This window comes from Dreissena polymorpha, chromosome 7 (genome assembly GCF_020536995.1).
Source record: "Dreissena polymorpha isolate Duluth1 chromosome 7, UMN_Dpol_1.0, whole genome shotgun sequence".
NCBI classification, from domain to species: Eukaryota; Metazoa; Mollusca; class Bivalvia; order Myida; family Dreissenidae; genus Dreissena; species Dreissena polymorpha.
Genome location: NC_068361.1, coordinates 4367627 through 4439715, shown reverse-complemented (window position 1 = coordinate 4439715; position 72089 = coordinate 4367627). Strand labels below are relative to the sequence as shown.

Below are 72089 nucleotides of genomic sequence, written 5' to 3'. Positions count from 1 at the left end.
GCATAAGTGACAGGTGAGCTAATAAAATATATCACTCACTGCATGAGAACGGATAGCGGATCGGTTTAAGTGATATACTTTTACTCCAGGGGTCAGTGGTTTGAGTCCGGTTGTGGGTTACTTTTTTTCTTTTTTTAATTTTATTCTTGTTTTTTTTTAACTGGAGCTTTTGAGATCCAATGTTTGCATTTATCAATATAAAGCATTTAATGGAAAAAAATCAATACATGCCAAAATCTGCGAAATGACCCCTTTAAGTCGAAGCCAACATGTTGTTTAATAATGCACGACCGTCAATCACGGGCGCCACCTCTTTTTTGGAGATGCATTAACAAATTAGCTTGGTAAAACAAAGCAAAATTGTCTAGAAAATAGGCCGTGAAAAACGCCCACTTAAAGAGTTGAATTGATTTTGTATACTGGCTTAAAACGATTACAACACAAGTAATATTATCACTTTGCAATAAATAATCTAATGTCTAAAAAAACAAAATGCAGACATACGAATTTACACAATTCTAATTTGTTGATATCTTGCCTATCAATCTACTTAGACTGACTGTCATTATTTTGATAAGAAAATAGGACAAAATAGTTTGTTCGGCAAAGCTGTTTAACCAAGCTTTTCACCTTAAATGCATTTTGCATAACGCCAGCAGACCTGAACTAATACATTCCATTCATTCCATTGGCTGATTGATTGTGACTAAAATCAAATGATGTTATGATATGGGTTTACTAATCTGACTACAAATAGATGTTTTTATGACATGGGATAAATAATGTGACTACAGTCAAATAATGTTATGGCATGGTATAACTATTCTGACTACATTTAGTTTATGTTAGGACTTCGGCTAAAATGATACTACAATCAAATATTGTTATGACATTGTGTAACTAATATGAACAATACCAAGTGTTGGAATGACTTTAAATAACAAGAATCACTACATACAAGCGTTATTAGAACCTGGGTTAACAAAGGTGACTATGACTACTATTACATGTTATACTGTTGGAGGTTTACTTATGTTACTACAGACAAGCGTTGTTAGGACCTGGGATAACTAATGTGACTATGACTTTAATCAAATATTGTACTGTTGGGGATGTACTTACGCTATTAAAGACAAGCGTTGTTAGAACCTGGGATTACTTGTGTGACTATGACAACAATCAATCAAAGCGCTGTAGGCACTGAAATTGTTCGCTGTTGTATAATCTTAGACGCGACTCAGTTTTCAAAATAATGTTATAGCTATTTATATCGCAAGTTTGAAATGATCACAACCCATTCAAATTTATAAAGAGTGTGTCTTAAAACGCAGGTCGAGATGTGTGGGTTTTTTTCAAGTCATTGATACAGCTAATCAGTGTGCACAGGCTAATTTTATTTGACATGCAATAAACACCAGAGAAGCAGTATAAAAGGGCCACAAACTCATAAAATGTCTACTTTTCAGTTGTACACTGCTGAGTAAACTTCAGAAAACAAAAATGATTATTTTCATAATATTTATGTTTGTATTTAATATTTTTCAATGAAATTTGTCGTACATATACTTTAGTATACAAACAATATGTATGTGTCATATGGTGGTTGAAAGTTATATAGTAATTGACTTACAGAAAAAGTTTTTGTTGTCTGCTTGAAATTCAAATTTTTCTGTAAATGCTAAGCATCGCCCACTTGAAAGGTTAAGAACTTCTCTCAGCCAGTAGATAGCGAATGACACAAATCAAGTTTACATGTAAATACACATTCAACAGTACACTAAATGCTGTCTGCTCAAACATGTGTTTCTATTTATAAACAATCTAATGTTAGCAGCAAATCACTGGCAGATAAACCCAGCAAAATCAAGCAAGTGAGATCCGGCTTTTAAGCCCCGTTTTCCCTGAAAGCAGCCAATATGTACAGATTTCAATGATAAACACTAGACTGGCCAACGTTGTCTTACTACAAATTTTCAAATACATTCTATGTACTGTATCAGTGAGAACAGGTAGATGCGGTGATTAAAGCAGACGCTTTAAGCATTATCGTCTGCTAAAGTTTACCGGAGTTATTCACACAGGAAGTCACGGGTTACGGTTCCTGCCGTACCTAAGCCCATACTGATCAATACTGATTTGCAAAATTGTGTCTGCATTATTTGTGAGCTTCGCTCACAAATAAAAATTGTACTGTTTGGGATTTACTAAATGTGCTGTCGCGAGTTTGTAATATGGTTGTGTGTGGCCTATTAGCTATTTTCACAGATAAAATATGTATGGTCGTTTTTCGGGGGAACACAGCTCTTACCGTTTTTAGATGGTCGCTTAGCGACCGTCTAAGGTGGTTAGTCTAAAATTCAGGTCAATACGCCTTAGCTACTAGGAGCCCAAAACCCGCTTTCTACGCGTATCCGCGCGAGAAAGAGTTGTATAATTTATGCAAGAGGTTTGAGTTCTTCAATTATAGTCATTCACAAATGGAAACATGATATTAATATCGTGTTAAATGCAATAATTTCGAGCGGTGCTTTTATAGAAAAGAATCAATAAACAATGATCGTATTGTACGTGTCGCGGGGGAGATTGTTTATGAATGAATAAAATAGTCCACTTTCTGCAGCGTAGTATTTTTGCTCAGTCCATTCATAATATGAGGCTGTTAATAGATGCGCCTGTCGATAAACAAAGGAAAGTCCACGGGCGATAACAACGCAATAGGTTACGCTCTCACATACACCTCAATGACGTAGTACAGGTCATTCGTAAATTAAGTCTATTAATAGATTCGGGAAAAAGTTAACGCTTATTTATATTCTCAATTTATAAAACGTTGAACAGAAGTTCAACAATAACTTCAGCGATACGATAGACAAAAACAAAACAAAAGTTTCATAATCGCTAAACCCGAATATAACAAACAATTTATAATAATAATACGAATGACCTATTTCGTAACCTCGTTCATGCTACTACAGCGGGAATTTCTGTAAAACGTTCCTAGGTTCTCAACATAAAGCGGCGATCTTTTGTATTTACGGGTGCTAGCAACGCAATAGTAGAAGGTTAGTAGAAGGTTTAGCTTGTTTATATTCACAGTTCTCAATACATAGACAGTTAGATATGAGTTCATCAATTACTACAGACATACTATAGGCAACCTCGAAAATGCTTTATAATCGCTCAAACCGAAAACAACTAAATATATTATATTCAATATATTTATAACAATAAATATCTTTTAAAAATGTAGTCGGCGTATACGCTGACTTTGAAATAAAGTTTGCAATTTACTTTTCTAAATAAATAAATACAATTAAACACAAGTTTATCTTTTGTGTTGTGTTTTTCACTTGTAAGTTGCATATTCACCGCATGAAATGTGTGTTAGTATTTTCAAACCACACATTAGTGTGAGTAGATAAAAAATATACTACGGGAGAGCACTTCATATGTGTCCTCATATGCCTTGTTATGAGTATCTTTCTTCACTATCGAAATATATCGTATGTTGATATTTGATTTAAAAGCAGTTTTCTTTCGACACATTTAAATCACACGTCAATAGCGCCGTCATGCGAAAATGGATCTTATGCGTTTGGCAAGCGTTTGTTAAACTCAACATGTGCTTTTGCACAGTCAGCCCATAGGCGATGCTGTTCGCTATAAAATCACTCAATATGTTATGTTTCTCCTTACCAGAAGGAGAGATAGCTGAGTAGGCTATTTATATGATGGGCGCATATGGAATAAGACCCATTTTCGCATGACGAGGGTCATTACAAATCCCATTGCGAATTGAAAATGCAACATTTAAGAACAATGCCTTTTGATACAAAATTGAATTCAAAATAGCAAACTTGTTAATAATGGCAGCCTATCCACACATTAAGGAATGATTTCCAGACGTGCTGACCAAGTACAGCAAACATTGTGGTATGATAATTAAACGATTTTCTCTTATCGTGACACTATACTATTTCGCTAATGATTGTTTTTTCATCTTGGAGGCGAAAGTGAAATTCTGCGAGATGGTTTGTGACGCGTAATTGTAACAGGGCCACAATTTGTGTCGTCTGAGCATACAGAAAATAGTCCAGAATTCCTTACACTGAACAGTGCTAAATCCTTTGAATTGAGCACATACGCAGTGATGTAGCAAAAATTCAGAGGTTGTATCTCGAATAAGCTTATTAAATATTCGAAAATATTCATGCGTGTCTGTTGGCGTTATGTAAAAGTCACTAAGATGAAAACTGAGTAAAACATTTACGCCTAAAAGCGCATTAGTGCTCTATACCTATGTTTATGTCAGCGTTGTTGACACCGTGTGAACTGCTCGGGTAACAAGTGAAGCATAAACAGCAATGTTTATATACTTTTATTCCTCCATATACAAGATACGAAGATTATTGTATATTTTGAATTTGTATATGGTGTCAAAAATCAAAAGTTTTGTACACGGAACATTCATTATGAATTTATATTCTTGGTGAGATAGTTATTTGATATTAGAAAAAATATTCCTTTAATATGATGGTGACTGCAAATTTTCTTTATATTAAGTTCTCATTACCATTTTCATCATTCTTTCTATGCTTTCAGAACGTCCAAAAAGCATGTTGTTTTTATTTTGTCTAAGTCATTTCTATGAAATAATAAGGATGAAAAAAAGTGCACATAAAACTCGACCCGTGCGCTATGACACACACTTTATAAAGTTGAATTGCGTGTGTTCATTTCAAACTTGCGATTGATTTTGAAAAATGAATTGCGTGTTAAATTATGCAATAGCGAACATCTTCAGTGCCTTCAGCGCTTTGATTAAATTAAGTTCTTGGCTCTACCTTGCACTTTTCGTAGAACAGCCATTATCACTCTTCAGTCGTTAATGATGCGCCTTTCACCAAGATCCATGTTCTGTTCCAACTTAGTTTACAGATTTAACATGAAACGGCAATTACCGGTTTATTGTCTTCTTATTAAATTACTTTGCATAAGTTAATACTTAAACAAAAAATAAAATCCTACCAAATCTGCAAGGATTTTCTTGTGATTGTTTGTGCGAGCAAGGAACGACAACTCTGTGTAGAGATTTGCCGAGAGTATGGGATGTTCATGCAGTCACAGCAAAAAGTGAGGTTCGATCAACGTTGTATGCGAAGCTTGGAATAATTGTTTAAGCACTGTCTGTAAATAGCTAATCCGTCAATGTGGTTTGTTGTGCATGTATTAAGGAGGAAACATCTTAGAGGAACCATATTAAAACATGAGGGGGTCAATTCAACAAGAAAACAACGTAGGAAAAGATCATGTACCAGAAAAAAGTGTATTAATGAGAACTAGTGGTTAAAAAGTTGTACGGGTGTTTCTGGAAATATTTTTTCGTTGACGGGTGCGCTTATGTTCTCGAGAGCTGTTGTCCGACATTCTTGCAATTCAATATGTAAAAGCAATATTATGAACCTATTTAATGTTATATACTGAGATATATGAAGTAAAACAATATTATGATAATGTATAGCTTAATACAAGCTTTGACAGTAACCATATCACTGTATATAGTGGGTATTAATTCACTATTTAAGTAGTAGCTTTGATTGGCTCGCTGGTGTTTGGAGGATAAAACAAAAGCTTGAGGATACAATGCATATAATTGTTCGTGTGTTTCTTTTGTTGAAATATCAACCATATGCCCGTCATATTATCGCGGTTAGTTAATAAACTCACAATTCTTTTGCGTGATTGCTTGTTTACCAGTTCAAGATGTAAACACTTATGCAATTTAGTGACACCTGCCCTACTTAAATCAGATATTTTGACCGGGGATTGCCTTCAAATTGATATCTTTACATTTCCCCACATATGTTATGTGGCAGACCTATGGTACATCGGCGCTAAACCAACTGAGCTAGCATAGTATTTCATGTTTATAGCATTTACCCATGCCCAACAATAACAACGGATGAGAAGCGGGAACTAGTGAAAATCACAAACATGTTGCAACAACAACGGTATAGGAACAAACAAAATATTCATCAAAGACCTTTATTATACATATAACAACGGCTACTTTCCTCCAGAAACGCTGGCAGCGCACTTGCTTATGTCGGTAACGATGGTCAGAGCGTTGTCATGACACTTGGCTTTTGAGAGTTCGCACCTGACGAAAGTGATTAGAAAGTACAACAAGAAATCCAAAGTCTTATTTTTGCAAGGGTAAATGCCATTAACCAACGAAATCATATTTAATTGTATGTCTGGTCGCCAAATGGGATATTCCATTCCGTGTATAGGTACACCATTGGAATTACAATATCTAACCAATATCTGTCATGATTATGTTCTAACAACTGACAAAACAATGGTCGACTGAAATTATTCAATCGCAAAAGTTTATTGCTTTCAAATGGTTCTAGTCGACAACACTAAGCTCCCAGTATACTGGCGTACAATAATATAATACTGATGAGGGGCGTAAAAAAGATCATGATCAACTGGACATGTAAAAGTTATTTCTGGCACGTTGATTTAGATTTATTGTTAAAAGTGTTACTAAGCTTTTTACAATTTATGCAAACTGTTTTTTTGTTTGGCATTAGTCATGTTAGTTGGACCTTTAGTTACTTACTGGTTTGGATAGTAATTTCCATCTGACCCACATATGACGTCAAAACCACCTGAGCACGATATGGAACCGAGATTGCTGCAGAAGACATTTTGAACAATGGAAGCGATTGGGTCTGGTGTTGCCTTCGTTGGGGCGGAAGTGGTAGTCGATGGAGCGGAAGTGGTTGTCGCGTCAGTTGTGTGACCGGAACCTGTACCATGTGTCACTGCAGTGGTTGCAGAAGCAGCGACGGTGACGGTGGCAACGTTGCTTGGAGGGGCAGTGGTGTTTGGACATGCGCCGTGGCTTTTGAGGGTTATTTTATGATCATCATAAAGAGTCTCGCACACCGCGTGGGTAAAACGGCAGCTGTAAATAATATCTCGTGAGTTTCAATGAGTGCCAAGAAAGACATAAGGTATGCTTCTTTGATATAGAAGACTTGTTCTTAAATCAGCATTATGTATTGTACTATGCTATTTAAGAACATGAACGAAGCTATGATGATGTTTAGCTGAATCTTATAGCTGTTACGGTAATTATTTAATAGCATTAAAACACTTAATATATGAGGTTGATATTGTTGAATTGAGACAGTTCAAAGTAATCACATGAACTTTCAATCGCGTTTTTATCGATAATTAATAAGATCATCTTACTGGTTGTTATAGGTTACCCCATTGGAGCCACACACTTGCTCATCTCCCTTTGTCACATGGGTAGCGCAGTCGACCAGAAGAAGCTCGAGACACAGGGCGTCGGTGTAGAGGGTGTTGATATTCACAATGGCTGCGTCTACTTCTCCACCGCTAGGAATCTTTTGGGTGGTGTGTCCATTATTGGGATGTGGGGTGCCCCTTACAACGACTGAAATAATATGAAATGTGTCGATTAATTTAAATTCCATACCCCGCTGTGTTTAAACTGAAGCGTTTATAATACTCTCTAAACGACCACCCCGTCATTACGACTAACTCGCTACGACGACGACCACCATTTTTCAGTCCCGACTTTTGTCCTCTCATATTTGAATGGTCGTTACACTCACTAATGCGACCAACCCTTCTACGGTTACTACGACCACTTTAATCAGTAAATTTTGTCAAAATGTAATAAATGTTTCACTGTATCTGTAACACGAATAATGCGATAATTTTTCACCGCATATTTATATCAGTGAAAATAAACATATATGAAACAACAATGTGTGTGTACATAATCGATGCATGAAGTGGCAGGCAAATCTAACAACTAAACATTGACAGAAGCTAATCTATTCGTTTTCATTTCTTGAACATGAACATTTGAGCAATTGCATGGGCAGTAAAGTTCAAGTACCCGCTGCATATAATTATCAATGTATGCTAGTTGGCGAATTATTGTCATGCTTTAGCAATTAAATGCGATGACTTGATAATAAATAGCAATGATTTATAACTGATTCGATTTTAGTTCATTGATTGATTAGCAAAGTTTAACCAAATTATTTCGAATCAAACTAAAATGACAAATGAAGGTCGCCTTAGCGTAAATGGATGTGGTGTCCGCCTAGTGACCGGTAGACCACGGTTTCGATCCCCACTCAGGTAGTTTTCTTTAGATCTCCCCCAAAGGACACCAATTACTGGTTCTACGCTCAGGAAACGGACTCAAGAGCGTTTCAATAAGCCATGGGCTTACGATAGTCAAAATAAATAGTTTTAAACTAAAAGATCAAAATATATTGCATTATAGTGAGGACTACATCTTTCATTTTTTTCTTAAGAATGTGTTAAACTAGTTCGGCTACCAATTTACCATTTGTTTACAGACATTTGTGTAAATTCAGCGATATAAGTGTTGGAATAAAAATTTAAAATAGAAAAGTCGCATATAATACGTTATTTTCGATATACCGGTATGTTAAATACAGTAGGATTATGTTGTGTTCTAAATTGAAGTAAATAATGAACATAATAGGGAAAAAATAACGTACCTGAAATCTGCAAGAAAACGAAAAGTCCGAGTGAAATCATTTTGAATTGGCGACTTCAAGTCTTGTGAAACTGGCACTGAAAGTCCTGTGAAATAATAATACATTTATACCGACATGAATTCCTTATCTAAAATCACGAATAGTTGTAATTAGTTGATCAAAGGCATCATTGATTTATTCACGACCTCTAAATCACGATTTTACATCACTGACACAATTTAAAAGGTACGAAAACGATTGCCGTTGATATCTTTATAAATGAAATAGCTCCGCTTTTCATTCAAGGATTGTTTTTAGTATGTGATTATCACTTATAAACTGGTTAATTAAATTTCATTTAAGTTCATATAAATTCGCATTGGCGTAATGGATATGGTGTCCGCCTAGCTATCGGGAGGTCACGGGTTCAATCCCCACTCGCGGAGCGTTTTCTAGATCTTCTCCAAAGACACCAAGTACTGGTTGTAGGCCCAGAAAACGGACTCGAGAGCGTTTCTATAAGCCTGAGGCTTTCGATGCAATCGAGCTTAAATAAATAGGTTTAAACTAATTTTCATTTAGATACACCCTCGTGTATACAGTTATACCCTCTGATGATGATAAAGCCGTGAATTTCGAAATTTAAGAGATTCATCTCCGACAAAGTATTTTTCAGCGAGCTAACCTAACCTAATAGAGATACTGTCGAACCTGAGAACAGCGGTCAGTGAGGGGAAATGACCAAAGTGACCGTTGTCCACAGGTGACCGTTGAATTCGGATCACAATTTTAAGATGGTTTGTCAGTTGGTAGTATTGTTACGTCGTTACCCCACCCAGTCGTTTGCATACAGTGTAAAAGAAAAGCTTATTGTCGTTAAATAAGCATAATAACAGAAATAACTTACGTGTGTACATTAAATAATACAGAATAATATCTTATAGATTGATTTAATTTCATCCTGTTTAACTTAAGCAATGACTTTATCAACGCTGGTATAATTGTTTACTCATGCATCTCGTTCATTCAGTAAATAAAGTTTGTCACGTGCCGTTGACGTCACGTCCGTACTCAAGTCTCAAAAGCGGATTCGCTGTCATAAACCGATAGTACGGTGCAATTATACCGTTGAAAGTACCATGTACTAATTAGCGGTCATTTAATTAGCGATGATTACTTAAAACGTGTCACAAACTCTGACGTATTTTTTTTTTGAAGACACCCCCACAGTTATCCCCGGAAAACAAACCGTCTCAACACCGTATTATTTGTTTACTCGCAGTGGGCCGCTTTAATAATATCCAAGACGATTACCGCTTTCAGACGCTTTAACCGCAAAATATACGGACAAATGATGTGCAATGACTGACGCATGACCGTTGATTTCAGGTCAAACATGAATTTCGGAGTGAAATATAGTGGCCGTTGGCCGTTATGGCCAGGTGGCCGTTAAATTCAATTGTAATATAAAGTGTTTTAGTCGGGGTGGGGGGGAATTCCAGACTGACCGTTGTCTGCAGGTGACCGGTAAATTCAGGTGGCCGTTAGTTAAGTTTCGACTGTATTAAAGTAGGATTTATGGTTGTATAAGAATTGCAATTTACATCATATATGCAATTTTGCGGTCGAATACTGTTAGATCGGGAGGGGGGAAGGGGCAACTTCACCTGTCCGGTATGACTACCAACAACAAAACTCGTTTTGACTCCGGAATATAGATTGAATCCTGAAAGCTTCAGTTTGTAAAGCCCGGGTCGCACATTTCTGGTTTTACGGTTATGATATCACCAAAGTCGTGCAAGCAGAGTCCCGATCAACCACTAAAAGCTTTATTTGTTTTTCCCGATCTGCCTTTTTGAACTTTAATACAGTGTATATCGTTATTTGTCAAGCTGTATTTGAACGATCTGTTTCAAGCTGTGTTTGACCGTTGTATTTCAAGCTGTGTTTGACCGTTCTGTTTCAAGCTGTTTTGATCGTTCAGTTTTAATCTGTGTTTGACCGTTATATATAAAGCTCTGTTTGACATGTTTGTTTCAAGCTGTGTTTGACCGTTATGTTTTAAGCTATGTTTGACCGTTCTGTTTCAAGCTATGTTTGACAGTTCTGTTTCAAGCTATGTTTGACCGTTCTGTTTCAAGCTATGTTTGACCGTTCTGTTTCAAGCTGTTTTGATCGTTCTGTTTTAATCTGTGTGTTGACCGTTCTATATAAAGCTCTGGTTGACCTGTTTGTTTCAAGCTGTGTTTAACCGTTATGTTTCAAGCTATGTTTTACCGTTCTGTTTCAAGCTATGTTTGACCGTTCTGTTTCAAGCTATGTTTGACCGTTCTGTTTCAAGCTATGTTTGACCGTTCTGTTTCAAGCTATGTTTGATCGTTCTGTTTCAAGCTGTGTTTGAGCGTTCTAAATGCGATGCTGGTTGCTGATTTTTAACAGATCTTTTGACAATTAAAATGTTACGACTGTGTGACAACGAGTTATTAAGTTATTAAGTCAGTTAAAATGTTCTTGAACCGAACGACATGTAAAAGATACATATATTATGAAAAGGATTACTTAAATTAACGTGTCATTAATGTTGGTACTAAGATATATCTTCACATCTTCACAATTGTATCGCAAACAAAACTTATCTTTTTCTGTTAGTATATATAAGTAAGGCGGAATCCACCTTTGAAACAATTTTTGGGCGCTGTCTTTCAGCTATCGGGAAAGGCCGGGCCAAAGTGTAATTATTCGAACATAACATTTGGTCGGTTTTGCACTCTCAATCAAAGAGCATAACTTTATCAAACTTCATCAAAGTGTGTTTATCAATAAACTATCGAACAAATTCCACAAAGCTCGGAATTTCAGTTTATCATAATATTGTAATATAAAATAGACTTTATAGTTGCTACATATACCTGCCATTATGTTTTGCACAATTATATACGCCATGTTAGCTGGAACTATCCGCTCATTGACTTATCAGCAGTTAAACAATTTTCGTCGTTTATACTCTCCTTTTCATAGAAAGTTTTCCCCAATCGTCATGACAATGTGTTGACTCATTTTTTCGAATAAATAGACGTGAACTGGGCTTAAACGGGCTAAAACTATTAATTTAAGATTACCCAGTACATGTTTTACATCAATAATTATTGAATAAATATAAAATATTGTTTTAATTAGCAAATATTGTGGTGTGGAAAAAAGGCGTATACAATGCCGGCCTGATGTTAAGAAGTTCACAGCACATGGTCATGAGTTTTTGAAAATGTTAATGACATATTTATTCGAATCGATCGTATTTGACTGACGCCGAATAATTGTATTCTACCTTTACGTGCTTTTCTGGACACACATGTATTTCAAATGTGATGAAATATCATAAGCTAGCATTGGAGTTTACCCAATATCGGGTCTAAACAAACGATTAGCGATTTTTAAGTACATTTTTTTGCATAAATCGTATGATTTTTTCAATAAAAGGGTGCATCAGTATTTTTTAATTTTAAAACCGTGCTCTGAAATCAAAAACTACAATGAAAATGTTGTGCAACATTGTCATCAGCTTTTGCTTCATGACATTTCGTTTATACAGATTGCAAGTTATTGACTTCGAATTTTATAGTCTCACGCCTTCCTGAGAAAAGAATAATCTCTACTGTACATTGGAGATTACTTCGTCTTTTGACATTAATTTGACTCGCAATTAATCGCTAACAATATCTTAAGACGTGTTCTGTTTTAATCAGCAAATAACGTTGCATATCACAAAACTATTCTGACAGAGGTGATATTGTTCAATACAATTAGCCTGTCAATTTGTGTAGGCAAATGGTCTTTCGAAGAGCGATGACACATACGATCACTGGAAGCACTGCGAAGTCTCAATATTTCATATACATGCATCATTGCAATTGCAATACTATTTTGACTTAACTAATATTAAAGATTAATCTTCATAATACTCGTTATTTTTGTTTTCTTAATTGCGATATAAATTTGTCGGAACAAAAGTAATACTCGTAATTTGGTGTTGTAAAAATGTAGAAACTAACTTTTATTAAAACAACTTTGTCGTTTGTACAAATAATATATATTCTCACTATTTTGACACGTTTACCTAGCATTTTCTTTTTCATATACATTATTTCTTTACAATCAGTATGACTAATCTTTAGCAAGTTTGTTTGAAGACGCTATTTGCAAATCACATCATAATCAATGATTGGTGATGTCATACTTGAAGAAGTAAGTGTGCGCTAGCATGACGTAATAACAGAAGTTAGTGTGATTATGCATGGTGTAATCACAGAAGTAAGTGTGGACTAAAATGTCGTTAGTACATTATTTAGTGTGATATTGCATAACTTCATAACAAAGCTAGTGAACGCTTGCAGGACGTGATTACATACGTTAGTGTGCACCAGCATGACGATGTTACAGAAGTCAGCGGGTGCTAGCATGGCGTTATTACAGCAATAAGTGTTTGCTTGCATGACGTAATTACAGAAGTTAACGAGACATTGTAAAGGTATATAGTATCTTCTAACGTTTACCATATTAAAATTATCAAATTTATGAAAGCAAATAAATGGCAAAGAACAACTTTTAATTATACGTTAACTTGAAACCTCAATTTTAATTTGCTGCGTGAAACATAATCCGTTACAAAACAGCTGACACATTATTGTTCGAGCTGTTTGTGGTTTAAAGGTATATTTTCGTACAATCAACTTTAGCGTTACTGGTTCATATTGTGTTCATTCGATTGTCTTATATTCGTTTTTTTAACAAGTTCTAGTAGAATTGGTGCAGATGTTTAATCCAAAACACCAAACCAAAATCTCTTTGGACCTGGACTGTCTGTATTTGAACAATGAAACATGTTTTAAAGGGCTCAAACTAACATCGGTTTGGATCTGGACTGACTGTATTTAAAAAATACATGTTTCAAAGGCTCCAAACTAAAATCGTTTTGGATATTCACTTACTGTATTTTTAAAAATACAGCATGTTTCAAAGGCACCAAACTTACATCGGTTTGCGTCTGGACTGACTGTACACATTTGAAAAATAGAAAATAATTCAAATGCACCAAACTAACATCGGTTTGGATTTGGACTGGCTGTATTTGAAAAATACAACATGACTCAAAGACCAAACTTACATCGGTTAGGATCTGGACTGATGGTCAATGTCCTGTTCTTGCATCTCTCCTTGGTGAAAACACACCTGAAGGTAAACAAGAAGCAAAATCATAAGGTTAAAACAAGAAACCTGAACCAATAACTGAAGGGAGAAACAAACACGTCAGAACACACATGTGAAGAAAACGAAAGGGCAACAAAGGTTAAAGCAAACAACCAGAAAATACGTCTTAATTAGGAAAATAAAAGATTCAAACACACGTTATAATGTTGAAAACAAACAAATCAAATCACACATTTGACGGCAATATATGTAAATATGGACACAAATCTGAAAACGCATCTGAAGCTAACAACAACAAAAAATCACACGCAACTTAATCGAAAAACTGGAACAAACATTTATAATTTCCAAATAATGGAATCAATTTTAGACATAATTTGGCAAAACTTTTTAGAAAATTTGAACACGCTAAGAGTTATAATGTTTGGGCGCTAATTGGATATAAAAATGATCGTCGATCATTTGCATCGATTTGGATTATGATTTGAAAAGAACCAAATTATGTCTAAATTTTCATTGTCGCATTTCATTTTGTGTTTATATTTACAAAGGCTTACAGGAACAGTCATTCTTTCAGTGTAAATATTTTCATTTTCGATTTCACAAAATGACGCTGCAATACTACATATTGTGCCTAACACACATTTTCTGTTTTAAAACAACAAAATTATCTATATTTAATACTTAAGGTTTTTAATACGAAAACTAGCCTGCAATAATTAACAAACATTACCAACAAAGTACTCATGTTTTGATGACTCACATATTGGGATAGAACTGGCTATCCGACCCGCATACGACTTTTAATTCATTGGGGCACGTTATGGACGCGACGTTGCTACAGAAGAGATTGAACATTAAGTCGCCATCGGTTGTGACAGTGGCGACGTTGCTTGAAGGGGTCGTGGTGTTTTGACATGCGCCATGGCTTTTGAGGGTTATTTTATGCCCAGCATAATGTAGGGTCTCGCACACAGCGTGGGTAAAATGGCAGCTGTAAACAATATCTCGTAACTTGCAATGAGTGCCAAGAAAGAAATAGGGTATACTCTTTTGATGTAGAAGAATTGTTCTTCAATATTTTTGCGCTATAATCAGCATGATTGATTGTTCTTTGCTATCAGTTAACTGTTACAATAATTATTCAATAGCATTTAAAAAAAAAACTAAAAAAATATGAGGTTGATATTCTTGCAATTAAACGGGGCAAAATTGTCATATGAACTTTCAATCGCGTTTTTATCGATAATTTATAAAAAGTTATAGGATCATCTTACTGGTTGTCATAGGTTACCCCATTCGAGCCACACACTTGCTCATCGCCCTTTGTCACGTGGGTAGCGCAGTCGACCAGTAGAAGCTCGAGACACAGAGCGTCGGTGTAGAGGGTGTTGATATTCACAATGGCTGCGTCTACTACTCCGCTAGGAATCCCTGTGGTGGTGATGGTGGGGTGTATGTGTGGTTGGGTGTTTTGTACTCCATGACTTGGGGTTACGGTGCCCCAAACAGCGACTGAAATAATATGGAATGCGTCGATTAATTCAAATTTCATATCCCGTTGTATTTAAGCTCAAGCGTTAAATAGCCATGAATTACGGATTTGATGTTTTTATTGACCAATATGCAACGATCAGGCCAAATTATTTCGATTTAAAGTAATCTAGCAAATAATATTAAAAATAAATTTAAACTAGTTGCGCGATAATATTACAGTATGTCAATTTTAAATTGAGGAACCATCAGCGATCATCATGTTAAAACATAAACATTGAAAGTTTTCGCATATGATTACAAAATTTTCGATGCATGTTAAATAAAGTAGGATTGTGTTTTAAAATGCAGATAATGGTTAAAATAGTCGGCAAAAGTTACGCACCGAAATTCTGCAACAGAACAAACACTCTGATGGAAATCATCTTAAATTGGCGACTTCAAGACTCGCGAAACTGTAACTGAGAGTCATTTGAAATTGGAACATATTAATACTGTCCTGAATTTGTTATCAGAAATCACGACTTTACGTTGTGACCAATTATAATGTTTTCAGACACAGGACCCAACAAGACACAAATAAACAGCAATGAAGGAAAATGTGATAACCGCCATGGAACAGTCAATACAAATATATTTTTGATTTGATCGATTGCAAAGGAAATCTCCCATGTGACCAATACGTTCAAAAGACTTTTTACAAAAAAGAGTTACAGCATTTACGCGGAATAGTACGAGATACATGAAAGGTCTTGGCGGAATAGTACGAGATACATGAAAGGTCTTGGCGGAATAGTACGAGATACATGAAAGGTCTTGGCGGAATAGTACGAGATACATGAAAGGTCTTGGCGGAATAGTACGAGATACATGAAAGGTCTTAGCGGAATAGTACGAGATACGTGAAAGGTCTTGGCGGAATAGTACGAGATACATGAAAGGTCTTGGCGGAATAGTACGAGATACATGAAAGGTCTTGGCGGAATAGTACGAGGTACATGAAAGGTCTTGGCGGAATAGTACGAAATACATGAAAGGTCTTGGCGGAATAGTACGAGATACATGAAAGGTCTTGGCAGAATATAACGAGATACATGAAAGGTCTTGGCGGAATAGTACGAGATACATCAAAGGTCTTGGCGGAATAGTACGAGATACATGAAAGGTCTTGGCGAAATAGTACGAGATACATGAAAGGTCTTGGCGGAATAGTACAAGATACATGAAAGGTCTTGTCTCAGATGTGATAAGGGGCCTTTCCGTAGCGAACAGTATTCTGCACATTTGTTTAACTTATAAAGTTAAAGACTAAGTAGGTTATGGTAACGCGAAAGATCGAACCTTCGACCCCCAAATTCTGGCGTGTGTCGTCATTATACCGCAAATCCGCTCTGGTCAATTCAAAGTAGAGCATTGATTATCTAAATCGGTTAAAGGTCCAAAACTTTACACTCGGTTCATGCTCATTTAAAATATTTATGTTTAAAAAAAGTACTCATGCAAATATACAACTTTACTATTGCTACCCATGGCGCCATAATTATAACTTTCTGACGCACGATTAAATGAAAACAAAAGGTATCAAACTGACCGTCGTGATTGAATCAGTGCTTTCAACGTTTAAATCTGTATCAGGATTGCAAGAGCCTGGTAATTGCAACTTGAAACTCTGTCACACAATAAGGGTAACATCTTCCAACTTTTTTGAAAACTTATCCATGCTGGACTCATTCATGCTCTTTACAGGGTGCTGACTTTAATTTTGAACTTCGAACTTGGCCTTAGACCAGGCTTCCGAGTGTAATATGCCATCGCCCAATGCGTGTCAATTCTGACATGTTATTTGAATCCATTCATGATGGATAAAAGTATGTGAACATGTTGTTCGGAATTGATCTCTATATATTTGACCGTGACATTTGACCCATGATCTCTATATTTGACCTTGACGTTAGACCCATGATCTCTATATTTGACCGTAACCATTGACGCATTATATATCTATTTGACAGTGTACTCGGACCGTGACCTTGGACCCATGCTCGTAGCTCTTACTCACAAAGTTATTCGAAATGTTATTACTAGTAATTTATTGGACGTAAGGTTTTTAATTGTACTTTCAATTTTAACATCGATCTTGACATTGGGCTCTAGCAACCAACACTTTGTCTTATAATGCTCATTACTTGCACTTCCTTTCCTTTGAGCCAAATAGACATAGTTAGGCTCCGAATAAACGTGTAAATGACTCTTTTATTTGACCTTTTACCTTGAAATATGACCTTGACTTAACCCGAGTGATCTGTTTCGATCTGATCCGAAAACATATACATTTGACGTTTACTCTTGAGACTTTAGTCGATGCGCATGCTGAAACTGGACACGCCAACCGTTTCCTTTCCTTTGTTTTGCAAATTTTATTAAACTCATGTTAAATATTTGTATTTCACGAAATACAATTTTAATATCAAATATTCAAATGCAGCCTACGTTTTACGACATGTTTTCAATCGATCAACAACTTAGCACGCGTTATTTTAAAAACTTATCGGATAAAACACACACATAATGGCAGGAACACAATAAAACCCCCATGTTCTGATAAAGGCGCGAGCCTGAATCAGAACCAGTATGAATTCAAATGGTTCCTAATATGTATTATACCGAAATAATCAATCATAACTCAACACTAACTGTTACACTTTCGAGCCAAATACGATCGTAACCAGTATAGACCACGTGATGCATGATATGTAAAGATCACGTGATGTCTGGTTTGTATTGACTATGCGCTGTTTGGATTGTAAAAATCACGTGATGTCTGACATGTATAGATCGCATGATATCTGGCTTGTCTACATCAAGTCATACATGATATGCATAGATCACGTGATGTCTGGCATGTATAGATTATATCGCGTGTATAGATCACGTCATGTCTGATATGTATAGATAGCATGATGTTTGACATATAGAGATACGTGATGTCTGACATGTGTAGATCACGTGATGCCTGACATGTTTAGATCACGTGATGTCTGATATGTACTAATCACGTGATGTATTGCATGCATAGATCACGAGATGTATGTCCAAAATGTAAAGATAACATGATATCTAGCTTGTATAGATCACGTAATGTCTGACATAAATCAACAACGGGATGTCTTACAAATATAGATCAGGAGATATCTGACATGTATGGATCACATGATATGTGGTTTGTATAGATCACATGATGTCTGACATGTATAAACCACCGTAATTGTGACATATTGTTTATAGATCAGGGGATGGCTGACATGTATAGATCGCTTGGTGTCTGACATATAACGATCTCGTGATGTCTGGCATGTATAGCCACGTAATGTATGACATATATGCTTAGCTTGCGTGTTAGTTTGAGGTTTAGTTAACTTTGTACATTAGGCTTTGCCAACAATAAATCAAATCGGTCTCATTTATTGAATGCCTCTTAGCAAAGCACGCTCTATGACATATTACATTTTCATTCGTTGAAGTGCTAGCACCTTAGTTAAGTACATTCTCTACATGACGTCCGACAGTATTTTAATTATTATCTGTTGCAAGACCTCACAATTTGCCAATGTGTGAACATTGTCTTATCTTGGAAATAATGAACCTAACATTGTGCATCAAGTGTCATATATAGGCAGCACGAGCTTATCAGGGCGACACTTTCCGCTTTCATTATATTTTTATTTTAAAGAAAGTCTCTCTCTTAGCAAAAATCCAGTTTAAGCGAAAATTGTTGTACCTGATTAGTTTATGCGGACTGCACATGCTTATCTGGGACGACACTTTACGTACATGCATCAAACCCCCTTTTCACAGAGCACATCCCATATATAGTCAACAGCTACCAAATGTGATTACGCTTAGAAGTCACAGAGAATGAACCCAACGCAATTCTCACTAAGACTATCCGGGTTGGAACCCAGGGCCCGCATTGCAGAAACATCTTAAAAACACCGCGTATTGTTTTTCCTCTTTACCTATTTATGCCTAGTGGACTCTCCCATCCTTCTAAATTGGATCCATTAAATAAGGGATGTCTAGTATATTTATTTCTATATTTAGAATATTTATTACAGAAATTCCTTTAAGCAAACAGCGCAGACCCTGATGAGACGCCGCATCATGCGGCGTTTCATCTGGGTCTACGCTGTTTGCCAAGGCCTTTTTTTCTAGACGCTAGGCATAAATGGGTTAAATAGAACATTATGTTTCCAGTGTATATAGCATTATCTGTTGTAATTCATACTTGCTTTTAGTTTGATAAAATAAATCACACAATTTTGTCCACTTAATTAAGATAAAAATTGCAAGTTTCTTGAAACAGGCCTCAATAATCTTAAGATACTCATTCGATACTTCAAGGAGCACAGATTTCTTAGGTATTGGACCATTATTCACGTTAAAAATGAATTTTTAGTTGGTTTACACAAACAGTTTAAACTGTCCATAATTTAATAGTTTAATAAAAGTGTTTATGCATGCCAGATTTATATTTTTCCCACGTTGAACTTCGTTTATGCCCAAATGAGGAGCATTTAAATTCTTTATATAAGAGTTTGTTATCATCGCATATGTGGGTCATGTCTTTTGGGTGCTCTTTATGGAGACAACGTTCACGAACAAGCCTTATCGGAGGCGCGAATACAAACACCACGGACCTACTGTAGTCTAAACCGAACTATGGCATCGAAATTCGGATTCGTTGTGATTTTTCTCATGTACAGTAAGTACGGTGATCTAACAAAAGAGAAATGAAGTGAATTTTGCTGACAGCAAAATAAGCCACACTGTATGATGCATGCGTTTAAATGTGTGTTATTAAAAAGGTCGTTTGTTTCAAAGGAGAAGCCTTAAGTCACATTTCCTCTCTTCTTTTATGATCATCAGTGATCACACGTCAGGTATAAAAACTACATATCTACATCTTCATTCTTACACAGACCATAATATATCTGGGACATTTTTTTTCTTCTCGTGGACATAAATCAAGAATCGCAACATGCCAAAGAAAAATTATGTTTTAAAATATGATTAACGTCATGCGAAAATGGGTCTTATGTCATATGCGGCCAGCGTATTTCCAACCCAGTATACTCATCCGCGCCGTCTGGTCAGGTCCTACCATGTGCGCTAATTCAGCGTGACTCTATAGCGGACAGCGTAGGTCCTGCCCGAACGGCGCGATCGTCAAGGCTGGTCTGGAGCCACGCTGGCCGCCCATGGATTAGACATAATTCCGCACGACGCGGCTCAAACTATCCTCTCCTCCAATCAATTGCAATGTTTTAAACAACTTTACAGTAAATTTAACTTCCGGTAAATAGGGTTTTCCACAATTTTCAGTCGATTTCACTTCCGATAAACAACGTTTTCCACAATTATCAGTCGGTTTTACTTCCGCTAAACAACGTTTTCTACAATTTTAAGTCAGTTCCACTTCTGGTAAACCCGATGTGCACGTGCCAAATCAACACGAGGTCGATGCCGTCATTGTGTTGCTGGATGTTCACTATAACGAACACCTATGCCTGGAGCTACTGCTCGTAGATTGCGCTACGCATGTCACCCCGGGAGACGAAAAAGTGTGCGGATCGGACGGAAAAACATACGAAAACCAGTAAGAAAGAAATGAAGACAACCCGGTCACATTGGACTGGTGTCCTCTCTACGAACAAAACTGTCAATGTTACGAAAACGTCGATAGTATTAAGACATTTTTTGCGTTATGTTCACTTAAGTCTATGGTCGAAAGTTCGAAGACTTCATTAGATTTAAATGAAATTCGTGAGCTCATCATTATTCCCACACCTAAGGGTCGCCGAGGGCCTTTTCCATCTTGGAGGATAATGTGACTGTCGCGATCTGAATTGTACGATGTCATATCCATATGCACAAGCATGTAAACATTATTTGTATGCACTATGTCATTAAGCAACGTATGCCCATATTGTTAAAGATATACGTCTTGGCTTTGTGTATGGTCACAAAACACTGTCTAGCATGAATGGATTTTGATGTATTTCGATGGAAGTGAAAAGCACGGTGCTATATTAACCAATCATGTCCCAAAATGATCAACAACGAATCATTATGACAATAGAACTCTATTTAAAATCAGTTACCGCCCGGTTTATGTATTGCACAACCTTGGTACCAAAACAACAACAAAATTCTACTTTATCTTTCCAGCCACAGTTAATTGATTGGGCAATAATTTGGACATATTGTAGTGTTATTTAACCCATTTATGCCTAGCGTCTAAAAATAGGCCTTGGCAGCCAGCGTAGACCCAGATGAAACGCCGCATGATGCGGCGTCTCATCAGGGTCTGCGCTGTTTGCTTAAAGAAATTTCTTTAAGAAATATTTTAAATATAGAAATAAATATACTAGACATCCCTTATTTTGGAAATAAATGGATCTAATTTAGAAGGATGGGAGAGTCCGCTAGGCATAAATGGGTTAAACTCACAATATTCAACATCAATATTATCTTTGTGTTTGAAACAGCTGTTACTTTACTCACGCGCTGTGCGCTCGACTACACTCGGACTCCAAACTCCACTTGCAAAACCATGGCGCATGCGTCGTTACGAGCACTGTTGCTATGACAACGGTAACCAACGACGTACCGACAGCAACACCGGAGGCCTCCACCACTGTCAACCCGATTGCCGCTGTTGTGCAAAATGTGTTCTGCCAAAATGTCAACGCCATTATCTGCGCCTCGACTTTTGACGTCGTGTGCGGAACGGACGGGAACCTCTATCCAAACCGGTATACATTGTTTTTGCACTTTTTGTAAGGCAATCATAAATTGCGAACTCTGATGTACACACGTCACATATTTATGGAACGAAATAACGTTAAAAAATAATAGTAAAAATGAAGTTAGTCGAAAGAGTTTATTTTAATTATATAAAATAAAGTATTTAGGACAACAAGACTGATGGCGACTCATTTCTATCGTGATTAAATTTCAAATTTTGAACAATTCACAAATATAATTTAATCGTTAAACTAAAATTTATTGACATTTATTTGTGTTGTAGTAATATTTGTCGAATTCAAGATTATTTCATTTATAAAGAGCTGATCCGTTGACATGATTATAGTCAGCTAACTTGACATTGGAAAAATACACCACCATAGGAATAACAAAACACCGATATGTAACATATATCGTGGTGATAGGTAACTGGATGGATGTGCTATACACTTATATAAATCTTATTAAAATGGAAGGTTGATACAGTTTGGTTTACACATATATATTTATGTCAGGATCCGGAAGTTTTCTTAGCATTCCTTCCTAGTATACTTACTAGAGACACGGTAGTTAAGACGAAATGTGCATATGAGCTGTCATTTACATATCTTTGGTTTGTGCTGAAATGTCTTGTGCTGTGTGTGTGAGGGGGGATCCCAACCTGTCCACAATTCAATCTCATAATCCATGCACCTTAAAGCGAGATTATACGATTTTTTATATGTGTTTAATTGTACTATTTTGATAAAATATGTTACAATAACACAACATAGGCAAGAAAAATTATACATTAAAGCCGAATTTAATAAAATGCAGCAAACACAAATTAGCACCCGAGCCGATTGTGACGTACATATTTTCCTACAATAACCGAAGCATTCGTCTTTGTAATAGGATAGGCGTCAGTGTTTGTGTGTCGTTTGACTAGATATCGTTGCAAAAATTCAAATAATTCTTTAAACTAAATGTAGATTCACATCGTACATGAATGGTATACATGCTGGCGAATTCGGCTGTACAGCCGTTTTCAATTTCAGAAATAATTATCTGGCTTATTTCGCATTTTTCGACACATGTTCTTCTTAACTTTTATTTTAATTTATATTGATATATATAATAAGTTTTTTACACATTTTATATAAATTCATAAACATTTGACAAAATTGTATAATCCCGCTTTAAATCGGAAATAGAACCCGCGTCGACTAGGTCAAAAGCGCTAATCGAACGGCATGATACTCGCGTTTATTGTAAAATCATGTACTAGTATATGCGTCGCCATTACATTTCGTGCTTTTTTATTAGTTTCATGGGTAAAGAAGTATTTGGGAAAGTTTCAAGAACGCTTCCATAGTGAAGATTAACGCTTGACCTTCCGGTCGGTAGGCGGACACTACGCAACGGCGACCTTGAAGTATTTACAGTATTTTAGCATATACTCGATTTGACGTTATTGATATTAATCGCACTCCATAGTCTTGCGTGTTGAATCATTGTTTTTATTTTTGTTTCACAGGTGCGAGCTTTCCAAGGCGAAATGCAAGAACCTGGCTTTAACAATCGACCCTGATGTCAGCCACTGCATGTCCGGGAAAAAATAAGCGTCGTTCTGGAAAAACTGGGCTTCTTGAGTGTGCGTGAATTGTCTTCCAAGATTAGCCCGTGCATGCCGCACAGGCTAAGCAGTGACGACACTTTTCGCCTAAACTAGATTTTAGCTAGGATGAAACTTTCTTTTAACGAAAATTACCATACAAGCGGAATGTTGTCCCAGATTAGCCTGTGCGGACTTGATAGGCTAATCTGGGATGACAATTTACGCACATACATGAAGCCCGGGAGAAAATTAGCTGCGATGCTTCTCTATATGAAAGCTTGAGGCTGCTGGAAGTACCGAAATCAACATGAATATATGTTCTTGTTATTTTGAAATACAAATGCTTATTTTGATTATGCTTATTTTGATTAAACTCAATTAAACACTGACCGTACATTATTTTGTTAAACATAATGCTCATACTCCGAAATGAACAGTACTGTTTTGCTATCAAAATTGTTATTTCGTTTTCGTGTTTTTTATTATTATATATTATTTTTGCCCTGTCTGTTTGTTTGCGTCAAACTTTAACATTGGTCATAACTTTTGCAATATTGAAGATAGCAACTTAATATTTGGCATGCTTGTGTATCTCAGGGAGCTGCACATTTTGAGTGGTGAACGGTCAAGGTCAAATATAGTTGGGGGACATAATGTTTCACAAACAAACCTCGTTTTCAAGACCTGAAAAAATGATTGTACAAACTAGCGCAGGCCCGATGTTTTGCACAAGACGTATACTGAAAGCAATAAGAACTAGATCGATGCAAAAAGGGCCTACGTTACGACACTTGCTGATTAACACAAATATCATTCTAATTTAATGTATGTGCATGTAATTTAAGTAGTTTTGATTGGGAATTGTTTTACCGTTTTAAAGACCGATGACATTTGCAATATCTGCGCATCTGCGAAAAAAAATGCATTTGTTAATGTGTGATCGCGTGATAAGGCAATTATGGCCGCGTTTTTAAGTCGAGAAAGGAAACCAATTAATTTAACTGGATTTAAGGCATATTTGTGAACGTGAGTATAAAGAATAAAAAGTGCTCGATGTTCTTTTACTTGGTAACAATGGTGTACGATAAATAATTCAAAAAATAAAAAGAGAAATAGTAGTGACAATAACCAAAACAATAGTATTATATTAATTCAAAGACCTAGAGAATACTATATATATGTCTTTGATTAATTGTTTTACTGTCCATGTTCAGGCGAGAGACAGCAACAGCAAAGACTTCTTAACACCTCGTCACCATAAGCAGCACTTATTAAATTTGTTTATTCAGATGTTTGTATCTATAAACTAAATTCCTTTTTCTGAATTCTTGTTTAGCCCATTTATGCCTTGTGGACTCTCCCATCCTTCTAAATTGGTTCGATTTATTTCCAAAATCAGGGATGTCTAGTATATTTATTTCTATATTTAGAATATTTCTTACAGAAATTCCTTTAAGCAAACAGCGCAGACCCTGATGAGACGCTGCATCATGCGTCGTCTCATTTGGGTCTACTCTGTTTGCAAATGCATTTTTTCTAGATGCTAGGCATAAATGGGGTAAAAAATTATCTTAACGATTTTTCTTGAAAAGAATAAAAACAGAATTAAATGTATTGCTTTATTTCCGAACTTTAAAATGTAATATTGCAATAAATAACAAACAACAACGAAACACAGTAAAACGACATGAAGCACAAACATTACAACATCCTGCTACATGCAAATTTTGTGTGACGGGGTTTTCTGTTCTAAAAATAATATATATATAACATACTTAATATTATACAAACAAGCTAGAGAAAGGAAGTTACTAGAGGTCTATCTCTCATCCGCCAACTTACATGTAACACATTACGAACTCAAAAAACATACATAACATTAAATTGTGTTCAACATGTATATGCACACTATCTTTATGTTGCGCATGTTCATTTTGCGTTTAATGACACCAGAACACTGTTATATTCTTTTAACTATGTAACTCAATTCCAATGTGGAAAAAAACAAATTCATCAAAACAGAATATTAATTGCATGCGTGAAGTTATAAGTATGGTTAATGGTGGGCAGCTATACATTTTACAGAGCAATCGGTTGAGATTCAAACACCCATAGGGTCTTCAATGGAGGGTGTTGACGATGGCCTTGGTGAAGTCAACGGTGGTGGCATATCCCCCCATGTCTTGAGTTCGAACCTGGTACAAACAGTCAAACAAATGAATTATAAGTTCTCCGTAGCCTAGTGGATATGGTTTCCGCTCAGCGACGGGGAGGTCACAGGTTAGATCCCCACCGTAGTAACGTTCTTGAGATCTACCCCATGGAATCCCAAGTACTGGTTCTACTCAGGAAGCAGACTTGAGAGCGTTTCTATAGGGTTTCGCCTTGTGATGCAAACAAGCTTAAATAAATTGGTTTAAATGAAAGCTGAAACTGTATCATCTGATGAAGTTTTAATTTGTACAAAATATATTCAATGGCATTTTACAGCACACAAGTTATTAAATACTTAAATAACAGCAAAGCTACAACATATCACAAAATAATTAAATGTATTATTAATGCAGCTTTTCTGAGTACGAAAATGCATAATGAACAAAGGAATACCAGAAATTGTTCTGTTCATAACTACATTCTGGTACAGAAATGAAATGCCATGAGAATAATAACAAGAGAACCACATAACAGGTGCCACCCTCGGCTACAGGTGCAATTTTCAATAAATAAAAGCTTGTCAGAATTATTATTGTTTATTGTTTTATAGGTTACAGTGACCTTGACCTTTGACCTAGTGACCCCAAAATGGGTGGGGCGTGTAGAACTCATCAAGGTGCATCTAAATATGAAGTTTCAAAGTTGAAGGTGGAAGCACTTTGATTTTAGATCCAATGTTAAGGTTTTAGCACGTTGTGAACGGCGGTCGTCAGACAGGAGACATCAGAGGGCTGACGAGCTAATAACCATGAACAGATTAATTCGATGCCAGTATTCCACTGTTATCTGACAATTATAAATGCTCCATGTATTGCTCCCTAATTGCCAACTGTAAACAAGAAGGCCATGATGGCCCTACATCTCGCACCTGAATTAAAGTTAAACCAACTGTTTAAGACATTGCCTGAACCCATTCGACCCAGAAAAAATCATATCTTTGATAATGTATCACCATGTTTCATCAATATTGAATCATACATGTGGCCTCTCAAGAGGTAAAAAATCTTTAGGACATGGTCACCTACTAGTTTTGGACACACCTGACCTTTTCTAGCCAGGCTTAGATATTGTCAAGATCATAATGCTGACAAAATTTCATGAAAATAGAGTATTAAATGTTATTTCTTGAGTGATAACAAGATTTAAACTGGTAATCTAGTGATTGGACACACAAGAACCATATCTGACATTTGTCAAGATGAACATTGTTATCAAGTTTCATTAAGACTGAGTGAAAAATGATGCATATGGACTGGAAATGAGCATAAAGTCGACGCTGCACAACCAAAACACAGTGACAGACAACGACATATTTATGTCATTCACCATGGCTCACCTCGAGCACTTCCAACACTTCATCAAAACACTGTGTGAATATTAATAATATGAACCTTGTTCTGGGAAAACAAGGCTTATTTCATGTGAGTAAAGGGTTGTCCCAGATTAGCCTGTGCAGTATGCACAGGCTAATCAGGGTCAACACTAATAAGAGACTTCCATTTTATGAGAAAATTCCATAAGTGCGGAGAAGTGTCGTCTCTGGTTGGCCTTTAGAAACTGCAAGGGCTCATCTGGGACTCCCACTTTACGCATATGCATTATGCCCGGTTTTCCCAGAACCAGACTCATATGTTACCTTTCCAGTGCGCACAACTTTATAGATGGCCTCCTCGATTAGTTTGGCGTGGTAGACTAGGGACAGATGTCGCAGCATGTTACATCCCGCCAGTAACACAGCGGTGGGGTTGGCAATGTTCTTACCCACTGCTGTCGCAAAGGCGTGTCTGGCGCCCTGGAAATATAAGAATAGGAACTGTCTCAATAACACAATTTTGTTATCTTTTTTTTTTTTGAGCATTGTGTAGGGAAAACTGGGCTTCATGCATGTGCGTTAAAGTGTCCTCCAGGATTAGCCAGTGCAGTCCGCACATACATCAGGGGCAACACTTTCACCGAAAGTTTCAGCCTAAATTGGATTTTGTTTTAGTACACTTCCTTTAAACAAAAATATAATAAAAGCGAAAAGTGTCGTACTTGATAAGCCTGTGTGGACTACACAGGCCAATCTGGGATGACCCTTTACGCACATGCATTAAGCCCAGTTTTCCCAGAACATAGATCATATATTTAAATTGACAAATGCACAGATAATGTTGTATGGTTGAAACTAGAACTATCATTGTCCAGCCTGAAATACCCCGAGTAGATCACTTTTTTAGAGGGCATCGGAAATTATGTTTTTTTAAAGATTGGTTTAACAACAATGGATGATTCACACATATAAAGGTGTGCCTTGATAACTCACATTATGTTCAAGATATACACTGGAATATTTTCAGCATTAAATTCAAAAGGGCAATTACTGTTAAATTATGAAAGCTGGAGTTAAAGCTTTTGTGCACTGCACTTCCAATCATTGAGACCGAGCTACCATTCAAAAGTCAAGTAGAAAAGGGTATTAACTCTTAAAATAAAGGATGTTGATTTAGGGTTCTTGTGCACTGCACATCTCATCAATAAGTACTACCTATTAATTTATGTACTTAACATTTTATTTCCATTGCTAAATCATTTTAAATTTAACCTTGGCCGAACTTTCCCAACCAATTCTTAGACATAAGAATAAAAACTAAATTAGAACCAAGAACAAGAGACGTGTTTGTCAGAAACACAATGCCCCCTATTGCGCCGCTTTGAAGTCATGTATTTGAGCTTTGACCTCGAAGGATGACCTTGACCTTTCACCACTCAAAATGCATGCCAAATATCAAGTTGCTATCTTCAATATTGCAAAAGTTATTGAAAAAGTTTAACCAAGGTTAAAGTTTGTGACAGACACATACAATGACAGAAAGACAGGCCAAAAACAAAATACCCCCGATCATTCGATCCAGGGGCATAAAAATATGTTTTTAGCATAGAGGTGGTTATGACAAGTTTAACTCAAAATTCAAGCAAATATTGAATATTCTTATTTGAAGAATATTCTTTATTCTTGTACCTAAGACTAAGTCTTGTTTGGTGAACACGTGCCAATGTATGATATTTTCACCTGTTCAAATACTGCCACATTGTCCCTCTATTCTCACCTGTTCAAACACCGCCACATTGTCGCTGTAACACTCCCCTGGTACCACCCCGGCCCCTCCCACCAGCCCAGCAGCCAGGTTGTCTATGATGTTACCATAGAGATTGGGCATCACCATCACATCAAACTGGTGGGGCTTGGAAACCAGCTGTGAATATAGTCAATATTTATTATTGTATACTGTTGAAGCAGTGCCATTCACAAAAGAATAAAACAACCATTTCTAAATCAACAAGATTTCTAACTGGCAGAGCTTTGATGTTCTTAAAGTGCTCACCTTGTAACATAAACAACAGGGCCATGAGTGTCCTAAATTGCTCAATATCATCTGAGTTAAAGGTACACCAATTGTAATAAACATGACCTGGTGACCTAGTTTTTTTTACTGATATCAATTAGTGTTAATGCTATTGTCAAGGTAAACCTTCGGACTATGTTTGAGCAAGATTGAGTTATATGCTTTTATAGTGTCAACATGGTTTTTCTACGATATGACCACATGACTTTGGTTTTGGACACATGAAACCCAGATTCAAACATGTACCATAAATAAACATCCTGACCAAGTTTCATGACAAATAAGTCATACATATGGCTTCTATAGTGGTAACAAGGTTTTTTTTTATATTCGATCTGATGACCTTGTTTATGTTTATAAACACATGCAGCCCAGATTTAAATTTCATCTATATGGTGTCATGATAAACATTCTCAACAAGTTTCATCAAGATTGATTTTGAAATTGAGGCTTCTAGAGTAGTAACACAGTAAAGACTCCAGATGCTTTGACGTTACCGGTCCCAGCCCAAGCCATGTACCTGCATACAGCAGTTGTCTACTATCATGTTCTCCAGCTTGATGGATGGGTAATACTTTCCCACTTCCTCGCAGGATTTCAAGAACAAACCATCGCCAAGTTTCCTGAAATATATAACACACACATATTGTTTCTAAGATACAACAGCCTTTGACAAAACTATCTTAAATTCATCAATGTGGTTGTTTTGCAATAATGGTAAATTCTGAGAATATATCATCAACCAGTTTCCATAAAAAATACTTTAGAAGACTTAATAGTCATTTTTTTGAATATATAAATAATAATGGTAAATTCTGAGAAAATATCATCAACCAGTTTCGAAAAATAAATACTTAAGAAGACTTAATAGTTATTTCTTTCACAAAACTGTTCTATGCGTGTTTGTACAGAACTTATAAAAACTTTTCTGCCAAGTTATGCAAAACAATTTTCTAAAAAAATCGCATGTCAGTTTTGTCTCAAACCACATGCCCTAAGCACTGCAAACTGGTTCTGACATTAAAGCAAAAGCAATTTGTATTGCAGTGTGCACTTCACCAGTCTTGATTGTTGTGCTACTTGTGTCTTGTTGCTTTTGTTGTTGCTTTGCAAAAAATTATTAAGTTAAGATCAACAATGATTAATGTATTAAACTTTTATAAGCCCCAGCTATAGTCAATTTGCAATGAAATCATAAAAAATTTAACCACTACAGTTTGAGACATAATGTTTACCACTAGAATACCTATCATAAAAAAATTATTATATCTTTTAACTGTTAAAACACCATTGTTAAATTAAGGAATAATAACATACTTGTAACATTCACATATTGCTTTCTATTTTACTATGAAAGGACATCATTGTGACTACATTGAGCAGTAGCATTTCAAATATTATTTAAGCATGCAACTGCTCTAGCCAGAACTGGTCTTGCAAATTACAAGATGGTCATAACGGCCTTGAAAAGCTGAACTGCTTGAAGTTCAAGGTACACCATTGTTCAAGACTTGACCTGGTGACTTACATTTAACCCCACTAAACCCAGATTCAAAACAAGGTCTTGAGATTGTCAAGATCAACATTCTGACCAAATTTCATCAAGAGTTCAATCAAGATTCACCCATAAATGTGGCTTCTAGAATGGTCATATGTTGCTGTTTTCTAATTTAACCCTTTTCCACTCAGATGCAAAGTGAAAATTGCTATGTGCAAACAGCATAAAACAAGTACAGCCTGCGAGTAACAGGTTCAGGTTTTATGCCGTTTGCTACTAATTAGTATCTTAGGATTGGAAATGAAGCCTTTCAAACTTGAAAATATTAACAAGGGACAAAATTGTCACAAAACCAGGTTTTCATTGTGAAAAAAAATCTGATAAAGGGAGACAACTAAAACTGAACTTTTGAAATGAACAAACAAAATTAACGCCCTTTGTAAGTTTGTTTTAAAATAAATCTATTTTTAGTCGTGGCGACCTTGACATTGGAGATATTGACGTGATTCTTTCGTGCAACACACCGTCCCATGATGGTGAACAAATGTGCCAAATGATTTTAAAATGTCATAATGAATGACATAGTTATAGCCCAGACAAGCTCATTTATGGCTATTTTTTACCTTTGAACTCAAAGTGTGACCTTGACCTTGGAGATATTGACGTAATTTTTTCGCGCGACACACCGTCTAATGATGGTTAACAAATGTGCCAAATGATTTTAAAATCTCACAATGAACGACAAAGTTATGGATCGGACAAGCTTGTTCCGCCAGCCCGCCAGCCAGCCAGCCAGCCCGCCAGCCAGCCAGCCAGCCAGCCCGCCCGCATTCGCCAATCTAATAACCAGTTTTTTCCTTCGGAAAACCTGGTTAAAAAGGACTTAAATGTAATTTGATTTTCTAAAGGACTTCAAATGCGTCAAAGTGCGTTTCTGAGTGGTAAATGGTGAACTTAGGTTTTGGATACCCATGATCCAGACTCCAACTTGGCTTTGACATTGTAAGGATAAAAATTCGGATGAACTTTAACCCTTTGCTTGCTGGGAAATTTGTTGTCTGCTAAATTGTCGTCTGCTGAATTTCTAAAATTAGCATTTTCTTCATTGTTTTTCAAAGAATACTATCAGAATAGCAAACAGTTTGGATCCAGATGAGACGCCACGTTCTGTGGCGTCTCATCTGGATCAAAACTGTTTGCAAAGGCCTTTAAAATTCGGTTCCCGCACTGAAAGGGTTAATCAAGAGCTACAAGTTGACACAGCATACTGTACAACCCATGATGCACGACACAAGACTCGCCACAACTACTCACCGTGCTCAGGTAAGCTCATAAAATGCATTCATTTTCAATAAATATCAAATGAGCAGCATCATGGGAAAATGGGTCTTATGTTTAATGCGGCCGCATAGCTCTCGTCCAGCCTGTGCATCTGCTACCTGCTATCGAGACCACAAAACCTTGTTTGCCTTGTTAGCCTTCAGTGTATCTCCTGACCAGCCTGTGCAATAGGGCGGACTATTCTGGAGCTACCCTGGCCACAAAAAGCATAAGACCGATGTTCCCATGACACAGCTGAAATAAGACCACAACTTAAAACACTACTGCTAAAATGTTGTAATGCATGTGCATAGAAAAGACATTCTTCCACTTGTATCTGAATGCTTAGTCAAATGCAAACTTTGCATACATTCACCAGTAACTTACACCAGTAACTTACTGCAAGATGAAAATGTAATTTTAGCCTGAAATCACTTGCAAATTATTCATACATGATGTTTGCCTTATGTACGGCTGTAACCTTCTTTCGCTTGTGTCTCACTGCGTAGTCGAATGCAAACTTGGCGATTCTCTTTGACTTGGCTTCAGTGATGATTTTCAAGGACTCCACCACCCCTGGTACACTCTGAACAAACAGAAATGCAACGGAAATACAAAAATACAATAATGCAATAATAATGCATCAGCAGTATTTGTGTAATTAACCATTTAAATTGTTGCAAATACCATTTAAACATTGGTGTGGGGAGTACAAGTACCCTATGGAAAATAAAGTTGGGAGTACATGTTAACACTGGAACTCTGAAATGTATCAAGTTTCTTCATGTATCACTGATATTATTAGTATATTAGACTACTTATATTTATATGCTTTCCCAAATTCCGTCAAGATTTCCGACTACCGTAATTACTCTTTGTTTTTGGACACTTCAAAATAATTATTTTTATTCGTGTCCGAAAACTTAGATACGAAAAATATTCTCAAAATACAGGTGTCCGAAAACTTAAGAGTCGAAAAATTGAAGTGTCCCTAAATAGCGTCCATTGTATCAACGACTACCGGTCATAGCACGCGCTTGTAAAATACAGTATAGAATAAATCACAGTTATGTTTGCATTGCATTTTTAATAATTTTAAATGCTAAATTTATTTGACAGAAAGTTACTACAAGGTTGTACTTTGGCCAACGAGTTCAAAGAAGAGCATGTGAATTACCGATACTCGCTAGTATGAACCTGTAATTAACGCAATAAAAAAGCAAACTATGAATTCTTTGTTCGTTTCCGATAGTTGTTGTCTTACACCTTCTATTGGTCGTAAAACTTGCAATACGGTTCATCACACTTTGAAGCGTTTATTATTTGTAACAGCTATTTTACTGAGAATCGGCAATACCATTGCGGTAGATAATTGAATTTGTTAATTGGCACTACCCCTGATAATTGTCATAACGCTTATGCTATCGGGCGAAACCAATGTTTAATACCGGTTTACAAGGTTATTTACCCATTAATGCAAATGAAATGGTCCGTTGCCCTCAGGCATGCACCTGCCACGTTTTATGATGTTAATCCGGTTGTAAAACCCCATGATTGAAGTGTCATTAGATCTCGAAAACAGGACCAAAATTTGGTAAAATAGCGCTGTAAAATATACTGTCCAAAAACTTAGAGATATTAATTATGGACGAAAACTCGTGTGTCCGAAAATTAAGAGTCAAGAAAAATAATTATTTTTGCTAAAAAAAGGGTGTCCAAAAACTTAGAGTGTCCGAAAACATAGAGTAATTACGGTAAAATACTCGCTTAGACCATCGCTCTTAAATGAATTTTTATAAAATTCTAAATACCTCAGTATACTCTTTTTTTGTTCTAAAGTAAGAACTGTACCTCAAGACAAATGGCTGGGGAGCGGGTTGCCCCTCAATGTTGCATGTCCTACCCTTTTTTACCTTTTTTTATGTGTAATAATTCTTGTAAATACAGACTAGTCATAGGAACAAATATTTAAATCCAAAATTCCAATTGAAATATTCAATTTGTATGCAAAGAAACTTCCAAAAAGTGTAGATGTGCAAAGTTTCAAAAGTTTGCAGATGCCTTTCATGTATCAGTAATTGTTAGGATATCAGCTGCTATCATTGAACAATAAGATAAATGGCATACTGGATGATATCTGGGGAAGGATAGTGTCTTACAAAGTTTAATGTTTCAGTTTGTAAGGGTGTTAACAAACCATATTTAATCTACTGTCCATGATCATTGACAAATTATTCACTGTTCAGTGTCTTGCATTAAAGACAACATAGGTAACCAGACTTGCATTACCCTTAAATTGCGTATCATTTTAATTGCTATATCCCTATATTTAATCCATAATAATAAAATCAGAATTTCGTTACTCAAATTTTAACCAATTAAATGTGTATGCAATAAGGTATCAACTTAATTAGGCTAGAAACAATTTATTTAAAAATAGCAATATGTTCTAGATGCATCTCAACCTTGACTAAAAGTTGTCATAAAAACAGACATTCTTCATTGTAAGATTTCATCCATATTACATTACTCACTTAAAAATAGCACTAATTTAATGGGCGGGTGTAAAAGGGATGCAATAAAAGGTGTTGATTGGTTGATAGTTGAAACATATAAACAATTATTATTGATATTCAACGAAAAGCATGCTTATGTGAACTTAATTATGCGCTTGATAATAGAGAGCAGTTGACACCATCTTCTATGGGATTATCTATTAATGTATTACAGCAATCTGTCAAGTTGTCAACACATTAACAAAACAGTTGGGTGATATTTTACACCAATCCAGTGAACTTGAGATACATAGGTTGCTAAAGTAGTGTTGGTAATAAGGGTTGCAATTTCTGTTCTTATACCCTTATTTAAAAAAACAGCCTATGAGTAATTCACATTCTGCTTAATGTTTTTTTGCTGCTAATCTGTTCCTACACAAACTCGAAGAGCATATCTAAGTGGTGAAGTCTTAACAAAACAAGAGATGTGTTTGTCAGAAACACAATGCCCCTATTGCGCCGCTTTGAAGCCATAAATTTGACTTTTGACCTTGAAGGATGACCTTGACCTTTCACCACTCAAAATGTGCAACTCCATTAGATGCACATGCATGCCAAATATATCAAGTTGCTATCTTCAATATTCAAAAAGTTATGACCAAACTTAAAAGAAGGTTAAAGTTTTAGGAAAGAAAAATACAAATATATTTGACCCTGACCTTGAAGGATGACCTTGACCTTGACTTTTCACCACTCAAAATGTGCAGCTTTGTGAGATACACATGCATGCCAATTATGAAGTTGCTATATTCAATATTGCAAAAGTTATCAAACTTTAACCAAGGTTAAAGTTTTGTGACACACACAATGAATAAGAGAATGACAGACAGACATGCCAAAAACAATATACCCCCGATCTTTCGATCCGGGGGCAAAAAAAAGAATCCTAAGAGATCAAATGTTGCTTATGAGATAAATTAATTGTTCTTAACTAAAAATTGTAGTGCAGTGAGAGGGGTTAGATTCTTATTCATATTGAACTGCATTAATGGTTATTCAATGAAAACATTACAATTTGACGAATATTCATTCTTTAAAGACTAGAGTCTAAGACTTGTTTGGTGAATACGGGCCCTGAAAGCTGATACCTCATGTTCAAGAGCGCTGTATTCGCCCTCTGTTTGCTCTCTGATAATCACAAAGTCCAGGTTGTTATGCCTTGTGTGGTAGCCCGGTAGGCTCCGTACTGGAACTACGTTTGCGTAAAGGTCCAAGTCACGCCTGGGGACATAATAATAAATGAAATTAGTTTTGTCCCACAGTTTATCACTTTATTTATAAAAAGAATAAAGACTTAAGCTTGTTAAAGAGCTACATGCATTGATTCATGTCAGCAATATAATATTGTTATCTGATTATTTTACCTTTAAAGTAGGAATTAAATTATTCTGTTTTGTACATAGATTCAATCTTGGCTCCTTATTATCTAACCAGGCCATCAAAGTACTAAAGATAATAATTCTGGATACCATAACTTTAAATATCGCTTTTTATGATTTTTGACTGGCGTGACTTAAAAGTTATGAACCAACCCAATTAGGAATGTCAACCAGAAATTCCCGAAAAGTTGACAGTTACAAAGACTGGTGCAAAACAGCTTTTAAATGCAGTTGGCCCAAATAAAATACTTGATCGGAAAGATTGACATTTTTCACATTAATCTGATATATTCTTTCACAGAATACTATTTCACAGAATACTATCTTTTAAAACATTTAAAATTGATCTTTTCTGCTCTAACATTTCGAGAAAAACAGCGAAGCGACAGACATTCTTGAAATGCGAAATTCCCCGAGATTTTACGCTCATATGACGTTATTTCTATTTTTAGTAACATACCATGTGCTCAAGTGTTTTCAAATTCAGAATGCCATTTCCCGGTATTTAAAATAATTCTTGCATGTTTTGTTAACAAATTGTAGTGTTAATACAAACTCAAGTAAAAAATATTTAAAATAACCTGATTCACCTTGAAATCAGTCTTTTAATCCATCAGACGTTAGTTGTTAATCACAAATTTCAATTTCAGCAAAAAATGTCAAGGTCGATCCAAAAGTATCAAAATGAAATCTCGTCACATGACAAAGCGACAATGGCGTCAAAATTGTGAATTTCAGGCTGATGCGAGTTATTTTCATCTTTTGTAAGATGCATCTGAAACAATTGAACCTTAAAATGAGCCCTGATGCAGTAATTTATATTCATTGACCAATATATGTAGAAATGTATCCAAGAAAATGAACTGTCTTTGATTTATAGCGTGACATAAATATGTTATGACTCTGGTTGACTTTCGATATGGGGTTCGCTTCAGCGTACTGATCTGTAATACTGTACGCTGAAGTTTCTTTAGCTATAAAGATAGTTGCATGTCTGGGACACCAACTTTAAAAAGTAAGTTCCTATCCCTGCAAATTATGGCATTGGCACGAAATGCTTCAAAATAATCTAGTTTAAGATAAGTGCATTATTAAATGTTAGGTTTAATATTCCTTATTTATTCTATAAATGCACAAAATGCTAGAAAGTGGCTATCAAATAAAAGGTGGAATTGCCATGACGTTATTAGTATAATGTCGGCCTAGCAATAGGGAGGTGATAGGTTGGATCCCCAATTTGTAAGCATTCTTTAGATCTCCTCAAAAGACACCAAGTAGTGGTTCCAACCAGGATACGGTCTCGAGAGCATTTCAATGAGTCTTAGGCTTCCTATACAATCATGCTTAACTAAAAAGGTTTAAACTAAAATGTTACAATATAATCTAGTTTAAGATGAGTTTATTAAAGGTGGGATTTAATCTGCCTTATTTATTCTATAAATGCACAAAATGCTAGAAAGGATGGCTGTTTAAAAACAAAAAGTTAAAAAAATGTTAGTTGGATATTCAGTTGCCTGATTTTCATGTTGAGCGTGCGGAGTTCACTGCCCTTGAACGTGTGCGGGGAGGAGATGATGCCCTTCAGTCCAACGCTGTTACGCCTGAACGACTCCAGAACGGTGTCATAGTTGGCACTTTGGGATCGGGCAACCTCACTGGAATTATTAGAAAATGTGTCAATTTATAGAGTATGACAAGCTGATAAAACTGTTCTTTCTTTTTCTATAATACTGTACAGTTGTAAGATCATTTTTGATTTTAAAACACTAAACTTAAAAATTCCAAAGTAATTGAGCCATTTTGATTTAGAACCCCCTTGTAAAAAAAAGCTGCCATTAAGAAAACATATTTTAAAATCAAGCGTTGTTCGAAAAAAATAGGCTTAATTTATGTGTGTAAATTGATGTCCCAGATTAGCCTGTGCAGTTCACACAGGCTAATAAGGGACAGCATTTTCTGCTCTTGATGTATTTTTAGTTTAAAGGAAGTCTCTTTTTTAGCTAAAATATAGTTTAGGCGTAGTGTTGTCCCTGCGCAGACTGCACTGGCTAATCTAAGATTTCACTTGACGCACCTGCAGAAAACCCCCTTTTCCGTGATTAAGAATAGTTTTTTAAAATCAGTGAAACTTCTTCCAACAAATACCTGAGGAAGAACTCCTCAAAGTCCACAGGCACTCCTGCAGTCTTGAAGATCTCCTGTAGAGAGGCCATCATCTCCGGCCCCACCCCATCTCCGGGCACCAGGGTGACCACATGACGACCGGCGGGCTTCGACACAGGCTCTGTCACCGCCTGCAAGGCAAGCCCACATTGATTTCAAATCAAGCAGAATCCTGCTTTAACCCTTTGCATGCTGGGTAATTTGTCTTCTGCTAAAATGTTGTCTGCTGAATTTCTAAAATAAGCATTTTCTTCGATTTTTTTTTCAAAGAATACTATCCGAATAGCAAACAGTTTGGATCCTGATGAGACGCCACGTTCTGTGGCGTCTCATCTGGATCCAAACTGTTTGCAAAGGCCTTCAAAATTCGGTTCCGGCACTGAAAGGGTTAAGCATTTTGCAATTTTATTAGTTTTATAAATCCTATAAATGATATGCCTTGAATGATTTTGATGCAAATGTTACCATGAAACTATCACTAAAATGAATTTGTATTGTATATTTTGTTTGTTTTTTTGCTAATAAATATACTAAAATTCATGCAAAACATTATTTGTAGAGCAATCAACAACTATTCAGAAACAAAATATTTTCAAGACTTCAACCAGTACATTGTATTTTGACCCCTAAACATTTCATTTGACTCCTGAAAATTTTAAAGCAATGGGCCATTTTACTCTTGGCTTTCAAAAGCTATTGAAAACTCTCTAGATAGGGCTTTAACCCGTTACATTTTGGTCTGAGGGTGTTTAATCCCCTTTGCATGAGCATCAAAAGGTACTGAAGAAGAGTAAATTCTATTTCAGAATTTAAATGGCAGTGCGTGGCCTGAACAAGCATTTTAATGTGAGATGCTATTAAGTGTGAAGTATGTGAGTGTGAATTTACAAATGTATATACATGTATATAGACTAAGTGTAATGTACCAGCATTTTTAAAATTATATTTCAAAAACAATGTTCATTGTTGACCAATACCCACTACGTATGCTCAACATTGCTTGTTGTCGGTACTTCTAACAAGTACCCTATGTACTCTTAAATATACTTCAAAGTACCCAGTGTACGGACATGATACTAAAAAGTAGTACCAAGAAGTATGGCTGGGTGCCTTTAAGTGTATTTTCCCTACCCGTGTTCATTGTGTATACTTAGAGAGTACCTAGGGTACTTTTAAATAGTACCTGAGCCAAACATTACCAATCAAGCCTACTCACAATTAGTTAAAAAAATACATTATGCATTATTTTAAAGGTCTTTACTTCATTTGACCTCGTAACAAGAGCTATGTTACAAAATGTATGTTACATGAGGTTCATGTTGTATCTGTATCTCATATAGAAATGCAGCGATCATTTTCCTTCTTTATCAAGTACCAGTTAACTGCTTTCCCAATCAGACAAAAATGCCAACATACCCAATTGGCGTCTTAAAAAAAAAAGGCGTATTTGAATAAATCAATAAGTTGTGCGTACCCACACTGAATCAATTAAACTTAATAACACAGCCAATACAATGGATAGAGCCATTCATTTCCAGTGTGTTTTACCATCGATTTTATTTCTCATTTTTTAACTCTTATTGTTGTTTTATCTGAAATAAGACATTTTAAAAACTACGCGACAAAAAAGTGGTCATCAGCCACACAAATGCTTTGCATTGACAAAGTTTGGAGTCTTCAAAAGGCTGGACAATTTCTCAGTCTATTTACCAAGAGTCATTCCAAAATAAAACAAGAGCACCGCATAACGGGTGCCACGCTCTGCTGTGGGTGCAGTTTTGAATAAATGAAAGCTTGTCAGATTTTTTTTTTTTTTTTAGAGGTCACAGTGACCTTGACCTTTGACCTAGTGACCCAAAAAATGGGTATGGCATGTAGAACTCATCAAGGTGCAGCTACATATGAAGTTTCAAAGTTGTAGATTGAAGCACTTTGATTTTAGAGCCAATGTTCAAAACCTTAACAAAATGTTAAGGTTTTAGCACCACGCAGACGTCGGACGACAAGCTGGCTACCTCGGGTTTTCTCCGAAAACAGCCGAGCTAAAAATTGATTCTGAGTGTGTCATGCAGAATGAAATTCACACTGGTTCTGGTGCAGTAAATGATTGTGTTCTTCATACAAATTTATGAATGCTTGTAAACAACTATTTTAAAGTTTGTTTTTTGTACCAAGCAATAAATAAAACCCAAACTTACCATTTCACGATGCAAATTTCCTAATTTTAGAATTTCATACCACGAATTTCCCAAAGTTGAGGATTTTACATGGTATTTTATTAATTGGACTGGTACTTTTCCAAATTGGACGAAAAAAATTGCTGAAGTGATAAGCAGATGCAATAGTTAAACACTCAATACTTATCATGGGTTAGGCACATTGCAATGTAGACTGTTTAAAAAAACAACTGAACTACATAATTGTATTTCTGCAAACAGGCAGAGGTTCTGAAAAGCCTGCAGCAAATTATGCAATTTGTGTAACTTAAAATGCTATTGCTTTTCAGACATCCAAAAATGTGTTTTATACGTCTTACACACTATGAACATTTCTGTCACTATATTGAAATATCAGAAACCAAATACCATCAGCCTGCTTGTTGAATGAAACTCATTCTTCTGGACTTGCAAAACCTGCAAAAATAGAAACAATGTTATATGTTCCTATATTCCTAATCATGTAACAAATATATCTGTATTCCATTAGGTAAAACTATTTTCAATGATTTACACATGCCCATTCTACCAATAGAAATAAAATAATAAAATTTAACAGATGCTGGGTATCCACTACGAACAAGCTACTGAACCAGCTTTGAATTACAGAGGCTAAAAAAGCACACAGTTATAAGATATAAGACCTTAAAGCTTGGCTGATATAAAACACTTTTTTCATCATGCAAAAATATATAAATTAATTTTTTGGATGCATTTCCTTTTTATTGAAGGTCTTGTCATGTTTTGTACACAATAATGTCCATATATTTATTACAATACATGGTTATCAAATATCTAAGCTTTTGCCAGTAAATTAGGTAGCATCTTATGATCTATTATCATATTACCCTTTAATCTATTCTCTGTGAAAGACACCGACCCCCGCCCCACAAATGTCAATTTTGATTATCCTTTCCCTGCATTATACATACTGCCGCAAAATTTAAATATCTGAATCTGAATGGATACGTTGAAGTGACCAAGTTTGGCTTTTATTCAACGGGGAGTGCGCATGAAATTAATATGAGCCTGGCAAATGTCCCACTTTTGCCGATATTGCGGCCTTAAAGCACTCAATAGATGTTGAGTTCACTGTGCTTTCACTGAGTAAGTTCCAGTCAAGGATAGTACGCGGAAAGAAAGAGTGTTTGAATTTATCACTGTTTGTGTGTAATGGCTGGTAGCACTTAGAGTTATTGTTCACCGATTTTAACACTATATTGTCGTGGACGTAATCTTCAAACTTCTTAGCCCTAATAGTGCGTTTCGGTCTAAGTCGATGCAAATAGTGATCAACGTTTATAGCCGGTACGTGCCCTTTCACTACCTTGTACAAGAACGTCAATCTTTGGTGGCGTCGCCTTTCTTGTAGTGTGGGGAGGTTTAGATCGTCAAGCATGGCTGTTACACATCCTTCTTGTCTGGATTTGTAATCTCTGGTGATAAGGCGAGCCGCAGATCGTTGGACTCTCTCTAGCTTGTCTATGTCACCTTGCTGGTATGGGTCCCACACTACACTCCCATACTCCAGTTTAGAGCGAATGAGCGCTTGGTACGCGGTCTTCCGGCAGTTTTGGGGGCAGTATCTGAGGTTGCGTCTCAGGAAGCCTAGTGTAGAGTTGGCCCGTTTAGTAATGTTTGAGATGTGGGTTTTCCATTTCATGTCGTTGGAGAAAGTTATTCCTAAGTATGGGTTTTCTTGTACATTTTTGAGAATTGTGTTGCCAATGGTGTAGAAAAATGAGGATTTCGTTTTTGAGCTGAGGAGATAACATTTCTTAGAGTTGAACCGCATTCCCCAGTCCTGGGCCCATATTTGTAAATTCTCAAGGTCTTCTTGTTACGGATTCGGTGGTCTTTGATTGAATTGATGGCTCTATACAGTAGGCAGTCGTCTGCAAACAGCCGGATGTGGGATTTCACCCTTTCTGGTAGGTCGTTGATATGGCAAAGAAACAGCAGGGGCCCTAACACTGTGCCTTGAGGTACGCCAGATCCTACAGCAACATTACGGGATTTCTCTCCTTCAACCACGACGCACATTTCCCGTTGTGTGAGGAAGTGGGATATCCAGTTGTGTATTGGACCGCAGATGCCGTAGTGTTCAAGCTTCAGCAGAAGGCGTTGGTGGGGCACGGTGTCAAAGGCCTTACTGAAATCTAGGATGATGGTGTCAACCTGTTTGTTCTGGTCATGGTATCCGAGTAGGTCATGGGCTGTGACAACAAGTTGGGTTTCACAAGAGTATCCTGAGCGGAAGCCATGATTTAGGTTTGTTAATACTTTGTGTTTGTCCAAGTGGTTTAATATGTGACGACAGATGATATGCTCCAGTGATTTTTTTTGCTCAAATTTACAGCCGATTTTCGGCTGCTTCCCAATCGCAAAAATACACGTTTTTCCCAAAAATCTGACCAAAATTTCCCAAAAAAAGCCCAACTTCCAAAAAATATTTTTTTTTTTTTTTTTTTTTTTAAGAAAGAAGTCTCATATAACTTAATTATGATTTCTTAAATCTAGGTCTCAACTTTATTTTTTAAACATCTAACAAAATATATAACTTGAATCTAGTCATTTTTGTCCATAAATCATTCCCAAACTTGCCACTTTTATTGATTAAAATAAATCCCAATTTGACCAGACTCCTTTTCTAGAAAACTCCCTGAACATGCACTTAAAAACAATATCACTTCTGTTACTTATAATCCTATTTATAATGCTTAATTTTTCCCAATTTCATGGTTTATCGCGCTATTTTTCCCAATTTCACAGTTTATCGCGCTAATTTTCCCAATTCAAAAGGCACAGGCTGTAACAAATTAAAGCAAAAAAAATCACTGTGCTCCAATAGCTTGGAGAGCACGCAGGTGAGTGATACCGGTCTGTAGTTTTCTGGCGAGTGGCGATCTCCATTCTTAAAGACTGGGGCAATATTTGCCTCTCGCCAATCCTTTGGAAGTTCGCCTGTGTCTACTGACGTCTGAAAGATGGCAGCAATGGCTGGTGTTGCCTCTATAGCACAGGCTTGCAGTACTCTGTTTGGAAGTTCATCTGGTCCGGCTGCTTTCCGGACATTGATGTTTTTCAGCAGCTTGAGTACACCATCCTCACTTATGTGTAGTGGAGGGATGTCGTCATTTACCCGCTTTGTTAGTTGCGGAGTTGGCTGGTTTGTGTCATCCTTGGTGAAAACAGACTGGAACTGATTTACTAGTATTTCTGCCTTGCTTTTACTGTCTGTGATGAGGTGTCCATGCTCACGTAGAGGAGCTGTTCCAATGTTATCCTCTTTCCTGGACTTGACGTAATTCCAGAAGGGTTTTGAGTTATTGTTTTGGAGGCCCTCTTCTATTATTTGGTTTATGTGATTCCATTCAGCTTTGTGCATAGCTCTCTTTGTTTCCTTTTGGCATTTTCTGTAGTTAGCCCAATTGTTAGATTTCTTTGCCTTTTTGTAGAGTCTGGCTTTGCGTTTCAGTTGACGTTCGATGTTTCTGGAAATCCATGGAGCTGAATTATTTGAAGGTCTCATTTTAGATGGTATATTAGAATGGATAGCTGATGAGAGTTGGGATTTAAATGTATTCCATAGTTGATGAACGTTGTTTTTGTTGTTTTAGAGCTGTACTACTTGTCTTGATATGTCTGTGATGTCGGCCTTCAGATGGTCCCAGTTTGCCTTAGAAAAAGTGAAACATTGTCTTGGTTTTTGCTTAATATAATAGGGTTTTGTGTCCGAATCAGTTACAACAATATCGTGATCAGATATCCCGGGGGTGTTGGCAGTGGACTTGATTAATGATGGGTTGAAAGTGAAAATGAGATCAAGGAAGCTGTTTTCTCTGGTGGGCTTGTCATGCACTTGAGTGAGGTTGTAGTCGGTTGATAGGTCGAGTAGAGCTTGCTGTACATCTCTGTCCTGGGCTTCCCTACGTACCGATAGACTTCCCCAGTCAATATCAGGGCAATTGAAATCACCAGCTATGATGGTTAGCCGTTCCTTGTCACTCATAGCCATCTCTATTGATTTCCGTAGTTCGTTTACATCTGTCATGTTTCTGTGAGGCATGTAGAAAGATGATACTAGTAGTTTCTTATTGTTTTTTAGCTTGATTTGGACCCATTCAATCTCACAGTTGGTGACTAATTCCGCTTTCTCTTCAGTAACAAGGTCTTCATGGACAAGAACGAATACTCCACCCCCAAGCGTTCCTCTGTCATTTCTGTATGCCTTGTAATGGGCAGGAAATACCTCGCTGGATTGTATGGCGTCTGTTGCAGTTGGTTTCCCTGGTTTGAAACCTTTTAGCCATGACTCTGTGCCACAGACTATATCAGGTTTGATGTAGTGGAGAGCTGCTTTAAGTTCTGAGCATTTGCTTCCGCAAACACTGCGACAGTTGATGTTCATGATGCGAAGATTTCGTTTCTGCGAGACAAGGAACAAGGATGAACTGTTGGTTATTGATTGGGTAGTTGAAGAGGAGCGTTGTTGTCTTGATAAGCAGGGTCTAACTGTAGGGCTGCTGGAATGCATAGGACTGAATGTGGTGCCCGATGTGAATGAGTCTATTTGTAGAATCAATGTTTGACAAATGTTCATAAATGTTTGAGCTAAATTCAAAACTTCTAAATGTAAAGCTGGAAATATTTACACTTTCGCATTTGCAGCATAGCCATTGTATATGCGAGTGTTTTGCTAGAAGGTCGTAATCAGCAGAGCATAGATCGAGACAGGAAATATGAAAGAGACCTTAATTATGACAACCATATGCATAGATAATTCAAGTAGAAACAATAAGAAAAAAGTTACATTCTAATTTCATCTCTGTGATTAGTGCTTATAAACTGACCATCCTTAAGTTAACCTATTTATGAATATTTATGTAAATCAGGTTCGAGATGACTTCATGCAAGTCAGATATAGGACCGACTATCACTATGATTAAACCATAATGATAAATATTGACTCATTCACGCAATGCCACTAATTTTTTTACTGATCTTCCTAAATTTCATTTTAGATAAATGCACGAAATATTAAATAGTGGCATGTAACCTTCAATGTCAAATCTTAATCCTCTCCTTTACTTATAATCTTTGTAATAACATCCACTATACGACATAACATGAACATATATTTAGATATAATTTGATAACAAATCATTATTTTCTTACGTGGTTAAGTATAATACGCGCGGGTTTAGGTAAACATTTTGTGACTACGGACGCTGCCATTTTGCCAAAGGGACAAACTGTTGTAAATAAGATATGTGTTATCATTATGATGATTATCATTTTACATTATATTTAAAATTTTAATTATATTTATATTTAATTTTGAATTGAACTAAATATAAAGCCTTGTATCTGTGGCTCGTTATTATTATTTATTTTTTATGGTAGCTAATCCCTTTCTGATGGTTACATTATACCAAATATTTTGGTCATGTAGGCTGCACTCTCAAAATAAATCAACATATTTTCTCGAATGCATATTTTACAATTTAGACAGTTGTTTTGGTTTTATCTTTAGGGGATATTCACATGGTATACATAAGTGTTGACCGTGAGTTTTCACTAATAAATACTGAATTACATTTTAAATTAACTTAGCATACCTGACGCTGTGCATTAACAGGATGCATGATCAAACTGGTTAACATGGGTTACCAGACGGGCTGGACAAAATGTAAACTCAACGTTAAGATCTTTATTTTTGGAAATATCTCATATTATTGAGATATATTTGCAAAAATCTTTAGTGTACACAAGACCGTGTTTGTTGCTGTGTGTGCCGATATCTTAGATGTAAGAATAAATTATTGAACACGTCTGAAATCGGTGCCAAAATTTCACGTTGCGTGCAGCAAAACCGTGTACATGAATGCTGTGCACATCAGATTAAATAAAGTAATTCTGATGTATTTCACCTCGCCAAAAGCAGCATAAAACTGCCTTTTATGCACTAGTTGAAATTCTTTAGACAAAAAATGTTTAAAAACGTTATTTGAAAAAAGCACTACTTATTGCCGGTGTGTTTACACCCATTAACGTTTGAGTGTGAACCCAACAAAGTCACAAGATTCTCTCTGTTAAAGTGTACGTAAAATTGCTTAAAAAAATCTTCCATCTTTGCCGCATAGATTTAGAACTCTTGTATAAACCCTTTTCAGGCATTGTTAACGTTCAGCCCCTTGGTTCGCGTACACGATAAAGTACTCTAGTGTCGCGTCGATTGTCCTTCCACGTTTTTTTTCGGGACATGATCTGAAAACTTTACACATATTTTCTTCTGGTTATACCATCGGCTGAATGCGGGTCGAAAAAGGGACGGGAGTAACGGACATTGCTGCAGCGGAAAGTGGGCTGGTCGGACCCATGTAGCAGTACAAACTGTAAGATCGCGGGGTGGCATTATAATAGAAACGACAACCCCGAGCGCAAAAGGACATATAGATAAACTCAGAAACAAAAAATAAATTCTTAACATTTGAAAAACAGCGACACAAATTTGAATTGATTCTAAATGAAAACATTAAATAGATCGATTGATCTATTTATAAAATGTTATATCTTTTAAATTCAGTTTTAAAAAATTAAATGGTAAATACAGTACACCGAGTACCGGTAGTTGTTTTTCTTATCATAAGGTGGCGTTATCTCGAACGTCATTCCCAATTATTCAGGAAATCAGGAAAAGTGGATTTTATCAAATAAGTCTTAAAGGGGCCGTCAACCAGATTTCACGAAAAAAGAAAAGTTCTAAAATACCTATTTTATTACAATTATTAATTTATATTGATTAAAATATCACGACTGGTATATTACAGTGCATGGTAAGTATACAATAAAAAAACACTAGTTAAACACTTTTATTCTGATTTAAATATGATTCTTTGAAAACAAATTATTTTGCATACGTTGACCGATGAGCTCTGGTGAATTAAATGTACATGTATAAGCAGCGTTATCATACGCGCACATGCGCACAGTACGTCTTTCTTCATGTACATTTTATTCATATCTACGTAACTATATACTTATATTGATTTCTCCTCTTGGCTATTTTTCAATTGACATTAAAAGCCTTGTTGGAAATCTTTCAATTAAGCCAATATAATGTTAGCATGATCTTATGTATATCTACTTGCGGAAAAATGTTTACAAATGTTATTGGATTGTAAGAAAGTTTAAATGTTGGGTTAAACAGCACGCCGAAAAAAGACTTCATTAGACGAGTTTGCGGGATATTTGTGTAATGTAAAATAAAGTCCCCATAATATCATATAACAATTGACAAACTACCGTTTTCATTATGGATTGTTGACGATGCACATTGTAATGCACTGCTTGTCTGCCATAATAGTTTTATTTAAATAGAAATGCTAATTAAATTGCATTAAGATTCACTTGGCAAACAATTTATTGTACTAAAAACAAATTCGGACAAAATGCCTTCTCGGTCATGCGGTCGTTAAATTTATGTGTTTTTTTCTAACATCGCCAACGCTGCCTCGGACTCGCGAAATTGCTTTCGCACAATCGACCCACGTCATAGTGTTTACGCTTGCGGCAAAAAAGTGTGACACTCGCAGTAAACTGCGGAGCCTTGCCCGAGTTCCAGTATCAAACATGTTAAAACGTAGTTGCTCTTAAATTCAAGTGTAATCGAGTAAGGTTGTGCTTGTCAACAGCAAATCTGCTCATCAAAGGCAGTCAAAGGTAAACTTGCATACTCTTAGCGTTCAATACTTTGTTCGACGTAGCTGTCTAAGAGCACTTTCTCAGAAATGCTTCTAGAAAATGTATTATCATAAACTGATTTATGTACAGGAAGAGCAAATTCTACAGAAATTAAGTATGTTTTTTTAACCTATTTATGAAACGCTCTCGAGTCCGTTTCCTTGGTGTCTATGGGGGAGATCTAAAGAATGCTCCCACAGTGGGGATCGAACCCGTGACCTCCCGATCGCTAGGCGGACACCATATCCACTACGCCAGTGTCAATAACGCATAAAAGTAATTTGTAGCAAGTGACTTGCTAACAACAAGACTACGGTCATATTGAAACGTACGTATGGTGTCCGCCTAGCGATCAGGAGAAGGAGAGTTCGATCACTTTGGGAAGCATTTGATCTCAAAGATAACCGTGTTTCAGGTACAAGAAAACGGAATCAAATTCTGTTTGCGTGTTTCGATATATGCATGTTAAGAGTTAAAACAAATAGGCTTAGACTAACTACAGTCTTACGACATTTGCGCAAATGGTCTTTTTTAAATAAAATAATCATATATATATATATATATATATATATATATATATATATATATATATATATATATATATATATATATATATATATATATATATATATATATATATATATATATATATATATATGTGGAGCACTGTATATATATATATATATATATATATATATATATATATATATATATATATATATATATATATATATATATATATATATATATATATATATGGAGCACTGTATATATATATATATATATATATATATATATATATATATATATATATATATACAAATACAAATGCATTATACTTGGATGTAAATCAACCCGAATAACCGGACAAAAATCCCCATATGATATTACGAATCAGGACAAAAGGTTGTATTGGACATAAAGTCCATACTTGAAATTTGATAGAGACGTTCAAATTGATCCAGATGATTTTGTATATGATTAAAAGCAATAATTTTGTTATGAATATGTGTGTAAACAAACTTATTAAAACGCATTATACTGGCTGACACAGGTTACTTGTGTAAAGCACTATTTAACTGAACACTTCTACTCCGTATACACAAATTACTCTTTCCCCCAAAGCAATAAATAATGTCCCTATAATCTCGAGATTCACACCGAGAGTCAACCTCCGCGCAGATATTTGACTGGAGCCAGTATAGCTGGATCAAATCTCTGTTTTCGTAACCAACCAAGTGATGATAGCCGAGCTACATGGTGCAGTAATGTTCTTGATCTTATTTGTACTTTTTTAATTAAGGTAATGATTTTTGTAATGAAGCTAAACTTATACACTATTTTCAAAATATAAAAGAACATGATATTACTTTTCATAATTTTACACTTAAACAAAAAAAATCCTAGCAAATCTGGTTGGATTTTCTTGTGATGGAAGATATTGTGTGTGAAAGCATGGAACGAGGGGGACAACTCAAAAAGAAAACAAAGGCGGAAAAAATCATGTACCAAAAAATAGGTAATGAGACGTAGTGGTGAAAAAAGTTGTTCGGGTATTTCTGGAAATATTGTTTCTTTGTACCCATCTGTATTTGAAGTGTTTTTTGTTGGTGGGGGTGGGGGGACGTGCTGTATAGAACTGAACTGATATATATTTTTAAGGCCTTTTTAAAAATGCATTATATATGTGTCTGTTTGTATTTATATGGTTTCATAATCAGCGAAGTTTTCCAAGGTGAGCTTCTGTTCGGACGAGCTTATGTCCGGGTCTTTTCTTATATGGGCGGGCGTTTGTTTAATCTGGTCAAATAGAAAAAACGCTTGTATTTATGGTTTTAAAATCGAGGGAGAGCTTTTGCGCAATAAAATTTGACGAGAGTGCTAATGTTCCGGTGAGTTGTTGCCCGACACTCATGTAATTCAATATGTAAAAACAATATTATGAACCTATTTAATTTTATATACTGAGATATATAAAGTCACAAATAATATGATCATATATAGTCGAATACAATGTTGTTTGACAGTAACCATATCACTGTATATAGCAGGTACAAATTCACTGATTAAGTAGTAGTTTTGATTGGCTCGCTGTTGTTTGGAGGATTAAATAAAAACTTGAGGATACAATGCATATAATTGTTCGGGTGTTTGTTTTGTTGGATTGTTTGCCGATTTCAACCATATTTCCGTCATACTAGTATTATCGCGGTTAGTATAGCATCTCAAACTTTTGACCAGTTCTAGATGTAAACACTTATACCAGTCATTGACAACTGCCCTACTTAAATCATAGATTTTGATCGGGGATTGCTGTTAAATGGATTTCATTACATTTAACCACATATGTTAGTAGGGCTATGTATACATCTTATAGTTCAGTGCTCTACCAACTCAGCTAGCATAGTATTTAATGTTAAGCGCATTTACCCATGCCCTACAATAACAACGGGTGACAAGCGGGGCCTAGTGAAACTCACAAACATGTTGCATCAACAGCAACAACAGCAACCGTATAGGAACAACAAAAAATGTTCATCAAAGACGTTTATTCTTTATTAAAGAACGCCTACTTTCCTCAACCAATGTTGGCCTGGCACTTGCTAGTGTCGGTTACGATGGTCAGCGCGGCGTTATGACACCTGGCTTTTGAGAGTTCGCACCTGAAGAAAGTGATTAGATTTAGAAAGTAAATCAAGTAATCCTCAGTCGTATTTTTACAAAGGTAATATAATTATATCAATGGTTGTTAATTGTTATTAACTGCCATTAACCAACGAAATCATATTTAATTGTATGCCTAATCTCCAAATGGGATTTGCCATTCCGTGTATAGGAACACCATTTTCACTACAATATATGATCAATGAATGTCATCATAATGTTCTAACAACTGACAAAACAATGGTCGACTGAAATGATTTAATCGCAAATGTGTATGGATTTGAACTGGTTCGAGTCGCCTGCACTGAGCTCCCAGTGTATAAAATAGATCATGATTAACTAGAAATTTAAAGTTATTTCTTGAACGTCGATTTGTTGTTAAAAGTGCAACTAAACGTGTTGCAATTGATGCAAACGTTTTTTTCTCTGTTTGACATTAGTTAAACCTAAATTTACTTACTGGTTTGGATAGTAATTTCCGTCTGACCCACATATGACGTCAAAACCACCCGAGCATGTTACGGAACCGAGATTGCTGCAGAAGACATTTTGAACAATGGCAGCGATTGGGTCCGTGGTCGTTGGAGCGGAAGAGGTCGTCTTTGGAGCGGAAGTGGTTGTTGCGTCAGTGTGACCAGAACCTGTTCCATGTGTCACTGTAGTGGTAGCGACGGTGGCGACGGTGCTTGGAGGGGCCGTGGTGTTTGGACATGCGCCGTGGTTTTGGAGGGTTATTTTATGCCCAGCATAATGTAGGGTCTCGCACAAAGCGTGGGTGAAATGGCAGCTGTAAATAATATCTAGTTAATTGCAATGAGTGCAAATAAAGAAAAATGGTAAACTTTGTTGGACAATTTTTCTTCAATGTTTTAACGGTTAAATCAACATTATGTAGTTTACTATGCTATGTAAGAACATGGACGAAGCAATCATGATGTGCAGGTGCATCAGATATATGTAATATATTTATTTAATAACATTAAAAACACTAAAAAATATGAGTTTGATAGTATTGTATTGAAAGGTTCAAAGTTCTCACACGAACTGTAAATCGCATTTGTATCGATAATCAATAAGATCATCTTACTGGTTGCCATAGGTAACCCCATTGGAGCCACACACTTGCTCATCGCCCTTAGTTACGTGGGTAGCGCAGTCGACCAATAGAAGCTCGAGACACAGGGCGTCGGTGTAGAGGGTGTTGATATTCGCAATAGCTGCGTCTACTTCTCCACCGCTAGGAATTGTTGTTTGGGTGGGGTGTCCATGATTGGGATGTGGGGTGCCCCTAACAACGACTGAAATGACATGGAATGCGTCGCTCCATTTAAATTCCATATCCCGATGTGTTCAAGCTCAAGCGTTTATAAAACTCTCTAAACGACCACCCCGTCATTACGACCAACTCGCTACGACGACGACCACCATTTTTCAGTCCCGAATTTGTCCTGCCACATTTAAATGGCCGTTACACTCACTGATCCGACCAACCCATCAACGGTTACTACGACCATTTAAATCCGTAAATTTTGTCAAAACTGTAACAAGAATAATGCGATAATTTGTCACCGCATATTTATATCAGTGAAAATAAACATACATTCAACGACAATGTGTGTGTAAATAATCGATGCATGAACTTTAGGATAAATCCAGCAATTAAACATTGACAGAAACTACTAAAGTCGTTTTCATGTGTGAACATTTGTGCAATTATATTGGCAGTCAAGCCCATGTGCCCGCTGCATATAATTATCAATATATGTTCATTGGTGAATTGTTTTCATGTTTTCGCAGTTAAACGCAATGTCTCAAGAGACTTAATATAACATAGCAATGATTTATACTGGATTCGATTTTAGTTCATTGATTGATAAGCAAATTTTAAGCCAAATTATTTCGATTCAAAGTAAAATGACAAATGAATGTCGCCTAGGCGTAATGCATATGGTGTCCGCCTAGCGACCGTTAGGTCACGGGTTCGATCCCTAATAAGGTAGTGTTCTTTAGATCTTCCCCAAAGACACCAATTACTGGTTCTAGACTCAGGTAACAGACTCAGGGGCATTTCAATAGGCCTTCAGCTTAACGATGGAGCTTAAATAAATAGTTTTTAAATAAAATGACGAAATGTATTGCATTTTGGTGAGAACAATGTCTTACAATTATTTCTTAGACTTTGTTAAACTAGTAAGGTTATAATATTACCATTTGTTTATAAACATTTTGGCGCCAATCAGCGATTTAAATGTTGGAATAGTAATATACAATAGAACAATGTCGCATATAATAAGTTATTTTCAAAATGTGTTAAATACAGTATGATTATGTTGTGTTTTACATTGAAGATAGTGGTGAAAATAATCGGGAAAAATTAACGTGCCTGAAATCTGCAAAAGAACGAAAAGTCCGAGTGAAATCATTTCGAATTGGCGTCTTCAAGTTTTGTGAAACTGGCACTAAAAGTCCTGTAAAATAAGAACTGATTTATTCCGTCATGACTTTCTTATCTTAAATCACGACTGGCTGTACGGCGTTGTCATAGGGCACCGTTGATTTATTCACGACCTCTTAATCACGATTTTACATCATGTACAGAATTTAAAAGGTACGAAAAACGCTTGTAATCGATATCTAAAAAATGCAATAGCTTCGCACTTTATTCTAGGATTGTTTTGTTTTATGTGTTTCTAATTTCCACATATAAACTTGTTATTTGAATTTCATTTCGATACAACCGTTTTGTATACAATTATACCAACTGATGATGATAAAGCCATGCATTTCGAAATGTAAGAGATTCATCAGCGCCAAAGTATTTTCCAGCGATCATACATAACCTACTAGACTCAAGAAAGTAGGACAAATGTTTGAATTAGTATATTAAAATTACAATTAACCTCTATTGATGTTTTACATCATACATATATGCAATTTTGCGGTCAAATTGTGAAGGAAGGGGGTTGGTAATTTCAGCTGTCCGGTATAGTTGCCAGCAACAAAACTCGTATGAGTCGGGAATATAGATTGAATACGGATAGTTTCAGTTTGTTAAGAACCCGTCGCACAATTCTGGATTACTGGCTATACTATTCCGTAAGTCGTGCAAGCGCGTCCCGATCAACCATTTCAATCTGTGTTTGACCGTCCCGATCTTCCTTTTCGAACTTTAATAAACCGTTATTTGTCTACCTGTGTTTGACCGTTCTGTTTCAAGCTGCGCTAGACCTTTCTATTTTAAGCGGTGTTTGCCCACTGTACCTGACAAGCTGTGTTTGACAGTTCTGTTTCAAGCTGTTTTTAAACGTTCTGTTTTAATCTGTCTGTGACCGTTCTGTTTCAAGCTTTATTTGACCTTTTTGTTTAAGCTGAGTTTGACCGTTATATTTCAAGTTTTGTTTGACCGTTTTGTTTGATCTATGTGTGACCTTTTCGTTTCAATTTGTGTTTGACCTTTCTTTTTCAAGCAATGTTTTGCCGTTCTGTGTTAGGCTGTATTATACCTTCCATATCGGCCGTTTTAGGCTGCGTTTGACCCTCCCAATTTGCCGTATTTAGCAGTGTTTGCCCGTTCTGTTTTTGCGCTGTGTTTGACCGTTCTCAACGCGATGCTGGTTCCTGATATTTAACAGATCTTTCGACAATTGAAATGCGACTGAATGTTTGTGTGACAACGAGTACCGTAGACATTTATGACCAGTATGTTCCTAAACTGAGAGACATGTAAAAGATACAAATAGAATGCATAGGATTACACAAATCAACCTGCCATCAATGTTGGTACAAAGCTACTTTGTTTCTTAAAAATTATATCGCAAACAAAACTTATTTTCTGTTAAGTAATGCGGAATCCAACATTGAAACAGTTTTGGACTTTCAACTGTCCAACTATCAGGGAAATCCGTGTCAAAGTCGAATTATTCGAAAATAACATTTGGTCGGTTTTGCTTTATAAATCAAAGAGATTATAACTTTATCAAACTTCATCAAAATGTGTAAAACAAAAAACTATCGACCAAATGCCTTAGTCTCAAATCTCGAAATTTATCATAATTTTATAATATTGTCAAATAATGATGAGAAATTGGGTGAAATATTTGGGTTTTCTTTATGTACGAAATATTGACAAGTATATCAGTAGCGAGTATGCATTAACAACAAAGGGATTACAATGCTGTTGACACAAGCCTTAGGCTGTATTTGCATTATTTATTATTTGTACCACAACGCTCGTTAACTTGTGCATACTTGAATAGTGACTTCTCCAGATTGTAATTCAGCCAATTAGAAATAAAGACACATAGAACACTGACCAATGGGATTCATAACTGAGTTTCACGGGCCAGATGTTAGAGGGAAACAAGATAGTTAGCGTTTAGACTTGGAGGTGTACGGATCGAGAAAGATACGATCATGTAGCTATCAGACTGTATTTGTATAACCGAAAATATTAAGTATGTTAGACATTAAATTGGACTAGAAACTGATACATGGTGTTGTTGAATATTTTATCATGTATTATGCAGAGAAATTAACATAAATAGGTAGAATAGACTTGTCCCATGCGCGGCACGAGAAAATGGGAGTTAATGCAAAACTCGTCATCTTGGCATTATGCACATGACGAGATATCGAATGATAGGCTACATACCGGTAATTTAAGAGTAATGAACATTGTTAGTAACTATGTGTCATCCATGAACTATGAACGATTACGGGACACAGGACGTTAAATGGTGCTCGTGAACCAAGGATTCGAACAAAGAAATACTACCACTTACAATTACGAAGCCATGGAAAACAACGCGAAGAAACTCCGTTTCGGCAACTTCTGTAACCAGTAACAACAACCGTGAGCCGGGAACAACGACATCAGACCGCACACATTCTGCAACTTCCGGTGAGTGACTGTTTTATTTCCTAACGCTTGTATCAAAATGGCAAATCAAATAATCCCTGAATTATTTCAAAATTTAAATGAACAAATTAAAGATGTTAAAACGGCCATAAGCACTCAGACTATTTCACAGGTGGTACAATCATTTGATGGAAATTCAAAAGAATTTAAAAATTGGATTAAAAATGTAGAAAAATATGGAACACTTACCAATTTAGATGAGAATAAATTAAAATTTGTTGCTTACCAATCTAGTAAAGGGCTTGTTAGTGATTACATACATCGTTTTTTGACTGATGATTCGACAGGGACGTGGACAGATTTAAAGGAACAGCTTAAATTAAGATTTGCAGAAATTCAAGACCCACAATACGCTTTCTCATTATTAAAGACGACTAAACAAAAGACCGACGAAAATGTTCAAATATACGCTGAGCGACTTTTATCTCTTGCGACTGACGCATACGAAAATATTGAAGGAAATTTAGACTATAAAGAAAAACAGTTAGTAGAAATTTTTATTGACGGATTATCGCACGATTATTTGAGACTTAAATTAATGCGCGAAAATCATGCAACGTTATCAAATGCTTTAAAAAGCGCTATACATGAGCAAAGTGTCAGAGCTAGGTTTGAGTTACGATCACAAATAAATGGACTTGATAACATTACGACCGATAATATTCAGACAGATATCGATTATATTAGGTCATCTATTGTTTGCACATATTGCAAGAAACACGGTCATTCTATTGAAATCTGCCGCCGTAGGCAACGCGAAATAAGTGCATATACGGTAGAGCGGAACTGTCATACGATAAATCAAAACGATAAAAGGCGCAAGAAAGAATATGACAAAAATTGGAAAGATAAAATTGATTGTTGGAATTGTGGTAAATTAGGACACTTTAGTAGAGAATGTACTCAAAGAAAAACGTACATTAATCGAAAAAACTAGGAAATTCTTACCAAAAAGGGGTCTATGGTAAGAATGAAAAAGTCGAGACATATAATATCGCTTTGTGTGGTAGTCCAAATTCTTGTGTTATTTCAACAGGTGGTTATCAATTTAGGAGCTTGGTAGACTCGGGCGCTCAAGTCAGCATCGTGAGTAAACGTACTTATGATATGTTAAAACAAAAACCCGCACTGATATTTCAAAAAGTAAATCTAAAGTCGGTAAATGGAAATTCATTACATGTCCACGGAAGTGTAAAATTGAGATTCAAAATAGGGAGCATATATAAAGAGCACATGTTTTTTGTAGTAAGTAACGTTAATAGAAATGTTATTTTAGGAAGAGACTTTTTACAAGATAATGGTGTCCGTTTATACTTTGATTTAGGATGTTTGAGGATTGATAACTGTTATGTACCTCTAGAAGAAGATGTACATCTTTCAACGATAGCGAGATTAACTAGACATACTGTGTTAAAACCACAAACTGCATATAGACTCTTTGCTCAAGCTAAAAGAAACTGCATACGTTCAAATACGAATTATGAATTCAATGGAATAAGCAATTCTTTCTTTGATAATGAACCCGGTTTAACAATTGTTAATTCAGTCGTCAAGACAACGCGTGATAGACAATTTCCCATTTTAATTATAAACAATACGCACAAAACAATAAGGCTTAGACGACACTGTGCCATAGGGCGAATAAAATCGGTAAATGATAATGAAATATGCTCAGTACAAGAAGTTATTAAAAATAATCAGCCGAAATCAGGTTTATCTAAAGATGAAATCTTATCAGATTTACGTGTAGATGAAAATCAAAAAGAAAATATTCTACCGATACTGTTAAAACACAGAACTCTCTTCGCAAGAAATAATTTAGAATTAACACAAACTTCAGCTATAGAATTTACCATAGATACAGGGGATCATCCGCCCATTAAATTAAGGCCGTATCGAACACCATTAAACAATAAGGTATTCATAGATAAAGCCATCGACGAAATGCTTGACGCAAACATAATAAGTCCATCAAGAAGTCCGTGGAGCTTCCCTATTGTTTTAGTAGATAAAAAGAAAAATAACCATGACTCAAACAAAGATAATAAAGACGAGAAAAGGTTTTGTATTGATTTTAGACAATTAAACAAAATAACAAAACCAATTGCCTATCCATTACCATTAATAGATGATATATTGGCGTTATTAGGTAAAAGTAAATATTTCACCAGTTTAGATTTGATATCGGGATATTGGCAAATACCTATAAAGGAAGAAGACAGAGAAAAAACGGCTTTCGCTTCAGGATTCAGGGGTCTATTTCAATTTAATGTTATGCCCTTCGGTGCCTCCTCCGCCGGTGCTATATTTCAAGAATTGGCTAATAAAGTACTCAAAGGTTGTGAGAGCTTCGCTGTGGCGTATCTAGACGATATTTTAATATTTTCACCTGACTTGCAATCTCATTTATCACACGTAGATACAGTACTACAGAGTCTCAGTAAACATAACCTAAAGCTAAAACTATCAAAATGTCAATTCTTACAAAGAGAGACTAGATACCTAGGCTTCATCATAGATCAAAATGGTATAAGGCCGGATCCGTTAAAAGTGGAAGCGATCCGACAATTCCCTAGGCCAAAGTGCGTGCGCGATGTACGATCTATCTTAGGTGCAGCGGGATTTTATAGGAGATTCTGTCCGTCGTATTCAGAAGTAGTCGAGCCTCTAATTAATCTCACGAGAAAGAATGTCCCATTTAAATGGTCAAAACAATGCGAAGATAGTTTCCTACAATTAAAAGACTCATTTACGCAAATCCCTTATCTTTCATACCCTGATCCAAAAAAAGGTTATATTCTGTATACGGATGCATCTGATAAATGCGTCGGAGCCTGTTTGACTCAAAAATGCGACAGTAACGAGGCCGGGGATTATGTGGGCGAAAAGCCGATATTTTTCATATCGCACAGATTAAGCCCCACACAATGCAAATATAGTACCATTGAAAAAGAATGTTACAGCATATTTTACAGTCTAAGTAAATTGCACCATTATTTACACAATGCTGAATTTGTCATAAAGAGTGATCACAAGCCGCTTAAGTATTTATTGGAAAGTCCGATGCAAAACAAGAAAATACAATTATGGGCCTTAAGTATAGCGGGTTACAACTGCAAAATTGAATATATACCGGGAAAAAAGAATATTATTGCTGACTTTCTAAGCCGACCTCCAAAAACCAAAATAAAGAATAATCAATGCGATCAAACAGAACTAGAATTAGATATTAACGATAAACATTTGACGATTAGTTCGGAAATAAATGGACAAAACCAGACGCGCGAAATTAATGTAATTGACTCTACGCATATCGATCACAGGCAAATAATTGATAATATTATTACCCCGCAGCCAATCCCGGTCGACGACACAGCGTCGAACAATAATATATCAGGGCTTAATATGCAAATAGAACAAGGAAAAGACCCTCATATATCTGAGATTAAAGCTAGATTAAGATTAGGGAAACAGAACAAGAGTGAAGATGATAGATATTTAACGGTTGATGACATACTGTACTACATATCAAACGTAGATGAGGAACCTACCCTCAGGCTGTTTGTACCTAAACACCTGACTGATTCAGTTGTCAAGCAATACCATGATGAAAACGGACATTCTGGGTCTCAAAGGCTTTTTCAGACACTAAAAGAGAAATATTACTGGCCTAAAATGTTCAAAGAATTGAATGATTATGTATCTAAGTGCATTATATGTCAAAGTAGAAACTTAAAAGCAATTAAAGCTCCCATATCGTCGGATACCTCAATACCGCCGTTTCCGTTTTCAGTTGTTTCCATAGATATATGCGGTCCATATCCGAAAACGCTTTCCGGAAATAGATATATAATATGTTTCGTAGATCAATTCTCAGGATACATAGAAGCTTTCGCTTCGCCTGATAAGTCGTCTGATAGCGTAATACACCTGTTAATGAACGAGATTTATTGCCGTCATAGTTGTCCTATAAGAATTATAACTGATAACGGAAAAGAATTCACAAGCACAGCTTTCACGGAAACATTAAAATCAATGAACATTGACCACGTAAAGACGACAATATATCATCCCGCGTCTAATGGCATGAACGAGCGTTCACATGGGACTATGAACAATATCCTATCAAAACGGGTTCAAGAAAATGTACAACAATGGGACGTACATTTAAACATGTCTTTAGCGGCAATGAGATTTTGTACATCCGAGACTTCGAAGCACACACCGTTCTTCTTACTTTTTAATAGAGACCCTATTCTTCCAATAGACAACTTGTTAAAGCCTAGACGTAAATATCACGGTGAAGATTATCATAAAATAATATTAGAAGAACAACACAAATCATTTAAAAAGGTATGTGCCCAAATTCAAAAATCGAAACGTAGACAAGCTGATTATGCGAATAAAAATACGAAAGATATTAAATTCGAAATCAATGACCCCGTTTACTACAAAAACTTTCAACGTACAAATAAATTAGACAGTAAATGGAGACCATATTATCGTATAATCGAACAAAAATCGCCATTAACATACGTAATAAAAAATCAGTTAGACAACTCAACTATTAAAGTTCACGCTGATCAAATAAGGCACGCAAATATCGATGAATGGCCAATGATAGATAAACCACTAGCGCGCCCGATTAGAAAAGCAAATTTAGCCTTTGCGGACGACACATTATCTTCTGATGGCGATTCAAATACGTCAGTACATGGGTTACCTGTAATTACGCAACAGACCCGACAGATTAGAGATAACACGGATGACGAGGAAAACATACCGCTCGCTGAACTGCAAAAACATTTGAGAAACAAACAATTCGCGGATATACAGTCAAGCTCCAGTGAATCAGATACGATGCATTACAATAACGGTAATTCACAAAACTCACCTGTACGTAGGTTTGAAAATGATTCTTCAGACGATCAGATGCAAATTGACGCGGTAGCGTTAAAACACAAAAAACGAAAATTGACAAAAAAGACTTCACGTTCAAATAACGCAATGAAGAAAGCAATTTTCACGTGCCTTCAGACAATGGCTGAACACATGTAAATGAATGGACTGCAAAATAAAGCGAGATAGATGTCGAGACTTAAAGACCCCAAAAATTTTGTATATAGAGAAATATGTTTTGAATGTATATTTAGTAAATATGTAAAAACAGGATTATAGAGGACGGTATCGTCCGATTTTGATAATGTATCGTCATTAGCATTGATTTACGGGTTTAGAATAAAATGAAAATGTCATATTTAAGTCTACGGGTGATATAATAAATATATTTCAGTAATATGTAACAAACAGAAAATATAAGAATCGTGACTCGCAAAATGCACATAAACAATTAATAGGTACATTAAGAAAAAAAAACACGCGACATTCCGATGCGTACAATATAAGAATCGTGACTCGCAATAAGCATACAAACAATTAGTAAGTACATTATCTGTCTATGAACGCCAAGATACACACGTTTGACGCCCATTACTTGATGACAGGCGTGGGTCACGAATAAGGCGAGTACGTAACGAAATTGGTATAAATAACCCTCAAAATAGGCGGACTCACTAAGTACGTTCGATTACATGACAAGCTTATGACAACGCACTTGACAACGACATTAACCAACGCTAGCTTATGCCCTACAGCGCTCAGGTAAACAACATTTTAGGCATAAATAACATTTTAATACAGTTTGTAAATATCCTTTAAAGCAAAGCAGTGTACCTTTTATTAGTATAATGTAAAAGATACAACTATATTGCTATGATTCATTACAAATTTGATACTGATCGAATATGTAGTTTATTCTTTTTCGTTTCTTTATAAGAATACCTACATTAAGACAAGGGATTTTGTTTGTAAATTTTTGTTCTCAAAGTAAATAAAACATAATAAAGCACAATACATTTCATTGAATAGACAAACGCGTATAGTTTAAATAAAACATCATAAATTTGCGTCATGAGAATCGCGTTCCTTTAGCACATTAATTTTATTTGGGTATATCTTATCATAGGTGTGAATAGTAATCTGAGTGCTTATATAGCAAATTCCATTAATATGTAAATAAAAGGCCCGTTTATCATTTCATGTAATTGACCCTATAAGATTTGCCAATGCGATACAAGTTAAGGAGGAAAACAGCACTCCTGACATCGTTGGCGTGGTTTGCCTGCAGCAACATGCGTTCATAACGCATTTGAGATCGTGATCAGATCTTAACACCCCGACAAAGAAGAATAATATGTCATCGACATACCGATATCTTCGACGACGATGTATCCGTCGAGAATCAGATGACGTAACAGACGACTTCAATTAGGATCCAACATTGTCGACATTGATCCAAATTGTGAACCAGCATCAGTACCATACAACGAGTGGACTGTTAATGGACATTTCACGCGTCGTCGAAAATGATTTTTAAAGATACGATGATATGATATGAAAGGACTTGACGATGAAAATCGCGCGTACTTTGTACATATATTAGGTGAACATTTTATCGTCTATGAACTTATATATATATGTGTGTTACCTTTATTACATGTACATAAAACACTAATTATAATACTACTGTCATGAATGCAGACATTCTCCAGAACTATATATAATAAACGTTTGAAGTATTCTAAATCGTGCAACAGCCGAGGACCAACAGCTTCTCCGACCGACCATCATCGTCTTCATTCGGAAGCCGTCGTTTCAATCGACTGCATGTTACCATCTACAACCAGATGTCAAATACTCTCCAACCGGACGTCTCATCTCTTCACCTAGACGCCACATCGCCTCCAACGAAGATGTCAAAAATGGACACTATTCGTATTGGATTTCCCAAACCAGTGACACATTCCAATTCATTGTGATTGACATTGACTATTTAAATAGTCCGACGTTTTATTATTTCAGCAGAAACATTCGATAAAAATTTCATTAATAATATGCAGATTTTCATCATATATATGTTTTAGTCACTGATGTTTTCATGTTTGCGTGTTTGATTTTCTACATCGTATGTATTAATATGTTTTCGTTTACTTCCATGCTTACATTCTTAAAGATTTTTCTGTATCCTAAAATACATAAAAATCAAATTGAGAGGATAAGTTGTGTCAAATAATGATGAGAAATTGGGTGAAATATTTGGGTTTTCTTTATGTACGAAATATTGACAAGTATATCAGTAGCGAGTATGCATTAACAACAAAGGGATTACAATGCTGTTGACACAAGCCTTAGGCTGTATTTGCATTATTTATTATTTGTACCACAACGCTCGTTAACTTGTGCATACTTGAATAGTGACTTCTCCAGATTGTAATTCAGCCAATTAGAAATAAAGACACATAGAACACTGACCAATGGGATTCATAACTGAGTTTCACGGGCCAGATGTTAGAGGGAAACAAGATAGTTAGCGTTTAGACTTGGAGGTGTACGGATCGAGAAAGATACGATCATGTAGCTATCAGACTGTATTTGTATAACCGAAAATATTAAGTATGTTAGACATTAAATTGGACTAGAAACTGATACATGGTGTTGTTGAATATTTTATCATGTATTATGCAGAGAAATTAACATAAATAGGTAGAATAGACTTGTCCCATGCGCGGCACGAGAAAATGGGAGTTAATGCAAAACTCGTCATCTTGGCATTATGCACATGACGAGATATCGAATGATAGGCTACATACCGGTAATTTAAGAGTAATGAACATTGTTAGTAACTATGTGTCATCCATGAACTATGAACGATTACGGGACAATATAAAGTAAAGTTTATTGTTGCTACCTGTGTTATGTTTGTCACTATACTATACGCCATGTTGGTTGGAACTGTCCGGTCCTTGACTAATCAGAAATTAAACAACTTCGTTGTTTACACTCTATTTTTCACGGGATTTTTTTCACCAATTATCATGATAATATTTTGACATTTTTTTCATCAAATTAAATATTCGCAAAATGAACTTAAACGGGCTTTAAATATCAATTAAAAATTTTCCTTTACATGCATAAATAATTATTGAATTAATCAATAAATATATTGTTTATGAGTAAATAATGTGGTCTGTAACGAAAGCGTATACAATGCTGCCCTAATGTTCAGAAGTTCACAGCACATTGTTATTAGTTTTTGAAAATGTCAATGACATATTTATTTCAAATCGATCGCATTTTACTGACGCCGAATAATTGTTGTGTACCTTTGCGTGCTTTGCTGGGCACACAATGATCTCTTATGGGATGCAATATCAAAAGCTAGTATTGGATATTACTGTGTATTGGGAGTAAAACGAGCAATTAGCGAATTTCAAGTACTTTTTGTTCATACATCGCTATTGCATTATTTAATTAAAGGGCGGGGGTATGTTGAAACTGTACTTGTAAATCAAAGGCTTACATAACGAAGGAAGTTCAGATAACACTTTATCTTCACTGCGGCCTTGACGGTATAACACCCCATGGAATGAACTAACCTGTATCCCACCTTGTTGAATATACCTGTCGCGTGCACGGACTACTTTTTATTCTACCGCCGAATGATTTTTCATAAGAAATCTCTAGAGTCGAGAAAATTTTAGCATTAAAATTATACGACCTTCAACCTTTAGATATTGTCAAGGGACATAACTTTTCGCCATCCGTTAAATGAATCAGCTGATTGACCGCGTCATAAAAAGTTTTTTTATTGCGTCATTTTCCAATAATATGTCACGCCATCTTTTGGTGTACACGAAACTAGTATGCGATGTCTGGGAATAAAGCATTTTTTCGTGTTAATGTATCCTGGATGTTATTCTGAAAAAGTGCATATGCTTTGGATTACTTACCTCGGAAGGAATCGCTCAGACGAAGGATTTAGATCTACATGTAGATCTGGCTTATTTGTGTTATTGATTGCGTGCCTATTTGGATGTGAAATTGTGTGTGTAGAACATACTGATCGGTGTGTATTTTGGTTCAGTAGTTTATTCGATTTGTTTTGCTTTTGGATGTAATTAAACGTAAGGGTATTTTCTTTGATGAACGAACTTTGTCTTTGCTATTTTATCAAAATAAGTCTATTCAGTAAGAATAACCCGTTTGCAACAAGTTTTTCAAAGCTTAATAGTATTATTACGGATTATCTTGTGTTTGGGTCACAAACTACAGGATGTGAAGGCTAGATCTAGACGCCATCAAAATCTGCAGCGTCCATGAAAAAATAGGCGAGTATAGGTTGTTTTTTTTAATTTATGTTTAGAACGATTCTGTGTGTAAATCTACATGTACATGTTTGTTGACATCGACATCATTTTGTCAGGAGCAATCGCCGCCATATTGGATTTTAATAATTTTCTTTCGAAAATAAAATGAATTATAATTAAGCAAAATCTTCTTTTCGCGGTCGTAATGTGTTACAATTGCATGCTGCCTTAAATTGAATCGAGACATATGGTGATATTTTTTCTCGTTTTTAAGTTTGTGTGTGAATTTTTTAAAGACTTTTTTGCGTACCGGGACAAAGACATTCTATATCACTATGCATGGTTACATTCGTTAGATATAGATTTTAAGCGCTTTAAAAATGAATTAAAATTATTGTTAAGGCTATATCTATTTATGTTAAATGTAACATTGAAAAAAATCAATGGGATAAATAGAATACTAGGATTAGAGTTGAATAGAGAGAAGTTTATGTTGCTCGGCTCAAACACCGAAAGCGCTCGCTAAGGCTCGCGCTCCCGGTGTTCTAAGCATCGCAACATAAACTACTCTCTATTCAACGCTAACCTGGTATTATCTATGTCATCACTTGTGATTGTTAATTTCATGACATTTTGTTCATACCGATTGTAATTTTCTAACGTCGAGCAATGTGTATAGTTTCATGTCTTTCAGAGTAAAGAATGATCTGTATTGTGCAATGGAGATAACTGAGTATTTTGACATGAACATGACCTTAACTTCATCGCTGACATTATCTTAAAACGTGCTCTGTGTAATCAGCAAATTGCGTTGCGCATTATAGAACTATTCTGACAGAGGTGATATTGTTCTATGAAATAAGCCTGTCCATTTGTAGAAGCTAATGGTCATTCGAAGAGCGATGTCAATAATAAGAACATGGAAAGCACTGCGAAGTCTCAACATTTTATGTACAGACATCAATACAATTGCGATACTATATTGACTTAATAAAATTAAGTATTAGACTTCATTTATACTCGTTATTTCTGTTTTCTTGATTGCAAAATAAACCAGTTGGAACAATAACAAATTTATTCATTATCGACAATTACGCTGAGATTAATAATAAGCACGTGTGGCAATTATTATGTTGGCCAAATTGCTTAATAATACTGTGCATCAAACGGTTTAACACGTTTTATAGAACACATAACTGTTGTGGTCAAACTATTTATTGTGTTTGTTTTCTCATTACTCGTTCATATGTTCTAGAAATAAAGGTAAAAAATGATCTTTTATAAAGTATGTATAGCACCTACAATTTTGAATAATGATCAAACAGTTATGGTTACATGTAGGCATTTGATATAAAATCTGTGTAAACTCTTAAAAAGTACGTCCATTACATATGTACGAAACAGTTTGTTTGTCAAACAAAATGGCGGCCAGATAAGCGTTGCTGAGGGGTGTGTGAAAACTCGCGATCTTATTGGCTGATGTGACTATTTAAGCGGAGCGATCGATGATTTGGCAACTGGAGCGATCGATGATTTGGCAACTGGTGTCAGGTCGGACCTCAAAGACCTCGTGAAGAGGCCGGTAGGACCTGAAAATAAACTCTGATTTAAAAATAAATAAATTTGGCAACTGGTCAATTATTGAGTTATCATTAGAAAACCATTTAACTATTTTGAGTCACTTTGACCTAGAGACCTGAAAATCAATAGGGGGTCATCTGCCAGTCATGTTCAATGTACGTATAAAGTTTCATGATCCTAGGCCTAATTATTCTCGAGTTATCATTAGAAAACCATTTTACTGTTTCAAGTCACTGTGACCTTGACCTTTGACCTAGTGACCTGAAAAGTAATAGGGGTCATTTGCCAGTCCTGATCATTGTACCTATGAAGTTTTATGATCCTAGGCGTAAGCATTCTTGAGTTATCATCCGGAAACCATTTTACTATTTCGAGTCACTGTGACCTTGACCTTTGACCTGAAAATCAATAGTGGTTATCTGCCAGTCATGATCAATGTACCTATGAAGTTTCATGATCCTAGGCCTAAGCATTCTTGAGTTTTCATCCGGAAACCATTTTTCTATTTCAAGTCACTGTGACCTTGACCTTTGCCCTAGTGACCTGAAAATCAAAAGGAATCATCTGCCAGTCATGATCAATGTACAAATGAAGTTTCATGATCCTATGCCTAAGCATTCTTGAGTTATCATCCGGAAACCATCTGGTGGAAGGACGGACGGACAGACCGACATGTGCAAAACAATATACCCTTTCTTCTTCGAAGGGGGGCATACTAATCATAACCGTGAACAAATTAATCCGATGCCAGTCTTCCACTGTTATCTGGCATTTTTGAATTCTCCATGTATTGCTCCTTAATTGAAAACTGTCAACAAGCGGGCCATGGTGGCCATACATCTCGCACCTGAATTAAAAGTTAATCAACTGTTTAAGACATGACCTGATGACATTGACCTGACCCTAGTTGACCCAGATAATTTCATATCCTGCATAATGTAATGACAAGCCTTATGGCCATGTTTCATCAATATTATTGAGTCAAAGGTGGTGGCTTATCCCCCCATGTCTTGAGTTCGAACCTGGTACAAACAGTCAAACAAATGAATTATAAGTTCTCCATGGCGTAGTGGATATTGTTTCCGCTCAGCGACCGGGAGGTCACAGGTTAGATACCCACTATAGTAACGTTCTTTAGATCTCCCCATGGAATCTAAGGACTGGTTCTACTCAGAAAGCAGACTTGAGAGCATTTCTATAGGCCTTAGGCTGTTGATGCAAACAAGCTTAAATAAATTTGTTTAAATGAAAGCTGAAACAGGTTCATCTAATGAAATTTTAATTTGTACAAAATATATTCAGAGGCATTTGACAGCACAAAAGTTATTAAATACTTAAATAACAGCAAAGCTACACCATAGCACAAAATAATTTAATGTATTTTAACTGCAGCTGTTCTAAGTAACAAAATGCATAATGAACAAAGGAATACAACAAATTGTTCTGTTCATAGCTACATTCTGGTACAGAATTGACATGCCATGTGAATAATAATAACCATGAACATATTAAGCCGATGCCAGTTTTCCACTGTTATCTGGCAATTTTAAATTCTCCATGTACTGCTCCCTAATTGCCAACTGTCAACAAGCGGGCCATGATGGCCCTACATCTCGCACCTGAATTAAAGATTTACCAACTGTTTAAAGGGGCCTTTTCACAGATTTTGGCATTTTTTAACTTATTCATTAAATGCTTTATATCGATAAATGTAAACATTGGATCGTAACAGCTCCAGTAAAAAATCAAGAATAAAATTTAAAAAAGGAAAAGAACATTACCCGGTCCAGGTTTCGAACCAGTGACCCCTGGAGTCCTGCCAGAGTCCTGAAGTAAAAACGCCTTAGCCTACTGAGCTATTCCGCCGAGTACACATACTTGACGTATTTTATACCTTATATAAGCAATCTTCGTAGTTTCACAAAATTTAACGACAAAAACAGAACCCTCCAAATTATTCAATCGTTTCGCGTTGCAACGCTTTATAATTTTTAGGTTTTAAAATCGTCAAAAGATGCATATAATGGCTATATTAGACCATGGTAAATGTTCAGTATTACTGTTTCCTCACAAATATCATAACTAAAACGAAAATTTGCGAATCTGAAACAACTTTTTTCAATTTTGTCAATTTACCAAAGCGTGAAAAGATCCCTTTAAGACATGGCCTGAACCCATTTGACCCAGAAAAAATCATATTTTTGATAATGTATGACCATGTTTTATCAATATTGAGTCATAAATGTTGCCTCTCAAGTGGAAACAAATCTTTAGGACATGGTCACCTACCAGTTTTGGACACACCTGACTTTTTTCTAGCCGGGCTTAGATATTGTCAAGACCATAATTTTGACAAAATTTTATTAAAATAGAGTATTAAATGTTATGTTTTGAGTGCTGACAAGGTTTTCCTAAGATTTGAACGAGTGATCTAGTGATCGGACACACTAGAACCATATTTGACTTTGCCTTGACATCGTCAAGATGAACATATTTACCAAGTTTCATTAAGATTAAGTGAACAATGAGGCATATGGACTGAAAAAAACTTTAAGTTGATGATGCACAACCTAAGCACTATGAATGACAAGGACATAGATTTATCACCTTAACTCATCTTAAGCACTTCCACTTCATAAAAGCCACTGTTTGAATATTAATAATATAAACCTTGTTCTGGGAAAACTAGGCTTAATTCATGTGAGTAAAGAGTTGTCTCAGATTAGCCTGTGCAGTCTGCACAGGCTAATCAGGGTCGACACTAATTAGAGACTTCCATTATATGAAAAAATTCCATAAGGGCGGAGAAGTGTGGTCTGTTGTTGGCCTGTGGAACCTACAAGGGCTCATCTGGGACTACACTTTACGCATATGCATTAAGCCCAGTTTTCCCAGAACCAGACTCGTATAGTACCTTTCCAGTGCGCACAACTTTATAGATGGCCTCCTCGATCAGTTTAGCGTGATAGACTATGGACAGATGTCGCAGCATGTTACATCCTGCCAGTTACACTGCGGTGGGATTTGCAATGTTCTTACCAACTGCTGTCGCAAAAGCGTGTCTGGCCCCCTGAAAATGTAAGAATAGGAACTGTCTTAATAACACAATATTTTTTTGTATCTTCTTGCGTTTGCATGAGCCTTGTTTAGAGAAAACTGGGCTTAATGCATGGGTGCAAGTGTCCTCCAGGATTAGCCTGTGCAGTCGACACATGTATCAGGGGCAACACTCTCCACTTAAAATGGATTTTCCAAAGAAGAGACTTCTTTTAAACAAAAAATACAATAAAAGTGGAAAGTGTCGTCCTTGATTAGCCTGTGTGGACTACACAGGCTTATCTGGGATGACACATTACGCACAGGCATAAAGTCCAGATTTCCCAGAACGTGGCTTATATATTTAAATTGGCACATGCATAGACAATATATATATATAACAAAGTCTCTATAAGCCTTGTTGTATTTAAACAAAAACGCTGTATTCATTTTTTGCCGAAGCTTTCGACCTCACGGTCTTCATCAGCGGCCATTTTTTATTTTCAGATGTTTTATTATCTATATGACAAAGTCGCTTATGGCCGTTTATAAAAAATTAAACGCTTTGATTAAATTTGCCGCAGCTTTCGACTTCTCTGTCTTTTTCAGGCATTTATTTGTGAAGCATATCATGTTTAGCGAAAGTGACGTTATATTGTTGTACGTTACATTGCGCGCAAATGCTTTTAGTCTTTTACGTTCAGTCCATATGGTTTGAACGTCCTCAGTTTGCGCTTCCAAAGTTGTTCAATGGTCTTCCGGTACTCTTCGAATCCATTTAATTTTTGTAGTCCCATTACCCGGAAGTCCGCGACGCTGTGGCCGTTTGTGTAAAAGTGCTCAACAACCGGGTCGGTGTGTGGAGTCCGTATCCGGGACAGGTTAAGACATGTAGATGTCGTTGGTACAGGGTACCTCCTGTTTCCCCTACATATACAAAGGTCTTACAGCGTTCGCAGTGCACAGCGTAGACTACATTGGTGGATTTGCAGGTGACCTCGTTCCGCACATTGTAGGTTTTACCGGTGGTATCGCTGAACTTGTTTATAACTCTCTATGGTGAACTGCTTCAGGGAGGGATGGCGTGTAATGTTATGTCACTATTTGTAAATATCAACACTATACAATGTATCTTTCCTGTAAACATGAATTCACCGGCTTAAAATGGGAGGGGCTTTTTACATACAAAGACAATAGTTCCTTAAATTTTGAGCTCACACTGTATACTATATATGCACTTTATATCATATTTGATATCATCATAACTTGTATATAGCTCTCTATGGTGAACTGCTTCAGGGAGGGATGGCGTGTTATGTATGTAACTGTTTGTAAATATCAACTCTATACAATGTATCTTTCCTGTAAACATGAATTCGCCGGCTTTATATGGGAGGGGCTTTTTACATACAAAGACAATAGTTCCTTAAATTTTGAGCTGACACTGTATAATGTATATGCACTTTATATAATATTTGATATCATTCAAAGGATGCCCGTTTTAATGTTGATAGTAACAAATAATACCGTATAGTTTTACCTTACGTCCGTTGTTACGAGAGTAAAATAATGTTTTTAACCAATACCCGTTTATATGAGAAGTACTTTCGGACTACAGGTTCAATCGGGAAGTAAAGTTGATTTAAGAAATGCATGTTATCAAACACTGTCAATAAAGATCCTGGATATGCGGAAGATAATTCCATTCAGTAAAGCGGCCCTACCACACACAATATCATTGTCAGTTTTATTGGCTCAATATTATTGACAGAATATTTTTTGCCCTGAAGCGTACAATCAATGTTTATCAATATTGTGTTCATTTGTACTTCATTCAAACAAGATAAAAATTGACAATGCGTCAATAAATATTTGAGCTCTCTGATTTTCATCAAAACATTGACGGTGTCTTCAATATCATCCATTCACTATCAATTTTATTGTCAATCTTCATTATTGACAATAAAATTGACAATGATATTGTGTGTGGATGGGCCGCTTAACGGTTGTAGACGGCAGCAATGTGGTTGACGATGTATCAAGTAATGTTAATGCCCAGACCAATGACTCCACAGTATGAAAATATATCAACATCCGTGAAAATACCACATATCTTAAAAAACGCAAAAAGAACGTCTCGTTTCCGTGTTTCTACCAGCCTAAAAGTTTTACTAACACTACCGTTGCATAAGTGCAGTTTGCAAATCCCATGCGTTCACATAGTTTTGGTTAACATATGTAATATGTTAACGATTATTGTGAGAACAATGTCACATTTTTCTTTTTCGAAGATAAACGACCTACCAAATACACAATCCCAAAACGAAATGCTTGCTTCCACATTGAGTTTTATAACATACTTATGCCCCAACGGAAATTATACGATAAGTAAGGTAAGCATGTCAAAGTTAGACTGATAAATATCTGAGGAAAACGATAAACTTTTTGTTTTCACTTTGGCGTATATATTCGGACTGTCCGAAACCGAACCTATTTAGGTTTTGATTTAACCATATTTTTGATGTATTGACACATTTCGTGAT

At 36.1% G+C, this 72089-nt stretch overlaps 5 protein-coding genes across 5 annotated transcripts; 1 reads left to right on the top strand and 4 right to left on the bottom strand.

Moving 5' to 3' along the window:
• Positions 1 to 6031: 6031 nt before the first annotated feature.
• LOC127838037 (tomoregulin-2-like) lies at positions 6032 to 8823 on the bottom strand. Its single transcript, XM_052365550.1, has 4 exons — positions 8583 to 8823; positions 7267 to 7474; positions 6629 to 6976; positions 6032 to 6160 (listed from the first exon to the last, which is right to left on the bottom strand). The coding sequence occupies exons 1-4, from the start codon at positions 8620 to 8622 to the stop codon at positions 6067 to 6069; spliced, it is 690 nt and encodes a 229-aa protein (XP_052221510.1). The 5' UTR covers positions 8623 to 8823; the 3' UTR covers positions 6032 to 6066.
• A 4841-nt stretch (positions 8824 to 13664) lies between these two features.
• LOC127838038 (ovomucoid-like) lies at positions 13665 to 15742 on the bottom strand. The gene is made up of 4 exons (XM_052365551.1): positions 15646 to 15742; positions 15044 to 15281; positions 14530 to 14760; positions 13665 to 13787 (listed from the first exon to the last, which is right to left on the bottom strand). The coding sequence occupies exons 1-4, from the start codon at positions 15683 to 15685 to the stop codon at positions 13706 to 13708; spliced, it is 591 nt and encodes a 196-aa protein (XP_052221511.1). The 5' UTR covers positions 15686 to 15742; the 3' UTR covers positions 13665 to 13705.
• A 4141-nt stretch (positions 15743 to 19883) lies between these two features.
• On the top strand, positions 19884 to 24053 carry LOC127839414 (four-domain proteases inhibitor-like). Its single transcript, XM_052367775.1, has 4 exons — positions 19884 to 20022; positions 20727 to 20916; positions 21809 to 22075; positions 23584 to 24053. Exons 1-4 carry the CDS (start codon positions 19980 to 19982, stop codon positions 23666 to 23668), a joined length of 585 nt encoding a protein of 194 aa, XP_052223735.1. The 5' UTR covers positions 19884 to 19979; the 3' UTR covers positions 23669 to 24053.
• Positions 24054 to 25269: 1216 nt separating this feature from the next.
• LOC127838118 (isocitrate dehydrogenase [NAD] subunit beta, mitochondrial-like) lies at positions 25270 to 45669 on the bottom strand. Its single transcript, XM_052365691.1, has 10 exons — positions 45574 to 45669; positions 40765 to 40812; positions 38162 to 38310; positions 37531 to 37671; positions 35726 to 35858; positions 32535 to 32668; positions 29785 to 29887; positions 28968 to 29114; positions 27515 to 27670; positions 25270 to 25859 (listed from the first exon to the last, which is right to left on the bottom strand). The coding sequence occupies exons 1-10, from the start codon at positions 45631 to 45633 to the stop codon at positions 25785 to 25787; spliced, it is 1146 nt and encodes a 381-aa protein (XP_052221651.1). The 5' UTR covers positions 45634 to 45669; the 3' UTR covers positions 25270 to 25784.
• Positions 45670 to 50675: 5006 nt separating this feature from the next.
• LOC127838119 (tomoregulin-2-like) lies at positions 50676 to 53352 on the bottom strand. Its single transcript, XM_052365692.1, has 4 exons — positions 53189 to 53352; positions 51893 to 52103; positions 51266 to 51592; positions 50676 to 50804 (listed from the first exon to the last, which is right to left on the bottom strand). Exons 1-4 carry the CDS (start codon positions 53226 to 53228, stop codon positions 50720 to 50722), a joined length of 663 nt encoding a protein of 220 aa, XP_052221652.1. The 5' UTR covers positions 53229 to 53352; the 3' UTR covers positions 50676 to 50719.
• Positions 53353 to 72089: the final 18737 nt, after the last annotated feature.

Coding starts and splice junctions, on each gene's coding strand:
- LOC127838119 (XM_052365692.1), bottom strand. CDS start 53,228: ATGATTTCACTCGGACTTTTCGTTCTTTTGCAGATTTCAG. Junction 52,104..53,188: donor CGTTCTTTTGCAGATTTCAG/GCACGTTAATTT, acceptor ATGTCATTTCAG/TCGTTGTTAGGGGCACCCCA. Junction 51,593..51,892: donor GGGGTTACCTATGGCAACCA/GTAAGATGATCT, acceptor TATTATTTACAG/CTGCCATTTCACCCACGCTT.
- LOC127838118 (XM_052365691.1), bottom strand. CDS start 45,633: ATGGCAGCGTCCGTAGTCACAAAATGTTTACCTAAACCCGCGCGTATT. Junction 40,813..45,573: donor CGCGTATTATACTTAACCAC/GTAAGAAAATAA, acceptor CTATTTTTGCAG/GTTTTGCAAGTCCAGAAGAA. Junction 38,311..40,764: donor ATTCAACAAGCAGGCTGATG/GTATTTGGTTTC, acceptor CTTGCCTTGCAG/GCGGTGACAGAGCCTGTGTC.
- LOC127839414 (XM_052367775.1), top strand. CDS start 19,980: ATGGCATCGAAATTCGGATTCGTTGTGATTTTTCTCATGTACA. Junction 20,917..21,808: donor GGAAAAACATACGAAAACCA/GTAAGAAAGAAA, acceptor TGTTTGAAACAG/CTGTTACTTTACTCACGCGC. Junction 22,076..23,583: donor GGGAACCTCTATCCAAACCG/GTATACATTGTT, acceptor TTTGTTTCACAG/GTGCGAGCTTTCCAAGGCGA.
- LOC127838038 (XM_052365551.1), bottom strand. CDS start 15,685: ATGATTTCCATCAGAGTGTTTGTTCTGTTGCAGAATTTCG. Junction 15,282..15,645: donor TGTTCTGTTGCAGAATTTCG/GTGCGTAACTTT, acceptor ATATTATTTCAG/TCGCTGTTTGGGGCACCGTA. Junction 13,788..14,529: donor AGCCAGTTCTATCCCAATAT/GTGAGTCATCAA, acceptor GTTTACCTTCAG/GTGTGTTTTCACCAAGGAGA.
- LOC127838037 (XM_052365550.1), bottom strand. CDS start 8,622: ATGATTTCACTCGGACTTTTCGTTTTCTTGCAGATTTCAG. Junction 6,977..7,266: donor GGGGTAACCTATAACAACCA/GTAAGATGATCT, acceptor TATTATTTACAG/CTGCCGTTTTACCCACGCGG. Junction 6,161..6,628: donor GGAAATTACTATCCAAACCA/GTAAGTAACTAA, acceptor CACTTTCGTCAG/GTGCGAACTCTCAAAAGCCA.